Source organism: Gordionus sp. m RMFG-2023, chromosome 5 (assembly GCF_954871325.1).
Source record: "Gordionus sp. m RMFG-2023 chromosome 5, tfGorSpeb1-WG-v2, whole genome shotgun sequence".
Classification (NCBI taxonomy): domain Eukaryota; kingdom Metazoa; phylum Nematomorpha; class Gordioida; order Chordodea; family Parachordodidae; genus Gordionus; species Gordionus sp. m RMFG-2023.
This window is the reverse complement of record NC_088779.1, coordinates 10,965,135-11,033,228: the sequence shown is the minus strand read 5'-3', so window position 1 is coordinate 11,033,228 and position 68,094 is coordinate 10,965,135. Positions and strand designations below refer to the sequence as shown.

Genomic DNA, 68,094 nt, shown 5'->3' with positions numbered 1-68,094 from the left:
TTTAATATCCATCAGATTTCAAAATTTTTATGAAAAAGATCAAAATCAATATAGATTTTTTTAACAAGCTTATATTATATTTTTCCAAATTTGAAACTATTTCTATAATTAATAAGATAAGGGATTTTTAATTTTTAAAAAGGAAACGATAAATTCATATGTTAAAAAAATAAGCCCCCAAAAAATGACTGATAAAGCGAATAATTGTAATTACCACTTATACTGATATATTTAAAGTAGTTATAAAAATAGGAAAGATTATCTGGTATATAAATGTTGAAATTAAACCAATTATAAATCAGAAGTTCGTTAATAGTGTTTTTTGTAAAGAACAAAAGCGGTGTTTAACATGCCTTATTCAAAATATTCTCTATTTGAGCATAAAACATTATTTTAGCACCCTTATAAATAAAAATTGGCATTTTAGCATTGCCAAATGGATAAATGTAATTAGAAAATGCCACTGAAGTAACAGATAATGGTAAATTTTAAAAAAAAATGAAGTGGAGTTGTTAGTGTCAAATTTTTTAATATTTAATGGTCATGACGAGTTTTTGAAAACCGGAATTTCCTTTTAAAGTATTTAAAAACTGAAATCAGAATTTTATTTTAGAATTTTAGGGAACAAGGGAATCGAGTTTCACAAAAGTTTAAAACTAATTTATATGTATATTTATTGTTTCAAAAAAAAGTTGACACTTTTGTGATATTTAAAAAAAACTAAGATCATGTCCTAACATGTCTTAAATGTAAAACAGCTAGGACATCCTTTTTCCACTCATTTATCAAATAATATTTTTAAAAAAATAGATTTTATGGCATAAAATTAGGGTGATGATATCTTTAAAAAATATGCTTAAAATTTCATTAAGTCTATAAAAATCGCATTCTATATTTACACAGCTCTATTTAGAATCCTAAAAAAACGAAGAAAAAAAATACTAGTAAAAAGTCAAAATGCTTATTTAAAAGAAGAATGGAACCGATGACACATTTTACTGTAGAGCGATTTTTTTTAAAAAAACACCATGTTATTTTTTTTAATGTAAAAAAATGGTTTACAACGAAGGATAATATATTCACTAAAAAGTGAAATTAAAACCCTATAATATTCAAACTAAGATGCACAATAAACAATAAGACAACATAGAACATACCTATCAAAACACCCAGACTGAATGCCATGTTGAGAGTTGGGCACTAAATTATTATCAAAACCTTCTATAGAATAATTAGTCATATTATATAGGACATTGTTAGATCTGTACTTTTGAATTAAATGATTTTCTTCTCTTTATTTTATGACATCATTATAAAATATAATGAATAGATATTTTTTTTAAAAAATCGATCAGATATAGATCCAAATTTAGATAAAAGCAAAAAAATAAAGTCTTTTTATAGTAAAATATTTAAAATAACATTATAAAATAAAAATAATAAATACTTATAAAATTCATAAAAAACATCAAATTATAGTTACAAAATATTTGAATTCAAAATAATAAAATATATCCCCTTAGAATAAATTAATAAAAAAAACCAATTATATTTTGGCAGACAAACTATATCTTAAACTTAAACGATATTACAAAATAGTAGAATTTTCTTTCGAAAATTCGTTATGTTAAACATGCGGCTTACATTACAAATAATATTAATATTTCTTAATCAATAAAAGTTTTATTCGTTTTTTTTAAAAAAAGTATCATATAAATATAAAAAATGGAAGAGACTTAAAAAATTAGCCAGTTTTCTTGGAAAGGAATGGACAAAAATCTTAAATCGAAAATTAGGGGCGGGTTAAGTTCAATTATAGATCATAAGATCTGAGAAATAAAGAAGATGTGCTGCTTAAAGTAATCCTCAGGGTATAACCTGTATATTGTAAGGTTATACATAAATTTAAAATGATGCATAACTTTATGATCAAATTGCAGGAAATGTATAGATGTGATTTCCTAACTTACTTTATATTATTAATTTACGCGTTTTTAGAAAATTTAAAAATATTACCGGAAATGTATTCCAACTTGAATAGTAATACCTATTTTGTAAGATTTTTACACGGCAAAACACGTATTCTCTGATTACGTACATTGCCGGTAAAAAGTAATATGAAAATATTAATTTGATGTCAAATGTCAACGTTCTCCTCAAAATAAATTATTTGTAAAAGAAAAACGAAAGATAACTTGAACAATCTAATATTATATATGCATTTTATTTAATTAATGAATAAATTTAAGATTTATTAACCAAGTTATATTAAATTAAATAGAAATATTAATTTAAAAAGTTGTTTTACATTATTTGTATACGTATATGTTATGCGGATGTAAAAATAAGTAATAAATATATAAGAGAGAAAAAATAGCATTTCAAAACTTACTGCTGCGAATTGCAATGATATTTTTTAAAAAATAACGTTTTACAGTGGATCAATAAGTTCTCCTTAATTCCTAAACTCGTGATATAGTTTAAGTTATTTTTTGATATGGGGCTAAGTTTTTTAATTGGTGCAATAAGATTTTGTTAATTTTTTGACAAAATAGCATGAACGAATTTTTAAAAAGCCATAATAACTTGCTTGATTTAGAAGGTCATCGTCTGTTCAAGATATTGTCACGTTCAGCTCAGAGATTGAATACATCATAATTTTTTAAATTTTACAATTATGGCAAGGGTTGAATTTTGTACAACTTGAGAATATCAGGTTAAAAAAAAATTATTTTCTATTACAAAATTATTGGAACAGGAAAATTAAGATAGGGTGGATGTGAACAGGTCTTGTCCAAGGTAGAGAGTCTTTGGGAGGCGCTGTGCTCCATAAATTAAAGACAGATATTTGACTTTCACTATATGTTTAAAGTTTTCATAATGGGTCTAGTTTAGGATTCAGTTATTAATATCAACTTAGGACAACTTATAAATAAATTTTAAATAATTATATTTATTAAATAAAAGTTTTTGTTGTTTTAGTGTTAATAAGCTGACAATTTGATCATCTTTTAAAAGAATATATCTGTGATCATAAATTTTTCATGATGAAATGTAAATCTAAATTATTTAATTTTATGGTTTTTAATCGGGAAATAAATTCGACAAATTATGCTTTATATGATTTGAATGTTTTCATGGACTGCAAGTTATCAGCTTCTGGATATTATATATTTAATTCTATTATTTATTCTAATATTAATATCTTGATTTGTTATATTTTTACAAAACATAACTGTTATTTGACATCACATATCAGAGATTCTTACAATGGAGGCAAGGGAGGGGGGGGGGTCTTGTATCATGAAAAAGTACATTTTTTATATTTATGCATTTATAAAGAAGTAGACAGAATTTTGTCAAGAGAAAGAGTTTTGAGTGCCCCTCCTCTCCTTATTAGAAAGATTTTAGCTTATTTTTACAAGCTTTTGGTGTGATCACAATTTTTCTTGAATATTTCAGATTTTAAAATTTGATAAGGTAATTTTTAGTAGGGAAAAAAGAAATTAATGGGTAACTATAGAAAATGCTTAATTATATTGATTATTTTATGCTAATATCATATATTTATTTATTTAAATCAATTTTGGTGAAAGGGGTGGGGGGGGGAGTATAGAGGGATATTTTTTTATTAGCTAAATGGCATTTATAGAAGCTATGCCTATGTATTTAAATATTCATAAATTATTAAATTTTATGCAATCAGAAAAAATAAATGGAAAAAATATATTATATAAATATTTACATGTATAGATAAGCATATTTTTTTTAATCTAGCATATTTTACCATTTCATAAAGCACCAGCATCATTTTTTTTTTTTAAATTCTAAAGATTGATCAATTAACAAAACTATGAAGAAACACAAATAAAAAAAACAGTGGAAAGGAGGGGGAATAATTTATGATTTTTTGACAAGAATAATGCTTTATTAGTTCAAAAAGTGTACAAATCCAGACTTGATATCTATCAAAGCAATTGTTTATCTTGTGCTTTAGAAGATCTAAGAGTACCTCTAACCCTAAAGGGTGGTAATTATCCTAATGTTAGGGTTGATATCTTTAGCACAAATTTACATATAATTTATATTTATAAGAGCTGCATCAATTTTTTGCTGATATTAAAATGGCCTGATTATAATTGTATATATTTTGAAAATGGCCCAAGATTGACATATATTTTTTAATACATAACCATCTAAAATGGTAATAACACTTAAAAATATCTTATCAAAAAAAATATTTTAAGGAAGGGTTAGTAGCTGCAAATAAAATCAGCTTATGTTTTGGATTAACAAAGCCGATTCAATTTTGAACAAATTTTTAATGGTCCAATTCTAAATGCTTCCTTAAAATAAAATATTTTTTTATTGTGATGTAATATTGATATTCCAAGATGTTAATGTATAAAAAATTAGTGGCCAATTCTGAGATATACATTTATAATGTCAACTTCAATATCGGCAAAAAAATCGACAACAGTCCTAATATTTATTTAAATTAATACCATAAAAATTAATATTGAATCATAATTGGTAAGCTATTAAACACATAAATTAATCTTATTATCGTGACAATCTAATAGATAAAAGATACCATCATAATTTTGTAAGTGTATTAATAAAAAAAATTTAACTCATAAACTTGATACAACTAATATAGAATAGATCATTTTTTAAAACAAGAATTAACTTCATATTGATTACACAAATTTCTGGTATAAATTTTATCAAAATTAATTGCTTAAGTCAAACTTTTTAAACTGTCTGAAAAAAAGGTTTAATCACAAAGCTAAATAATTTTCTATAACAAATTATTTATATTCAATTGTGACCTTTAAAAAAATGTGTATATGTACCTAGTATTTAAATAGAAAATTTAAAATTAAACAAAACTGGCCAAGAGCTTATATTTGTTAACAAATGCTTATTCTTTTATTGTATTAACTAATTCATAGTCTTAAAAGAAATCCATACTAATAATGCAAAAGCAATCTTCTTTATATTAATTATTTTTTTAGTTAAATGCTCAGATAGCTAATGTTGTGGCATTATAATTTGTTGCTCTAAATTAAGCTAATGTTGCATTAAAATTTGTAGCTCCAAACTATATTAAATAATATGAATTATAAATATCACAATAATCCCATCCCGTTCATTTTTAACAAAAAATCGTTCGATCCATCATTGTTATAATTAAATAAACATGAAAAAAAGATTTACTTGTAAACATCCAATTAAATTAAAATATACGTGATACGTGATAAAGCGCATTCGCCCTCTCAACGTTGTGGGAACTACAGAGCTACGCTAGGTTTTTCTCATTTCCATCTAACTGGATTATTAAAGTTATCGATAAAGAAAATATGAGAAGCCCTTTACACGTTTGTGGGCAAGCGACACGTACTTGTACGCACAATAGTCCGAGGACTATCATTTAAACGTCTGTGGGCTGATTAAGAGGTAAAGGCCTAAAAAGACAGCCCTATATCATTGGACAGCCCACACCCATACATATAATCCTATTTGTATCTAATCATTATTGGAAAGGGGGAGGCTAGTTTAAGTTAATGTTTAGCTAGTCATTTTTAATAAAATGTAATTATTAAATAAGAGAAAAGAAACCTGTACTATAAAGGTATCCAAGTAGATAAAGGGGGATAAAGGTTTGGTAACGGATGAGGAATTTCATCTCAGGTACCTAGATTTAATCTTAAGAAGCTTTTTGATAGAATTTTTATTGTTATTCAATCTAACGAACTGTTTCCAGTTTATATTCAGATCAGCAACATCTTTCAAAACGCGGTGAAACCATAAGGTCTTGTATCTGCTGTATGATTTACCTCTACAGGTAAAGAGCCAAGTTAAAGCGTCATGAACCAGATTACTGTTAGGATATCTTAAAATGTGGGCTAGAAAGAATTCGTTTTTTCTTGAGTATGATGTGAAACGGAGTGTGTTTCGATTGTCTCCATAATCTTTCGTTCGTTATGAGTCTAAGGTAGAAGACGCCGTTAATTATCCTTAAGCACTTGTTAATAAACGTCTGGCATTTTCTGTTGTCTGCTTTAGTGATTTCCCATGTTTCACAACCATATAATAGAACAGGAATCACCGTTAAATTAAAGATGCGTAGTCTAGTGAAGGTAGGAATCTCTATTGTCTTCCAAAGCTTGAAATACTTATAGAAAGCTGTCCTAGCTTTTTGTAATCTTAACCTGAGTTCCTCTTTACACCCCCCTCTATTATCTAAGGTAATTCCAAGATATTTTATTTGAGTAACCACCTTGATCGTCTCCGATCCTATATCAATATTCTCTATAGGAGGCGTGTGTCTTTCTAAATTTATTTCTAACCCAACTTAAAGCTTACCAGTTTCAACAATTAAATGAGATTCACGGTTTCCTGAAGGTCCTTTGTAATGATTACGACATAATCAGCGTAGGAAATAATTCTATTCTCTAGATGCGTATTACTCATTGATGTGTTAAGTTCCAGCAAATTAGCCGCCCCCAATGTGTCTTTTAGAATTTTGTTCTACTATGTTAAAGAGGACTGGTGAAAGGACGCAGCCTTATTTTACTCCTTTCCTAATCCTAAATGGTGGAGAAACTTTATTATTTACTCTGCAAGTGGTAAACAGATTATTATAGTGGTGTCGTAATATCTTGATAATATTTGGGTCAATTCCAACCTCTGATAATGTTTTCCAGAGTGCATCATGGTTGACATTATCGAACGCCTGTTTAAAACCCATAAAGGTGAAGTAGAATGGTAGCTTATACCTATCACATTTTTGGATGATAATTTTGAGAGCAAGAAAGGACTCCATGATAATTTTGCCTGGGCGATAAGCCCAAATATATTTGGCAAAGAGGTTTTGTGATGTTTGCAGAATACGAATCTTGAGGAGGGCCATAAAGACCTTAGATGCCGTAGAGGTGAGTGCTATTGCCCTATAGTCACCGAATTTAGTGGGATTTGAGATTTTGGGGAAGTTGCAAAGGGTGGAAAAATTCCAATCCTTCGGTGTCAACCCTGTAGACCAGATTTGAAGATAATTTGCAAAAGCGTGGTAAATCAGTTGTTGTCGCTTTGAGATGTTCACTAGTAATATTATCTGGGCCAGGGGCTTTATGATTTCCAAGTTTTTTAAGTGCAGTGGAAATCTCAATTAGGGAGAATTGTGGGATGGATTGAGTAGTATCTTGCAATTCCGGTGGTGTATTTATTCGTCTTGTAGATTCAAAGATCCTCATGTAATAATCAGTCCAGAGTACCAAATGATCATCCTGGTCAATTATGATTCTGTTATTTTCAAACGAATGGTAGAAAGTTTTTTGAAGGTTTTTGATTTGCAACAATATTTAAGTTTGCTATAAGCGTCAAAAAGCCTATTACCTTTCAAATCTGCATCGATTTTGCAAGCTTTCCTGACAGTGAAGATCTTTCTGTCGCTTCTTAAAGATCTCTGTATGGACTTCCAAAGTTCCCTATCAAAGTGGTCATTTAAACGCAGCTCCTCAATTTTTTCCATAGCTGCCGTGGATATCCAATCTTTTCTCGCGAGAGGGTTATTTCTTCCTAAAACCACGCTAGCTTCGTGAATGTCATTTTTGAAAATCATCCAGCATTCTTCCACAGTTTTGGACCGGGATATGCTTTCAAAATTCGTTGCATTCTCGCATAATCTTCGGTCGAAGAGCTCTTTAATCTCTGGTACCTGTAGATTATTGATATTTTGCTTTCTGAGTAGATTTGCCGATTGGTTAGAGTTGTTGTTTGGTCCAATTGAGGTACTCCATATGTTCCTTATCAGGATCTTGGCTTTGACCATTTTATGTTTAGAAAGATTACTCGTCATGCCATTACATCTTCGAACCAGCCGTGGACGTTTGAAATAAAAAAATCTATTTGAAATTTGTAATTTCCCCTTTTAAATGTTAGTGTATTATTCTCTCTATGATAGAAGAAAGTATTTTCAATTTTGAGATTTTTACTACCACACAACTCAAGTAGTTTCCTACTGTCGTCTCCATTAGACTGAGCCAGGGCTGCATTTCCAATAATGTTGTTCCTTTTAAAAATCTCCTCCGAACTAATCCTGGTATTTAGATCGCCCATCAAAATTATGTTGTATCTTCTGGGTAAAGCGTTAATTATATTTTCCAGATCGTCGAGAAAAGGTAATCTATCTCTCCTGTTTGGGGGAAGTTAAAATAATAAAACATTTTTTTTTTATTTTCAGTAGGTCAAATTACGAGTTATTTTTCCACTAGGTGGGCTTATCATTTTTTTCCGCATAAATAAAACTATAATATTGTAAGTTCAATCGTATATTATGTTATTTATATTTTTTCCCCTTAATTTGATTATCTTTTTCCAGTTAATTGTGAATTTGAAATTAATTTTGGTTACCTTGTGGTTAGTGCCCTGGGTGGGCTCTCCGAAATAGTGTTGTTAAATGGCTCTGTTTGAGCCGATTTTTAAAAACGGCGCCAGAAAAATATCTAAGCCTTGAGGTTTCGGTAATATATGTATAAACATTTACTATCTATGACCAAAATCTTTAGGCTTGCATAATATTTTTTCTGGCGAAAATATTGAGTTAGCCGTTTTTAAAAATCGGCTCATATCAAGCCGCTTAACAACACTACTCCGAACCTTGCCTTACACAGGCTAGGTTCGGGCTCGGATATTGAAGTCTTTTCCTTGGGCTCGATCTGTAAAAGACAACCCGACTGTGGGCTTTTAAATTAAATATTAGAAATATCCTCAATAATCATTTTGTTTACTCGAAACGAAATATCAATTCATTTTTATTTTAAAGTGCAGCATTGCCGCTTGTTTTACCATGGACATTTAACTATGACTATGATATTTTCTTAAATGAGACCATTCTAAATAAATATAAATTTATCTAGATTCATAATTTAAAGTATCGTTTCAAAGTAAAAGTTAATTAATAAATTATAATAATGTATATAAATAAATAATAGAAAATCTTGATAAAGAAACTAAGATAAATAATAATAATAAATTAATTGAGGATTTAATAAATATAGTAATATTTTATAAAAAGAAAATCAAATGACAAGTCCAACAAAAATGATACCGGGATAACTATCAGGTTAAGTAATTATTTTAAAAATTATCGATCTTTCGAGACAAGTAAGTTATTCTTACCCGAAAGCATCTATAAAAAAGTTAGGGCCATTTCGACAGATGAGGTGTTTAAGTCTCCATACATTGTAAAAAATCATTGAATTTTATAATACTTCACAACTTAGATGGAAAAAGTTTGCCGACTGAGTGGAAAGGATTTGTTAGTTAGTAAAAATAATTAAAATTTTAATAAAGCGATCGAAAAGATTAAAGTCTCCTTTTATTCTAAAACCATTAGATATAAATTAGGCAAAAAAGACGTTTATACAATAGATGAGTTAATGTACATAAGTAATAAATTAGAAGATTCGGTGATCATTCGTGAGGTCTTTGATAGGTTTAAGACTGGGGTATGGAGTGAAACTTTAAGTAAATTCATGGAACGGGAAAGGCACGAATATACCGGAACCTTCCTTAAAAAAATATATAAATTTCTTATTTATTTATATAATTAAAATTTTTTAATGCATCTAACAGATACATATAAATTTCTTTTATTTGTTATTTTTTATAAAATAATGTAATCATTATTCATATTAAATTATATACTAAAAAGGATGAAATTCTATCAACTTGTCAAGATAAATCAAATAATTTGCTAGAATGCTGGGAATCCAATAAAATAAAAAATCATATTCTGTATGAATTGACCCAAATCGTATTAACAACTCCATGTAGCCAGATTAGTACTGCACGTTGTTTTTCGACACTTAAATTTATACTAACATCATAAATAACCAATATAAATGATAATCTGTTAGATATTATTGCTCTCAATATAATAATTGATTCATTTAATGATTAAGGTTAATTAAAATGTGTAGATTTAAAAATTATACTTAAACGTTCCGAAAACTAAAACGGAAAAGGAATGAAATAATTTTTTTTCGACTGAAACGTGAAAATGCCCTTGTTCGGGGTCCCTGGTTACAACAAATAGATCTAATATTTGTCAAAATAAATCTATCGAAATTTAATCATCTTAAAATTTTAAAACAAAGTAATCTGAAAAAAAATCTAGTATGATCATTCTACAAATAAAAATTGACTATTTGTTTTTTGCAAAAATTTAAAAAAATATATATTTTATTTCAAAATTTAAAGACCCTGTCCTATTTTTTTTTTAAATATTAGGCCCGACCCAGATATCTCCAATGTCCAGCCATTTTATTTTGAAAATATTACTACATTTTTTAAATATAGATGATATTTATATGCGATTTGAGCCATACAACCAACATTTAAGGTGAGAAAACTCTATATCCCAGCTGGATTTGCACAAATATAAGGAATTAATGTCTATCTAAAAGAAATTCGAAGGAAAAAAATATAGCAGCTTTTTTTTTATAACTATTTTCGGTTTATGGTAATAGACTTATTTTTAATATAATATGATTTATATCATAGTAAAGTGCTATTATATAAATGTTATGTGTATCGTTTTTTAGGTATAGTGTGGAGTCATTTTGTATGATAAGCATTTTATTTGTGATAAATATTTTTTTGATTTTTTTAGGCATTCATGCTTTTAATATCTAATTTCTATTTTAGATTAATTATATTATTAATCAATTTATATTTATTTTATAATAGATATATAAATAGATAAAAAATGAAATAAAAACAGTTGTCGTTATTCCAGATTTGCTTAATTTTTTTCTTGATTATTTTTCTAGGCAGGATGTTTTGGGGAAAAAAGTTGAAAGAAAACTAGAAAGGAAATTGATTTTTTTAAACCCCTCATTAAGGTAAAAAAACAATATTTGATTAAAATTTAACAATTAAATATATATATAATTAATAATATTTTGGAAATAAAAATTTATTTTAATAAAACTATCCTTGGTTAAAACTTTAAAGTGGTGGCCAAGACTGTTCTACGACTCTCGTTTTAGAATAAAGTTGTGGTGCAGGAATTAATATAAAGACCATAAGGGCAGGTTTGCATCAGAGCAAATTTCAGTGATTAATATTTAAGCCTTAAGGGCAGGTTTTCATAAGCGCAAATAGGAGGATTAATAGAAAGGCCATAAGGGCAGGTTTCCATCAGAGCAAATTCGAGGAATTTATTTATACTAACAGGTTCTGGGTACACGGAAGTGCTGCCCAATTTTTTTCTCTACAAAACCTGGTGACTATATGATAGCAATAATAATACTCGGGTCCGGGTGAGGAGATTAGAAAAGATGGGCAAAGTGGGTTCTCATAAAGAAATAATAATAATGGGATGTGTATATATGATACAAGAAGGAATAGTACATGACCCATGTCCAAGAGTAATGATAAATTTTAATGGGAGTTTGGTACAAATGTTATTTGACACGGGAGCGGCTATTTCGGTAATTGGATACGTTAAATATAGGAGTAATTGACCTGATGAGATGATTGAAAATGAAGGATTGAGAATACGACAATTCGATATATCTCAAGTATCTGTAATGAGGAGAGTTGAAATATAAGCAGTGTTGGGAGAAAGAATGGAAATATTAGATTTATAGATTATTAATCAGAGGGTTGAAACGATGATGGGGTGAGATTGGATCACTCGAATAGGTCCATGGTATAGTTTTAGGGGAGTATTTTCATGGTGTGGGGTATTTGTGCCAATAACTAGTTAGGAATATACCCTTATGGCATTGAGTGAGAATGTATTACCGGGAGTAGAGACCATGTTTAATGGGGAACTAATGGGAAATAATTATAGGAGAGAAATTGGGGGGAGTAATAGGAGGGGGGAACACATTAGGGAGTAATAAGGGGAACTCATTGGGGAGTAATCAGGGGGACTCATTGGAGAGTAATCGGGGGGAATTATTGGGGAGTAATCGGGGCAACTCATTGAGAAGTAATAGGGGAGACTCATTGGGGTGTAATCGGGGGAAATCATTGAGGAGTAATCGGGGGAATTCATTGGGGAGTAATCGGGGGGACTCATTGGGAAGTAATCGGGGAAACTCATTGGGGAATATCAGGAGAGGAATTTGGGGGAATAGTTCTAGAAGAATAATTAGGGCGAATAGTTTTAAAAGAAAAAATTGGGGAGAATAATTCTAGAGGATAAATAGGGAAAGAATGGACGATGAAGATCAAAAAGGAGATGGAACAAAAAGGTGGAAGAAAAGCAGGTATTTGAGGAGTTTAGATGGAAATGAATCTGCGTAACGGTAGGGAATTGTAGAATAAAGATAGGGAATTTGGAATGATCAGTGGATTATTATCAGGAAATTTTTGATGAAGGATTGGGGTGTCTGAAAGATTATGAAGTAGATATTAAAATGAAGGAGGACTGTGAGGCAAAAATTTGTGGATTGCGGCGAGTACCATTTGAGTGGCGATGGCGAAGAGAAGTGGAAATAGAATTGGATCAATGGGTAAAGAAGGGAATTGTATATCCTGTGGTATATAGTGAGTGGGCAACACCGCTGGTGCCTGTAAAGAAGGCCTACGGAAAGCTTCGTTTGTGCGCAGATTTCTGGGTCACACTAAACCCGTGGGTTGTAGAAGTGAAATATCCATCCCCGCGAATTGAGGAGATATAAGCCAGTCTAAAGGGAAGTATAAATTTTTTAAAGGTGGATTTTTCAAATACAATTGCGGGTGAAGCTAGAAGTGCAAAATTTATACGTTGCCGAAAGGATTGTTTGCGTTTTGTAGATTGCCCTTTGGACTTAATGTATCAGCTCCTATTTTTCAGTAAACTATGGCGGCCGTTTTTCAAGGCCTAAGTTTTCTATTACATGGATGATGTGTTAGTAACGGGGGTTGCTCTTGAGCAGCATACCCAGAGATTAGAGGAGGTATTCCGAAAAATTAAGAGTAAAGGTATGTGGGCAAGTGCCGAGAAGAGTGTGCTGGGAATATAGGAGGTGGTGTATCTAGGACACAAGATTAATGGGAGAGGGTGAGACCGCTGGATAAAAATATGGCAGAAATAACCAATATGTTGAGACCGATTCATAAAGTGGAAGTGCAGGCCTTTCTAGGGATGATAAATTATTATCACCGATTTGTGGAAGGTTTTGCGCAGATAGCGGCGCCTTTGTATAAATTACTGAAAAAGGGAGAATGATTTGAATGGGAAAGGGAACTGGAAGAAGCGTTTGAGGAACTAAAATGTCGAATTGGGAGGGAACCTATTCTAGTATGCTTTAATAACGATTTGGAAGTGGTTTTGGCCGTGGATACGTCCATTAAAAGGTAGGAGGAGGAGCGTTATTACATTGTGTAGACGGCCTGGAGAGACCTGTTTTGTTTTTCTAATAATTTTTAGGGCGGCGGAGACTAGATATTAGATTATCGAGCAAGAAGCGTTGGCCGTTATTTGGATTGACAAAATGCCGAGAGTACTTAATAGGGCGTAGATTCATGATATATTCGAACAACAAACCGCTGGTGCATCTGTATAAGAAGGATAATAAAGAGCTAATATTGTTGCCTAGATTACAGAGATGGCTATTACTGGTGGACAGTTTTGACTTACAATTAAAATATTGGCGTGGAAGAGAAAATTATTTACCGGATATTTTTTCAAGATGTGGAAAGGAATTTCGGGGATAGTGAGTAAAACGGTATGGAGGAGGAGGATGAGCAGGGATTGATTAGGGCTATGGTAGGAATATCTAAAGGAGGACCGGTAACGTGATCAACTCAAGAATGCCACATTAAAGTATGGCGAATTAACTCGTATGAAAGCATGCATGAAAGGGCGGAAGACATGGCGAGATGGAGACCATTCAAATATATAGAAAAAAATTTGGCCATAGTAGATTGATGTGTGGTACGAGGGAATAGAGGTATAGTGCCGCTCAAATTAAGGGATGCTGTGTTGACAATGATTCATGAGGGGCATCAAGGTGTGGAGAGGATGAAGCAATGGGGCCGAGAATATGTGTGGTAGCTAGGGATGAATAGATATCGAAAATATCAGTAAGAGTTATTTTATGTGCAATACGTGGGCCAAGATGCCCCATAAAGACATGAATAGTGTTTGGCCGCGGGTTCACGTTGACTTCTTTGACTTTGAAATAAGATTTATATACGCGTGGTAGATGCTTACTCAAAGTGGGTGGAATACGAGGAAAGCTAACGACGCAAGTGGTAGTGAAAACGTTGAAAAATCTATGGGCCAATTTTGGAGTAACTCAAACGATAGTATCTGACCGAGATCCAGCTTTCATCAGTGAACAGTTTAAGATGTTTTGCGTAGAAACAGGGGTAAAGCATATTTTAGCGCCGACATATCCTCCCAGTTCAAATGGTCAGGCGGAGAGGATGGTGTCGATTGTCAAAAACTAATTACGAAAATCAAAGTATGGAGGTGGGGAAATTTGGATAGCAGTGGCGTATTACAACAATAGTCGAAAGGGCGAAGAACAGTCTCCGGCAGAGAAGTATTTAGGGCGGCGAACCAGGATATTATTGGATTTATTAAAGCCGAAACCACATCAAGAGGTGGAAAGGGAAATAATGGAGACGCCTGAGTTTGTAGTGGGACAAACCGTGTGGGCAAAAATATATGGAGGTACATGAAAATGGGAATCTGGGGTGATCATGGAACATGGGACACAAATTAAATAGTGAAATTCATCAACGGAAGAGAGGGAGTACGGCATCGAGATTAATTGAAAAGGTGGAACCTGGGAGGTTAGGAACGGAATTATAAATATGAGGATATAATTGATCAAAAATTCATGGTGAAAAAATATTCATCTTTGTATGGTGCTTAATATATCAGAGGAAAATTTAAGGGGGCAGTTCCAGAGGTATGCTAACTCAATGCAGGGTGATTGATAATAATAAAGGGGAATCAGCCATATAAGTGTTATTGGAACAAAATGGTTAATGGAATGTGCAAATGATAAATGGAGCCTGGTTGAATTAAGACATGATTTGTATAAGGAATAGACAATAGCGGCACACAAAGGGAGGAGACTCAAGGAGCTAACCACCCTTTAAATTCGTGAAAACTCCATAAAGAGACGATAATTATGCCGGGTGAGAGGTGAAATGCGAAGTTTGGTTTTCAATTAGTGGGAGCGTGTTATGTGTATCGTTTTTTAAGTATATTGTGTGGAGTCATTTTGTATGATAAGCATTTTATTTATGATTAATATTTTTTTTTGATTTTTTTCCGCATTCATGCTTTTAATATATTATAAAAATTGCTATTTTTAGATTAATAATATTATTAATCAATTTGTCTTTATTTTATAGTAGATATATATATATAGTTAAAAATGAAATAAAAACAGTTGTCGTTTTTCCAAATTTGCTTTTTTTTAAAACTATTTTTCTGGGCAAGATGTTTTGGCAAAAATTAAAGTTGAAAGAAAACTGGAATTGATTTTTTTTATAACCCTTCATTAAGGTAAAAAAAACAATACTTGATTAAAATTTAACAATTAAATTTATATATAATTAAAAATTTTTTGGAAATAAAAACTTAATTTAAAAATAAAACTATCCTTGGTTAAAACTTTAAAATAGAGATATTTAATAAAATTAATATTATGGATTTAGTTTAAATATTTTTTGTTTTTTTAGAAATTGATAATTGAATAGTGTATTTTGGAATTTCAGCGTTTCAAAATATGCCTTAACTCCCTGATATTTGCTATAGACGAGGTCTCTTTCATCAACTTTAGAGAATGCATCAACTCCAACTAATAATGAATACGAATCGATAGGTCCCGCGAAATCTAAATGAATGCGTTCCCATGGCATAGAGATGTTGGCCATATCCCAGGATGTAAGCTGAGTTGGGATTCAAAATTTTATATTTTTACTATTAAATGTATATACTACCATAATTTTTAAAAAAAAGCGAATCGGCTTGCATTGATTTGATATGGAATACAACATTTTAAAAGAAAATAAATTTAAAAATTGCTGTATAATTGAATAATATACCACATTTCACTTCTCATATTTCTTATATCATTTCAAAACAATTTTATTTACACGGCAGGGCCAAAAATTATATTTTTAAAAAAAATTCGGACCTGGCTAGGTCAAATATTTTTATTAATCCAGGTCGGGTCGCACAATTGGTACCCTTCAGGTTTCTGATAAATAGATATCAAAAATGTTAATAACGAAAAAAAATCTTCATATTTCTATCACTTTATAATTTTTATATTTTTTAACTTTTAATTTGATACATTTATATTATCAAATAAATTATGCAAATAGGTATTCTAACTATGCTTTATATTTATGTACTTTATTATTTTTAACAAATAGTTATCAACTATCTTTAGAGTTACCATTATAAATTAACGGCATCTAACGGATTTATAAAAGCAATGATATTATTGTTATTGGGAAGTTAGAGCCTATGAACTTTATCAACTAGCAATAATAGACATATCTATCTCAGTTACACATGTTTGTCGTGAGAATTTTCAAGATTGGAATTCTATAACCACATTGAACAGGATTAAAGATATAGTTAAAACTAGTGTTGCGTAATCGGCTAAAAACTACGCCTAAGCCTATTAGGCTAAGCCTAAAAATCGGCTAAGCCTAATTAGGTAAGCCTAAAAATCGGCTAAAACTAAAAATCGGCTAAGCCTAATTATGTTAAGCCTAAAAATCGGCTAAGCCTATATAAATCTGCTAAAATTAAATTAGTGAAAATTCTGCATCGATGCTTAGTATTAATTATTATTTATTTATTTTAGTAAAATAATTTATTTTATTTATATTTATTGTAAATATTTTATTATTATCAACAAATAAACATGATATGATTTAATATTTTTTTATTTATATTATTATATTTTGAAATGAAAATAAATTTATTTATTTGATGTTTTTTTAATAAAAAAATAATATGCTGCTATATTGTAAAAATGTAATATTCTTTATTAGTGATTTTCACAATCTTCTTTGTAAATACATCTTTTATTGAGGAATTATATTGTAAATTTTATTAGATAAATAAACAATCTTTTAGGTGAAATCTTTTATCATTTTTTTAAAATTATCTATTTATTATTAAATGAGGTGGATTTTATGAAACTTTTTTGATGTTATTTTATATGATCTTTTTAAGGATGATATTTTAATGTGACAATTGTCATAATCGTTCTTTTATAAGTTTATTGAAGAAAGTATGTTAAAATAAGTATTAATAACATGTGTAAATATAAATTTAGTGAAGATGTACCAATGAAAAGTGACAATTGTCATATTGGTTAATTTTAAAGTTTTTTGAATTTTTTTGACGAAAATTTGTTAAAATAAGTATTAATAACATGTGTAAATATATATTTAGTGAATATTTACCATAGAAAAGTGACAATTGTCATAATCGTTATTTTTAAAGTTTTTTGAATTTTTTTGACGAAAATATGTTAAAATAAGTATTAATAACATGTGTAAATATAAATTTAGTGAAGATGTACCAATGAAAAGTGACAATTGTCATAATCGCTATTTTTAAAGTTTTTTGACGAAAATATGTTAAAATAAGTATTAATAACATGTGTAAATATAAATTTAGTGAAGATGTACCATAGAAAAGTGACAATTGTCATAATCGTTATTTTTAAAGTTTTTTGACGAATATAGCAGCATATTATTTTTTTTATTAAAAAAACATCAAATAAATAAATTTATTTTCATTTCAAAATATAATAATATAAATAAAAATTATTAAATCATATCATGTTTATTTGTTGATAATAATAATATATTTACATTAAATATAAATAAAATAAATTATTTTACTAAAATAAATAAATAATAATTAATGCTAACATCGATGCAAAATTTTGACTAATTTATTTTAGCCAATTTTTAGGCTTAGCCTAATTAGGTTTAGCCGATTTTTAGGCTTAGCCTAATTAGGTTTAGCCGATGCCGATTTTTAGGCTATACCTAATTAGGCTTAGCCGATTTTTCCACCTAAAATCTCGGCTAAGCCGTTTTTAGTCGGCTAAAATTAGCCGATTACGCAACACTAGTTAAAACCGTTTAAATGCCGAGTAGTGGGGGAGAAAACTAGATTTTTAAAATTTATTAATGATTAATTAGGTTTAACTTGTAATAATTTCATATACTTATATTATTTAAGACAAATTTTTGTATTTATTATTCATTATTCTCATTTCTTTAATAAATCTCTCAGCGTTTGACATTATGAATAATTAGTAAGTTTGATTAAATATCTCTCAATAAATCTTCATGTTTATCCGATAATTCTCATTTAGCAATTTGCATTTATATGATAATATTTTAACCAATGTTTTTAAAATAGGACGTTTTTTTCTCACTCAGGAATACCGCATTTAACTGTATAAATAATATTTAAATTAAAGGTCATAATTAAAATCAATATGCCAATAAATTGTGACAATAAGATTTTGGGTTAATTTTAAACTATTTTGTTCTAATTATTCCTATATTTAACATAAAATTTTTTATATTTATAGCTATATATGGGTATACTTCGTATGAAAAGTAATTAATATTAAACCTTTACATTAAAAATTTTAAACCAAACCCGAAAAAAGATATTAAAAAATAACAATTATCATATTTGGCATTAGATGTCATACAATAATTTATTTAATAAATAAGTTTTTATTTTATAAAAATATGCCATTTATAATCATCATTCATGATTGAGCTTTTATCAGGTCCTTTTGAATCAAATCTGGAATCTCAACGGCTAACCAAGGAGCTAACTAAATTAAATATAGTTGACATGAAACAAAAGAAGATAAATTTTTACTCCTAAACAAAGTGCATGAGCAATACCAAACTTGGGAACATTTTTTGACCATAAGGGCTTGAAATGGTCAGATGTGCATATATATCCACCTCTAAATAAGAATTAAATAAATATAACCCATACAATATGCTTATTATTTAATAAAATAACGATTTGTTTCTTTCTTTCTTATTTCAATGGAATAAAAAAAATATTTGAAATGATAGGATTATTGGGAACCCACAACCGAGAACCCGCTATAGATTTTATATCAGTGACTTAAAGTTCCGTTCAAAGAAATAAAATAATAATTATATCTGGCGCCTTTTTAAAAAAAGAGATTAAATATAATCCAAAGAGAAAATAAAAAAATAATATATAATTATGGAAGTAAAACAACTAAAAAAGAGCATTTAAACAAAATGAAATAATCAAAAATGAAAAATTAATTTTTTTTAAGGCTGCGTACAAAATCATTTTAAAAATTAAAATTTTCGTAAATTTTAAAATTTTCTAGTTTTTTGATGGTTTATTATAATATATTTTACTTCTCCAGTCGTTAAAAAATGTAAAAAACGGAGTAGCATGCTTATTTTATAAGTGTGGCCTACCTTCACATTTTTTTATAGGAGTTATTATTAAGATTTATCTCGACAATAGAAATCAGTCAAAAATAAATAAGAAATGTGAATAAAAATAAAATAAAAAATATGCATAAAAATATAATATATATAGTTTAATTTTTAAAAAAAATATTGGTCGATACAATATACTGTCTTAAAGTATAATATCGGTTCCCGATCCGGTACCAATATAAAATATCGAAGTTTCTTAAAATATTGGGCATATCTTAGTCAATAGACTTATTAATAAATCCATAAATAAATTTTTTAGTGTAATATATATGATTAGTTACCCAAAAATTACTTAATTATTACCAAAAATAATTATCTGATAGTTCTTAAAACAAAGGCTTCTTCTAAAACGTATATTTTATTTTCCACATAAAAAAACAATTATCTATAATATTTTTTTTACAAATACAATCTTTTTTTTAAAAATAAATATCAACACAAAAACATATACATAGAACACCTCATTTATTTTTCAGAAGTTAGGCATATTAAACAAATTTATATAAATATTTAAAATAAAAAACTATTTCAACTATGAATAAAAACTATTATATTATACAATTAAAAAAAACTATTAACATCAAAAATTCTTTCTATTCATTCACCTCATTAATCGCCATCTCTGCAAACTCTTCTTGAACTTCTTCGGTAACCACCATAGTCTTTGAAATAATTGTTTCTCACCTTTTGTTCATATATTTTTTCATAGAAACCTTTCGGATGTTAAAATTTTTACTTTTATCCATAGACGTCGACATATTCTTAATCATCATTAATTGTGTGGTTGCTTGAGGAGTAACTTGCTGTTGCATTCCTTGCATTTGATTATGAGCAATTGGTTTAACATAAACTTGATTATTTGGGCATATGGCTTTATGGCCATTCCAGAGGCATAACACGTCACATGAAATGGGATAAATCGTTGAAATTTGGTCAAAAGAATTGGTTGATGACATCCATTCTTTTATCTCATGTTTACCCGAATTTTTATATGCCAACTCGATCAAGGCTTTGGCTAATGCACTATTTATAGGTGGTTCATTTATTTGAAGTACACTGTTTGTTATTTAGGTAATATGTTTCCATAAAAAAAATACTTTTGCAAATATATCAATTATATATAAATATACGATTGTATATTAATGGTAATAAATAATTAATACATATCTATATATATATAAAATAGAATAAAATATATGGGGAAAATGAAATAGAATCGTTTATCATGTGTCAAACTTCCCCACATATTAGTGCACTACTCGCTGCATATAAACATTAACCAATTTCGATAGAGTGATGATTAGTGATGCAAAATCACTCCATTTGAGCCGATGTTTAAAAATGGCAAACAATATTTTAGCCAGAAAAATATTGAATAAGTCTCAAGATTTGGATAGTAGATATCAAACCTTTGCGCCATCTACGAGCAATCTTCAAACTTAAGTAATATTTTTCTGGGTAAAATACTGAGTTAGCCGTTTTTAAATATCGGCTCAGATGATGGAGCAATTTTGAATCAATAATTATGATAGAAACATACATTTGAAAATTGATGTATACCACTTCTGATAAATTGACATGATTAAAATATGCATTAAGTGAATGTTGTATTAAATTATTTAGCTGATAAATCATTAATAAAAATAACTTTTAAAAAAATATATTTGGACATATTTTCTAAATATTGAATAGGATTAAAATAATACCCATCCATAGTAGAGAAATATTATCTCCCTTATCTTATCAATTATTGGATATTTTTTTGTCCTTTCAAAAAAATATTTCCATAGTCTAACTGAATTTGTACAAGACCAATATCTTGTTCAATAGTTTTTATGATGTCGTCAATAAATACATAAATGTTAAGGCAAGGATAAGAAATGTATTCCTATAAAGCAAGATGAAGCCCTTCCTGCAAATGTATTTTACTTAACAGTATTGGAGCATATTGATTATACAGTTATAAATCTTCAGATTATAAATAATTTTAGCAAGTTATCCTTAGAATTAATTTTTTTTTAAAAATTGGTGATAATAACTTTTAAAAAAATGTCAATTTAATTTCACATTTTACTGAGGTGTGAATGAAATCTATTATAATGATTAATAAGAGGGGTCGTTGTTTTGCCTTTACATTTTATAATGCTTTGCAATGATTGCAAGCTGCCTTTTCACCGTCTTTATTGATCTGATATAATCGTTTTTTTTGTGAGGAAATTTTGTAAACTTCAACATCAAGCATAAATTAGGTTAGCTAACAATAATTTATTGTACCTAACCCTAACGCTTCCGAACCCATGATAGTAAGAAATAAGTGTTGGTGATTTAATTTATTGAGATTAAAAAAATATAGTAACTAAAAATGTAAATATTGCTTTCATTTTAACTTCAGAGATTTTTTAAATTTGTGCTAATCTTTTTATAACATATCATCTGTCAGATTGGCACATCAAATAGAAATAACAAATGTTAAATTTATTAACCCTTCAATACTCCGGTGAAAAAAATGACGTTAGTACTCGGGTGGGGTTTAATAGACCCCAATTTCAAATGTATATATCTCCAGTAATATTCATTATTTTCATTTGATATTTGGTTGATAAAATATTTAAATATTTTTATTTCTTAATCCTAGATTAAAGATGATGAGGATAATTATAATTTGTGCCAAAATTTTTAAAAAATTACTTTTTTTAAATTTCAAATATAAAATTAAAAAAATAACTTATGCATCATATAATCATGATAATTCATAATATAGTTCTTTATTCTTCAATATAAAAAAAATTACACTAATACATTCAAATATAAAATAGAACATACAAATTTACCCTGGTGGGGTCTCACAAACCCCAATTGGTCACAAAATGCTATCTTAAAAACTACTCAATCGAAATATATGAAATTTGGAATATATATTTTAAGATATATATGATGAAGCTACTGAAGAATCCAGATCATAATATTTAACCGTTTTTATGTAATATCATTTCTTGCATGCCTGGGGTTTCATATACCCCCCCCCCCAGAGTATTGAAGGGTTAAAATCAATTAAATAAATATTCAGTTTAATTCGTTTTATTTGAATCGAATAAATTTAATCATATTTGGATAAAACAAATAATCTATTATTCGTATTTGTAATTAATCATTCTAATTCTTTTTTGAATAGGCCTAATTACCTTATATGTTCTTTAAAATCATTAATTGATTGTTAAATTTCATATTTATTGGTTTAAAAATAGAAAAGAAAGAAAGGAATAAAAAATATATAAGCTGATACCATAAAAATCTTTAATTTTTAATAATATTTTCAATCAGATTGATTGGATAAATATATATTTTTTTAAAAATCTAGGATCGAAACTGAAAAAATAAGTTTAATGCAGTTCTGGTTCCAACATTCCAGCTGATTGAAAGGTTGGATCTATATGTCAAAATATTTTATCCAGATTATTTAAACCATAGCGCCATCTATATTATATTATTTTATTTAAAAAATTTAAAAATGAAAAAAGCTATCAATTTTTTTTTATTAAACAGTTTAATATAAAGGTAATAAACACTCATAGCAAATATCAACATTAAAAAAAATAGCTTCTCAACAATGTTAATATTAATTTTTACTAAAATACTTAGAATTTTTAAATATTTTAGATATTTTCTAATGTAGAATTTTAAGGGCTATATAATTATATATAATTTGTATCACAAGTATTTTTATTTTAAATGAGATTTAATAAAATCACACTTTACATGATTTTCAACTTTGAAGACATACCTTAGATCAGATTGAGCTAAAAATATATAACTAATATGCCAAGTTTCATTCATTTTAGTGATGATTGTCCAAAAATCTCATTTTATGGTTGTCTGACAAGAAATAACCCAAGTATTTTAAATTCTTTTCTTGTTGCAAATAATATTTTAAAAAATCAAATTTTTATCTTCATCTTTTACAATAATTTAATTTAAAAATGAATTGAATTTTGATTCCTTTTATTAATTCATTATTATAAAATAAAAATATATTATATAATTAAATACACTATCATAAAATAATAAAAATGTCAGGATGGATTGACTTTCTATAAATATTTACCCAATCTGATATTTTTTTGAAATGGCAAATATCAGTCCAATCCAATATTTAATATAAGCAAAGACCTATCAAAACAAATTTGGGTCTATTACAAATAGTGAGCTCTATTTTTATAAGAATAAAAATATTTTTGAAAAAATACATTTTCAAAAAATATGAAGAAAAAAAATGGAAGAATAATTACAAAAATATTTTTTGATATTGAAAAATTTGCAACCATTATTAAAATAAAAATTGCATATTTAAATCTAAAATGGAATTGTTATTGTGTAAAGAAAAGAAAAATCTCTTCTATTCTTAATTTTTATTTTAGTATAAAAAGTTCAATTTGAGTCTATTTTTAAAAATGGCTAACTCAGTATTTTATTCAGAACAATATAATGCAAGCTTGGAGATTTTGGTAATTGATGATACAAGGGTTTGGATATCTATTAGTAAAACCTTGAGACTTAGACCTTTCTGGCTAAAATATTCAAATAGTTGAAAAATAGTCTCATTAAACCATGAAACAAACTAAAATCAGCAAAAAGAAGTGGTATAGATGTATCTGATATATTTATATTTTACATATATTTATATTAAACAAAATAAACTAATGGAAATATAGGTTACCTATACATTTTGGCTGTTTTACCATCTAATTGGGGTAAAGATATTTCAGGAGCTACTACTGGGTATAAAGCAGGAATCTGTAGTAGAATGATGTATTAAAAATAAATGAATATGATCACTTCAAATTGCATATCAAATTCATATTTAATTCTGTCTTGATATAGCCAACACTTACCTTTCCATTGAATACCCTCTTTATTTGATTCTAATCTAAACCAATCAGAATCACATTCTTTATTTTTTGTCATGTACTAAAATAATATATAATTATTATACATATATAGTTAAAGATTACTGCAATTAAAGCCTGATATTCTTCTTTTAATCGTTGAGGCCATAAATCTTTATCTCTAGGACCTGCTTTCGTTTTTAGGTAAGGAATATTAGGGATAGTTTTGACTAAATCGTTCATCATATCTTATCAAGCTAGTTATAAAAAAAATAACGACATTCACTCAGATACTAATCAAATGACAGTTGACGGCCGTCATGTATTTAAATGCCTTGTTAATATATATTCGTTTTTTTTTACCTAGTGTAGTTATATTGGCCTAACCATGCCGTTTTTTAAAAATAAACTAGACCCAAATCCTTTATTAAGTTTTTATCAAAATTATAAATTATTAAACAATCTATCAAGCTTAGCTAGTCAAAAAGTTGTTTTGAAGGAGGAACTGATTGTAAATAATGCTGACCCATCAGGTTAAAACGATTATCACGTTATACTTTATGGTATATTGTCAATCTTAAATTTATTAAAAAGTGTTTATGTATTTATCATTGGTTTTTGTGCTTAGTTTAATAAAAAAAATATATAAATTCAAAATTTTTTTTACGTTATGCTGCTTATATTCACAAAGTGGATTTCAAAACAGGAATGTTATTTTTTTTTAAATTTTATTTAAATATACCTTTATAATAAGGATTATTAATCAAAGAAGCATTAATACTCATGGTATCAGTTAATATCCAATTTAAACTGATATCATTTATCTGATACCCTTTTTAACTTTTTATTTATACAAAAAATAAAAAATTATCATTTTGATGAACTATATCTTCCTTTTTCCCAATAAATCTACACTTTTTTGGAATGGAGGGTATTATATTGAGTATTGGTATAGGGATGAAATAATTTTTTTTATAGAAAAAAATCTTTTTTTCTAAATTTCTAATTACTATAATAATTTGCCCATTTTGATTTTGTGTTATAAATTTTTTTAAGAATTGTTTCCCAAAATATTGAAATTGTCATTTAAGCTTGATATTTTTTTAAGTTTAAAAAAAACTGTAGCATCACTTCGTTTTTTTTATTTATATTGGTGCATATCTATTATTATATATATTTTAGTGCTGTACAATAAGTAAATTGTTATAAATGTCCAATTTATGAATTACTCATTTTATTAAATTATAATTTTAAATGCACTAATGGATTTAAAAAAATATATATATTGAGTTAAATAACTCCTCAGGTAATATCTAATCTTTACATTTGTTAAATCTAAAAATGCCATTTCTACTTTTAGTGTGCTTAAAATTTAGAAATTCCATTTTTGAGACCAATTTAAAAAGAATATTCAATTTCTGACTCCACACACATTTTTTTTAAAATATTTTGACCCACCTTAAAATTTGTTAAATATTGTTTATTTTGTAACCCCTTGGACATAATCTAAATAAACCAAATTTAAGATTGAAAATATTTATTTATTTGCAAACAAGATATTTATAAATATATAAAATAATATGATCACATACTAGATTATAAATTATCTTCATTAAAATATTCCATTTTTACCTCTGCGATTATGAAGATCAAATCATCACCTATTAACTCAAATTGCTGTTTGGTAACCGAGAAATCTAGATCTTTGGCCTTAATTTAAGCCTGCCAATATATTTTTTTTTATAAATCTTATGAATAAAAACAAAAAAATTGATAAAAAAATAAAAAATACAGATTTGTTAAATATTTTTTTTTGTTCTTTGAGCCACCTAATTTAGATGAAAGAATTATAAGCTTCTTTTTAATTTTGTTTTTCTATGACTCTATATATTTTAGAATTTTGCATTAAAGCATTTGACACCTAGACAGTTTAAACAATTTTCAGAGTTTGAAAAAATAATCCATCATGAAAGATTTTTTATGCAGGAAAATCACAAAATATTGGTACTTATAATATATATGATTTTTACAAAAAAAACAGATTTGTAAATTTTGCCTAAAAAATAATCAAAAATCCTGTTAGCATTTTCAAAAAAATAAAAATCTTTAAAGAATTTTTATTTTGAACATTTCAAAATTTGCGTATTTTACATATAAAATGATACTTGTAAAGTTTGAAATGCTATTTTACAGATGATACATTTTAAGCTTGAAATAATACTTATATTTGTGATATTTTATGAAGGTAAAAATGCTATGAAAATAATAATTTGATTTTTGTGACCTTTTGCATTATAACCCTTCTAATTGTTCATTAGGCCATCTTAAATGCAAATTTGTAAACTTATTCGACAAAGTTACTAAACGACTAGGGCCTCGGCATAAGCCTATTCTTCGTTCCTCTCAGTTTAACAATAACAAGGGCCCAACTTGGAAAAGTACTCTCATAATTAAATGGCCTAAAGAAATGATTTTCGAATCCTTTGCAAAGCGAAAGATTCTAGCCGAGCGATTCAATGTCACCCAAGCAATGAAGGCTCTCAAGGAACTTAAAATCTTGGATGATTCCTACGATGTAACGAATATCCTGGACGAAAGCACGAAGGTGAAAGCAAACAATGTGGATCAGAGAATTTTGAGGGAATTGGAGAGGATGAACCCGCCTTCAGAAATTTGTATCGAAAATGCTGAACTAGAACGGCGCATAGACGCACTAATAGCCAAGTTCGAGAAGCTAGAGCCGTATTTATTGGAAAGGTCTAAATTATTCATGGCTTCTAGCCACGAGCTGGCTATAAAATCACCTCAGAGCTCCAATAATTTTGAAAGTATCTTGGGCGAAGAGGAAATCAGCTTGGAGGATAGCTTATCATATTCCTTGCTTTCATCTCCGCCTACTCCTGGCAATTTAAACGATAATATAAACCGCCAAATCGAAAATTTTGATGTCAAAGATATTATCTGGGGTCGAAAACTGTACCATCCTAACGAAGCTCAAAAAGATTACTTAAACAAAAAAGCCCAGAGCGAATTTATCGCCTCGAGAAAAACTCAGAATCTCAATAATAATCCACAAATGAACAACGCGCGAAAAAATTTGCCCATATACGCGAAACGGTATTGAATATCAATTTAAGCATTTTAATTTATATTAGGCAAATTTATGCCGATCCCTTTCTTTCTTACTTTCTTTCTTTCTTTCTTTCTTTCTATTTAATTATTTTTTTACCAGCTATTTTTAATCAAATGCCATGGAGAAAATTAATATTTTATATATAAAAAAATATATGTAAATATAAAATGGGACAAAACAAGATACATTTTTAAATTTCTCGTTTCTCATGACCAAGACTAGCATTTTTTAAATAGCTCAATTTCGCTGATTTTAAATTAAAATTTTAGACAAGTCTCGAAATTTTGTTTTAAGATGCCCAACTTTCTGGCCTATGAGCAAAATCTCTAGGCTTGCGTAATACTTTTTGGCCAAAATATTGGGTTAATCATTTGACAACAGTAACAAGGCGATAGTTGGTTAATTATCACGGATGATTACGCTACCTAAAAATTAAATCATCTCATTTAGGCAATGTTTAATTTTTTAAATCACATTTTTAAGTATCTTATTTTTTAAATAGTATACCCAAACTGTGAATTTCTGACAATTTTGATTTAAACTCTTAATTTATATATATTTTGTATAAATTAAAGTAACAAAATCTTATGCCTGAAATTCATAGGGTAGGTACTAGTGTTGTTAAAAAACTCGATAAAAATCGATTTTTAAAAAGGACCCAATTAAGATTTTAACCTAATATCTCCTAAGCCTCAAGATTGGGTAAATAGAGGTCCAAACCTTTCCCCTATCTATGTTCAAATTATTAAGTACAATATTATTTTGGCTAAAATCTTAACTGCGCATAGAAAAATCAGGCTTTTTAAAAACACTATTAGGTACTATACATATTCTAGAATACATTTCTATGAAGTTAGATATTTCAAACTTAAAAATCCCTCTCAATAAATGGCTTAAATTGAGGGATTCTGTATCTCGATGGATTCCATATTCCGATATAATATGCATATATCATAAACAAAGTCAATGTAATCTTAATATTGGATCGGTTTTTTGAGAATTTCGGCCCGATTCGTTTTTTGTAAAACGATTAATATCGGTCAAACCTTAAATAAATAATTATTTACATATTTATTATTAATTATTGGTCGACATTATTCAAAAATCCAGTTATAAATTTGATCTTCCAAGATGTGTTGTGTATTTTAAAATAATTTACATTTATAGCAGAAATCTGCAGGCCAGAAATTTTTATACCCTGGCCAGGCCTAAAATTTTTTTTTTAAATACCCGGACCGGGCCGAATATTTTATAAATAAAATATATTTAAAAATTGTGTATCTTTGAACAATATATCACATTCATTCATTTATCATATTAGCATTTTTCGATCCTAGATAATATTTCTAGTAAAATATTATTCAAATTAATTATTCAACTAATCATCTTAGGTGATATTCAATTAAATTAAAAGCAACAAAAATACACTCATTAATGCACTTATTAAGGGATAAATTTATTTTAATGAGTATCATTTTATATCTTTTTACAAAATTTAGCAATTACATATAATGTCAGAGTGAGAACGAAAAAGAATGGTGCTTATATAACAGACTATATGAAATAACAAAAGAAACATGAAATAAGGGAATTTCGACCAGTTGAATTGAAAGTCGGGTGATTCATATTCACTCCTTTTACGACAAATGGGGAGATATGATAAATTTGAAAATCTAATTATTTTCCCATAGGATCCTTTTTTACCCTGGTCTTACATTCTCATTATTATATGTGTTACTGTTTAGCTTTTTTCAGGGAATAGTGGAAGTAGTAAGAAATGATAGAGATTCGTACCATTTCCATGGAGTGCTAGATTTAGCAGCATCCCCTGAATGTATTTCTTCTCTCTTTCTCTTTTCCTTTAAAAAAGAATCCCTCAAATTCTTCCATTTTAATTTGCATGCATTTGATTTGAGGATGAATTAAGCCTGGTAAATTATTAATAATTTATTAATTTTAAATAAAGATTTATGTTTTGATTTATTAAAAGAAATATTAATTATTTTATATATTATAAATTATTAAAATTCATTCCATATTATAGGGTTGCAGGTGTTTTATTTGGTGATACATTAAAAACAAAAACTATTAAGTGGTATAATAAATAAGTTTGAAGTGTTTAAAAAACAGAAATACCTCATTTATGTTTTAGGAAAAAAATAGTTTAAGTGAATATTTTTTTCAAAATTTTTATAAACCTTATCTAATAATCGGAAGAAATTTGAAAAATACAGAGTTGTTAATCGCTACTTTTATAAGTAGCGCGCTACCGCTATCGCTATTTGTCAAAAAAATAGCTCGCTATTAGCTATTATTTTTCAAAAGTAGCTTTAGCTACTTTTTAAGCTACTTTTTATAAAAAAAAATTCAGAAACAAATTAGTTTTATTCTTTGCTTATAATGTTATTGTATAGTAAATATATAAAAATCAACATTTATAAATATTAAAATACAGTTAGTTTTGATATTAAAAAAATTTCTGTAATAAAAATAAATATTTATGGTAATTTGTTGCATTTTATAAGTTTTAACCTAGTGTTATGTGTCCAACTATCTGCCGTGGTACATATATATGATATCTCTGATAACTCTACTATTAGAGTGTCTTTCATCACTTTAAAGTTATCTGCTATTTTATTCATTACTGGCGACATAAAATTCTTGTACCAGAGGATAGAGTTTTAATCATCATGGTAAATGATGGACTATCAACCAAGGACATTGGCTGAACTGTATCAATTATAAAATCAACAATAACTTTATCAGCCAATTTCTGAGAAATATTGGCATTCGGATTATTAATTAATTTGGTTTGATTTGAATTAGTCTTTTTAGATGTAGAATCGCCTATACCAAAATTATTTTAATGTTTCCCCATTTCCTTAAAGCTATTGGTATGAACAGTCTTATAAAATAAACACTATTAGAATGTAATAATGACATTTACCTTTTGGTGTTTCTTGAGGTTATAACTGGATTGATTTGAGGAAATATTTTTTTTTACATTTTAAACAAATAAATTTGAAGCCAGTTTTGGTCTTTTATTTATTTTAATCAAATCTAGGGAATGGGAAATTTGTATTATTTCTATTAAGAACATTTTCTTCCCTGGTATTTTCCATTTTATTAATATCATTGTCTGAATCACTTTCAACGATTTGGATATCCATAGGCGATGACATTTTAAATTATTAACCCGTGATTTAGGTTTATAATACAAATGAAAATACAAATTACAAATTGAAAATATATTTCAATTTCAAAATTAAATAATAAATCCTAAAAATTTATAATTAATTATGATATTATATTTAAATTTTCATGTTTATACTTACCTTCATTATATTTTTTAAAATTTCAAAAAATGTAGCGCGCTAAAAAATTAAATAATTGCAAAAAAGTAGCCGCTATTAGCTATAGCTACCAAAAAAGTTAGAGCACTACAAATAGCTCGCTACTTTAACAACTCTGGAAAAATAAAACATTTAAAATAAATGTAAATGCCATTCTTTTTTTTATAGAAAGGCGCCAATCGGAAGAACGAAATATAAAAATTAACAACCCAATAAATAATTTTTTTAAAATTTAGAAAATATAAATTTCAAATATCTTTTTACTTCAAATATAGTTCATTTTATTTTGTATATATTATAATAATCTATTTACAAGTTCAAGCACAATATAATAATTTACATAATGATTTAAATTTGTGAGAAAATATTATATTATAAAATTGTATTCGCGTTTAGTTTTGAGTGTTCCGAAATTGGCATCTTTATTTTTATATAAATAGAAAAGATAAAAATATATTTAAAATATCGTAAAATTTATATCCTTTAATTGATTGGTTGTCCCCGATAACCAAGTTCAAAAAACTCATGCATATGATTATAAAAGTTTGTAAAATCGTACGGTGTATACCAATTTAATATCGAAGAAACATTATTTACGATTTGATCTCTATTATTTGGCCTTGAAATTTTTATTTTTCAAAAATTTCTTCTATTATTATTTTTTTAAAAATTAAAATAAGGTTTATACTAAAAATTTTGAAAAAATATTCACTTAAACTATTTTTTTCCTAATACATAAATGAGGTATTTCTGTTTTTTAAACACTTCAAACTTATTTATTATAGCACTTAATAGTCTTTGTTTTTAATGTATCACCAAATAAAACACCTGCAACATGCTTACTATTAAATAGTATTTAATTAAAAAGTCCATTGTTTAAAAATTCTTATTATAAAGTAGTCAACATTAAGTGATTCAATATAAAGTCTATCGTCATGAGCTTCTACAAAATTTATCAAATCAGATACAAAATTTCCTCTATAATCATTTCATTTATTGAATATTAATATAAAAATAATTACTTGTTCATTTCAATCGTATCAAACGTTATTTAATCGTTAAAAATTCATGCTAGTTATTAAGTTTTGTTTATAAACTCAATTATTAAGCTGAATTTGTTATTTATCGCTTTGAAAAAACGTCGCGATTGGAAGTGGTCTTATACGGATTTCATATTTGCTAAAAAACGATCCGTAAAATGAATGCTGAATAATGTATATTTTTATTTTTTTAAAATAGCAAGGGCGTAAAAAAAATCACACTCAGACCGAAAAATTTTTAAAATAAATCCGAGTCGTGCCTTTTTCAAGGCCGGTGTAACGGAAAGTTGATATTTGTAAATGGTACCTCTGCAGGTCTCTCTTTAATAGAAAGAATATTCAATTAAAATTTTTTTTATATATTTACAAAACAATAATTATTTCTCCAGATTAATCGTCCAATTGAAACACTTGGTTCACTTTTTTTATTACAAATTTTAATTTCGTCAAATATGCTCCAAAAAAATGAAGCTCTGAAATTCTTGAAACTCTCGAACGCGATAAAGTTTTGATCGTAACGGGTGATACGGGATCAGGGAAGTCCACTCAGATTCCGCAATACATACGTGAGCGCATGATGGAAATCGGGAAAATTTCCGATTGCAGTATTATAGTCACTCAACCCAGGCGTATGAGTTGTATAGCCCTGGCGGATAGGGTGGCCCATGAGATGGGTGAAACTTCTATGGGCGGCGTTAATTCTAGGAAAAAGGTAATTTTTTTGTTGTTTCAAGATGTTTAAACTTAATTTTTTGTTTTTACATTCGCGGCAACGGTTATTATTTTCGGTGGCGCTCATTAAATATACGCCGCCGTTTGATAAATTGGCTGCGCATTTTAATAATTGAAATTACCATATAATCTCCACTTTTTATAAACTCCTATAGTTTCATATTCTTGATAAAGTATTTAAATCTTTTCAATGTCCAATTCATATATAAATTTATCCATTGTCATCCTGAAAATAGATAATATTCAAAAATAGATACTCTTTTGCTTCACAATCACATCAATAATTATTTTATAGATTTTCTAGTATAAAATTAAAAACAAATTTATATACAAACGTTATCTATATCTATAATATTATCAATTTCATATGCAAACAAATTATAAAGGTAATAAATATAAATAAATTAAAAGTATCAAATTTAACTAAATGATAATTATTTGAATAAATACGATTCTCAAGATTTGAAGAACATAACGAAGTTCTTTTGGCATTAAGGATTAATTTAGCTATAGAAAAGATTCTTTCGCTGGGTATATTTGTTGCAGGTACACAAAGAACTTTTCTGGCTAAATTATTCTGGAGTTCCAGCCCCTCCCCTCCCATATGAAATAGTATCTCAGTGTGTTGACCAAGTAAAATTTAGCATTCCTCCTATAAAATGTTTTATTTTTTCGATAGAAAAAAAATATATAATTACCTTATTAAAGTTTTGAATTTTTTTTTCACGTCTTGTACACTGTGAAAATATAAAGATCTTGACAACAAATTATTTATTGTTTACTGAAATAAAAAAACTTGAATTTTTATTAATTAGCATTAATAAAATAATTCACTCTCCCTTATTTCATATCTTTGTTTCCCAGTCTACAAGAAATCTTGAGGGTCTCCAATCTGATCAAGACCAGATCGAACGGGATTACGGTTTTCAAAACATCGGATTTCAAGTCAGGCTTTACCAATCTCTACCAAGATATAACGGGTTTTTAACCGATAACAACGGTGCAATAGGCCCCATTCTCTTTTGCACTGCCGGGATATTGTTGAGAAAGTTGCAAAATAACCCCAATTTGATGGGTAATTTGTTAAATAAAATATTTTTCAAAAACATTTATTTAAACGACAACCATTTCCAAATGTATTATACTACATTAGAGGTTTAAGATAACCGTTAACCTAAGTCAGTTCATTACAAATCCATATCAATTTCCAGATTTGAATGGATTGTATAAAATAATAATTTTTTGTGCATTAGTTGAAAGGATATTACGCAACCAATATGAGGAATATGCTGCTTTGAACCTTAACAAAGTCAAAAAAATTGGTTTATAACTGTTGATGAGATAGTATTAATTATTATACTTATTTCTTTCCGAGATTTAGGTTTATATAATGAAAGTAAACCATTTAATTAATTTATAACGGCTAGGACTTATTTAACTAATTACGATAAAACCTTAAATTTTAGGTATTAAATTATATTATTCATGTAATTGGATCGTTTTTTTTAATATATGCCAATCTTAGGCGAAATATAATCCCTGGCCGTTACTAATTTAGGCATTGAGTTCCAATTTCTGTTTTTTTATAGCAATGAATTTTTTTTATAGGCGTAAGTCACGTTATAGTGGACGAAATTCACGAGCACGATGTTCTCACCGACTTTCTCCTAGCCGTACTCAAAAGGGTTCGCAGAAACAATCCGTCTATTTCCATTGTCCTTATGAGCGCCACTATGGACGCTATTAAATTTTCCAAGTATAGCTCCTAAATTATATCTATTACTAATATAAATTCTAATTGGTTTTTATACGTGATATCTTAATTTAGCAAGCAGTCTTAATAATTAAATTTCTTAAAGGCGGGTTTTATCAAATTATTTTTGCCTTTATATTTTTTTTAGTAGTTGAATCTCATTTTACAATTACTGTTGTTATTCAATTAAAGGGGGGGGGATTATAAAAAAATGATTAAGTTTCTATGTTTTTAGGGTGAGACTCGCCTGACTGTGGCAGGACGCACCCATCCTGATATTTTTTAATGAAGCTCTATTGATTGTATGTTATTACTAGAATCCTTAATAATTGAAAAGATTAGATTCTGGTTCGTGTTATTTCTAAACAATCGCTGTTTAGCCAGTTATATATATAGCTCCTCTAAGCAGCCTAAAAAAGGAAGCTAGTTACATAAAAGAATACACGTCTTTATTTTATTCTTACCGAAATAAATATATAAATAACAAATCATTCGAGATTTTGGAGGCGAAATTTTTTTTACAAATGGATGCCCTTCCTGACATGAAACTCTTTAGGTAACTTTTGCACTTTGTCGAGGAAACGGTGTTTTTGAACCCGGCCCACAGGGAACCTTTTAAGCCTCAATTAGCTGCCAGTAGACGTTGTCACCATAACCCCATTTGGGGCAGACTTAAAACAAACTCACAATAGAGTGTCCTCAAAATCTTATTTCGCTAAGTTTTAAAAATATAGACGAACCAGGACACGGGCGAAGGATATGATTTTTTGAAGAATCATAAAATTATTCAATAAAAAAAACTTATTCGATACTTTATATAACCTTTTCAAAAAATTAAACAGATATCTAGATTCATGTCCTATTATCAATGTACAGGGTAGGATGTTTCCAGTGATATCCTATTTTTTACCCGAGATTCAAGAACTAATTACCGATAAAAAAGGAGCCATGAACCAAAATATTATGAAGGCATGAATGCATCTTTTTTTTATTATCTTAATAAATGTTAATATAATTTGTAAATACATAAATTAATTTTGAAAAAATTAATCGAGTTTTTCCCCTTAATATTTTTATAATTATAAATTTAATTTTAAATTCAAAAATAGAAAGAGTTAATTTATTATTTATTTTAATTGATTCGATTCTTTTGCATTAAGACTGAGAAAGATTTTATACTTAAAAATTATGGGCAGTTTGCAAAGACCGGACCATAAAAACTATATTATATTTACATGATTTTTGAAATCTTTTATAAAAATGACTGAAAGGGATTTTGTAAACTAAAATTTATAAGAATAGCCTTGCCTAAAATTTATTTATATTGTGTATTTTCACCAAGATTTAACACTCATTTTTTCTTCTTTTTATTAAGTCTTAAATTTTAAGTAATATTCATTAAGACCTAGCCCGAAATGGCCAGTTAAGATTTAAAAATAATTTTTCGGTCTGGCCCCGATAGTAAAAAACTAATATAAATCCGTAAAATACCTTTCCAGACTCGTAAAAATAATAATTAAGTTTTCCTGTCTGTAATAATTTTTTGTGTTTATAGAGGAACAATTATAAATTTACGTTATTCCATAGTTTTAAAACAGATTTTTGAAATTTCCAGTGGGCCTGTAAAAAATATTTTGGGCAAGTTGGCCGACCTGAGATAAATATTTTGCGCATGCAAGGGGCAAGGCCATGCAGATTTCTAATATAAATTTTAAATCTCTTCTCATTTATTTCAAAAATTTGATGTCAAAGTTAAATCTTTTAATATAAAATTAAAATTAATTTTAATATCCATGTCATGTCCCATTAAGCCTTCAAAGCCTTTGCCATTCAATGATCTTACTACTACCACGCTAAAATTCGAATCGGAACAAATCGATTCATTACTGGTAGATATAAATCCAATCTCAAAATCGGAATTGATAGGAGAATTTTCGGAGGCGGAGACATTCAGAAATAAAATGCAAACTCCTAAATTGGATATAAAATTAACGGTAGATACTATCAATTACATCCACAAATCGCAACCCCTAGAAGGCGCTATCCTCGTTTTTTTGCCGGGTTGGCAGGAAATCAGGAAGGTCAAAGAGGAATTAGAAAAATTAGATGGAAACTTAACCAGGAACGAGCGTAATAGACATTTTTTAACTTTCAAAAAATTGATATGTTTAAATTATAAGTCTAATTTTCCTAACTGTTAATGTGAGCGAATCTTTTTAATATCATTTATTCGTATATTCAGCAGTACCGTCGCTAGATTTTTCAATTTAATGCTTAATTTTTAAAGAATTTTCAAAATTAACACAAAAACACTACACCTTCTTTTTGAATTGAACTTTATTAATTGGAAATGAACTTAAGAATTTCTCCTATGATATTTTTAAAATTTTTCACTTATTATTTTGCTTTTTTCTTATAGTTATTTTTGTAATCTCTTTTTTTCAAGCCCGCATGGTTATATTACCGGTTCATTCCAGTTTGCCCCAAGAAGAACAATCTAGAGTGTTCCTCCAAATCAACAATGAAAACAGAAACAACTCCTCTAAACTTAGAAAAGTTATACTGTCGACAAATATAACCGAAACCTCTCTGACCATAAATGATGTCGCTTATGTAGTGGATACTGGATTGGCCAAAGAACACAAGTTTTTTTCCCCTTTTCTATATTATAAAATTTATTAGATGGATTGACATTTTTTCAAATGCCTGTAAATTTATCGAGATTGTTGGATAGAATCCTAATTTTTTACTTCTTCGTTTAGTGACTCTTTATCAGGTTTACCCGTATAGGCCATTTTCTTTTCTAATCACCCTTCTCCGTTTTCCGCGGTCCTGGGCACGGGCCAAACCTAGGGTTTTCATGTCATTGTCTAGCACCTTCATCTAGCTTGTCTTTGGTCGCTTTCTGGGCCTTGCCCCCCCCCCCCACTTTCATCCAATGACATTATTCAACCAATTGTTCTTTCCCTTCCATTCAACCTGTCCAAACTACCTTAGTCTATTCTTTCTCACGACATCACCTAGTATCTATTCCAATTCTTTATCTCACCCTACATTCACAGTTAGCGCAAATTCGTTGCGAAGTATACAATATTCTTTCTATCTCGCACTAACTGTAAATGCAAAGTCAAGCATGTATCAAAATTTAGAACCGCGCCATAACCTGGAACTTTCTTTTGGAATTAGGAATTATAACCTTTTTAAAATTTTTAGGAATCGGCTCTAATAAAAGCTCTAATTAATAGTTATATGTATTGTTTTAAAAATGTTGTTATTTTTTAATGGCAAGGTACAATACCGACACGGGTATATCATACCTCGACCTAGTTTGGGCCTCAAAATCAAATATCAAACAAAGGGCTGGAAGAGCTGGTCGTACGTCAGCCGGTAAATGCTTTCACTTATATCCTCTGGAAACATTTGAGCGATTCTCGTCTTACCCGCAGCCAGAGATTTTGAGGTATTTCGATCTATTTTTTTATAAATTTACGAACTCGAACGGATGCGAATAATGACTAATGTAAGCTAAAAGTTGATCAAAGTGGACCATTTTTGTTTCGGTTTATTATTATCTCTCAAAGTAGCAAAATGTAAAACATTTTGCTATATCTATCAATATATTCTGTGAAGGGATCATATAAAAGAAATTCGTTTTTAGAGTGGCCTTAGAGATGTCCGGGTGGGGTTTTGCAAGTAATACCTCTGCAGGTCTCTGCGGAAAAAGGTATGTTAATTTATATTTTCCTAATATTATAATTTATTTTATAAAGAACATATGTCAATTGTAATATCCTTAGGTGAAGATTTTAACTTGCCCTGGCCACTTTTTTTTACACCAAACAAAGTTAAGGGCACTTCTTTATATTATTACATACACTAAATATGTCATTTTACAAAAAAAAGAATTCCCTTAGAAACGATAGTGCTCGAAACGAAATTGCTTTGTTCCAATTACCATTACAAAAATAGCGAAAAACCAGCAGAAAGTGTTGAAGATTTTCTATCTTCTCTCATCATACCTCCCACTTCTGTTGGGATTCATATGGCTATAGATGTGTTGACGAGGGAGCTAGGATTTTTGGACCAAAATGAAAAGTGAAGAAATGATATTTTCCCCAACTTTTGAAAACTATCTTTTGATTCATATCGAAACTTATCACAACTCCATTTTTTCTTACTAAAATTTATATCATGCATAATTCAAATTATAAATCTAAATTAAAAAAGACATTAAAAAAAACCATTCAAATCTATTTAAAAGTTTAACCAATCTTGGCCGTCGTTTGATAGGCATCAATTGTCACCCCAGACTTTCTCTGGCCTTAGCCAAAGCCGCATTTTTAGGTTATACCGATCAAGTTATATCGATGGCTGCCGCCATGTCCCATAATCGATCCCTGCTTATTTCATCCAATTCTTCTTCCAATAATAGAATTGATACCGGTAATTTTGGAAACAAAGACCTGATCACCCTGAAGAAGATCAAGGAAAAATACGCCTTAACTAATGGGAGCGATCATTTGGCGCATGTATATATACTATTGAATACTGTTAATTAAATCATTTATTCTTATAGTTGAAGATAAACTAATAATTTTTAAATATATTTTTATTGTAAAATTTAATATACGTTCTACGTATAAAGGAGAGTTAATTAATACTTTTTTATAAGATCAAAATATTGGACCTGAAGTTGAGAAAAAATTTCAGAAATATCTATAATTTTTTAAATGTCCATTTTGTTTCAAGTACTACCTTCAACAACATAAATGATATATAAATGCTACTCAAGTTAATATAGTTATTTAACCAGGGTTTCACATTTGCTCAAAATTCAAAAATTTTCAAATGAAGATCAAAAAAGTTATTTTGAGAAGTATTTTTTGTAAAAAAATCGTCTATGATTTTGAGCAAATATTTTGAGAATTTTATAATATAATAAAATCCTTCGTGATTAAATCTTTACTTATAAAAAAAATTTTGAGCAAATATTTTGTGATTTTTTTAAAAATAAATTTTTTTAGGTAAAATCTTTTTATTTTTGATCTTTAAAATAATGTTTTTTTATAATTCTAAGTTGTAAATGTGAGAATTGTTATAATTTACATATTTTTTAATATTTGTAATAAGTAATGATTATTTTAAAAATGTTTTGTCATTATTTTAATATTTAATGTTAACTATAAAAGTGACAATTGTCATTATAATCATCTCAGATCCTTTAAAAATAATTTTAGTTAAAATAGGCTAGATGAGCATATTTCGAGATGGTTTCAGTGATTGTAAAGCAATAAAGGTGGCAATTGTCATAATACTCATTTCACATATTTTTTAAATTAATAATAGGCAAAATAGATTATTTACATTTTTTGACATAATTTAAATAAATGTTTTGACATATACTCAACTCAGAACTTTTTAAAATTATTTTAATATGTAATTTGAAATTGCCATATTACTCATTCCCATTATTTTTTATTTAAGTTAATATGATTTTGTTGTTGGGAGACATTTAATCTTCTGTGTTCACAATAGTATAATATATGTAAATTATTTAGACGTAATCGGGATGGAGTTCAACTAGAAATATGCATCAATATAATATAAACATGATATTTTATAAACATTATTTTCCTTAACCTTTTAAAACGATTTTAGATCTTATAAACTACTCTGGCTAAGTCTAATAAGATACACCCTTCCCCCACCACCACTTCCGATTATACTATTAATTAATAAAAAATAAATCTATTCATTTTGTTAGCATTCAAACAAATCATTTTATATTAAAATTACAATGTAAACTATAATTATATAATAAAAGAGATTATATAAATAAAAATTTAAAACATCACATTATTTAACAATGTTCGATTTAACTTAATAGTTGAAATATCATCTAGTATCATGTCCTTAGAGAAGTTACAGTTAGTAAATAGAGATTTTATTTTAAGCTTGATATCGCTATTCCCCACTTCATAGTGAACAGGCCCCTTTTTGCAATCTCACTCGATGTAGAGGTCAAGTTTGGTTTTTTATTAATCCTTTACTGGAGGCAAAATTAATGATGGAGTTTCTTTGTAAGGGTCAACGATTCGCAAATGTTTCCAGGTTGCAAATATATGTTGCTTAAAAAAATGTGGATTATACGTTTATTAATTTACCCTGGTCAAAATTTTATCGTCTTCCTAAGGATATTTCCCATTTTCATGATGGAATCTTGAATCCACATATATAGCACTTCGAAAACGTCATTTTGAAAGAGAAAACTTTCTCTCATGTTCAAACATTCTATTTTTAGATACCTTATTATCCATTTCTTCCAATTCCATTTTGCATTCTAGCCAAGAGGCAAAAAATCACCAATTACTAGATTTTTCTTTGTAATTTCATAGTGAATATGTATAATGGTAATAGGACAGATGTACCTAATCGGATTATATCCCACAAATCTGAACTAATAAAAGTTCTGGGTATAACTCACCTTAACATAAAATTCTTTATTATTTATAAGTTTTTTTATCATATCATATGGTACGTACTATTCCACCTAGTAATACTATCTAATGTGGGTTTAGAAATCTTATCCATTAAATATAACTTTTATACTTTTGGGATTTAAGTAATTTTATGATATTACGAACTGTCTAATTATAATGAACATCTTGTTATTCTCTACAAATGAAAGCATATACTTGATCAGTGGTCGGCAAAATAAAATATACCGCATCTGAAATTTCACTTCGAATTATACATTTATTAAAAAAACAAGTGCATTTCTTTCAAAATTGATATAGCTACTAGATATAATAGATCAATATTAGGTATTAATGTTCAATATATAAAAGATGACCAGAAAAAAGTGCGAATACAAAGAATGATAGAACTAATAAAAATTCATACATGCGTTAACCTAAAAAAAGAAATCAAAACTATTTTAAAAAAATACCAGCTTGATTTGAAACAAATATATTATTTCACTTTAGATAACGGCGCCAATATGCTTAAAATGGGTGACCTATGGCTAGAGATAATTAAATAATGATATTGATTTTCTAATGAAAACAATTTGAGCCAAATATTTTTTGATACAAGTATAAATGGTGAGGAAAATTTATGTATTGATGATGAAAACATCTCAGTTTACTCTAATGAAATAGCAGAGGGTATTGACTACTATTATAATACGGAAAATATATTAGACGACATTAGTAAAAGTTTTGGTATACTGTGTTAGATCTTCATCTTATACGATTACAACTTGCTGTAAACAACTTTATTAAAAATCATTTAAAATTTGAATTAGACAAAGTTCGTTATATCATAAAATTACTTAAATCACAAAAGTATAAAAAGTTATTCTTAATGGATAAGATTTCTAAACCCACCCTAGATACTATTACCAGTGAGAATAGTACTTACCTTATGATTAAAAATTTTATAGATAATAAATATTTTTATGTTAAAATGGGTCAGTTATACCCTGAAACTTTAATTAGTTCGGATTTATGGGATACAATCGGACTGGGCACTTCTGTTTTTTGCCGTTATACATATTCACTACAAAATTACAATAAAAAGATATAGTAATTGGTGATTTTTTTGCGTCTTGGTTAGAATGCAAAATAGAGTTAGAAGAAATGGATAGTGAGTTGCCTAAAATTATGATAGAATGTTTGAACATAAGAGAAAGTTTTATATTTCAAAATGATACTTTTAGATACGTTATATATATAGATCCAAGATTCTATTATGAAAATGGTAAATATCTTTCGGAAGATGATAAAATATTGATCAGGGTAAATTAATAACCTTCTAATATACATCTTTTTTGGTTTAGGAACATATATTTACAATTTGGAAACATTTGCAAGTCATTGACCCTTACAAAGAAACTCCATCCTTAATTTTGCCTCCCACAAAGGATTAGCAAAAAATAAAATTTGACCTCTACATCGAGCGGGATTGCAAAAAGGGGCCTGTTTACTACTATGAAATGGAGAATAGAGATATAAAACTTAAATAAAATCTCTATTATACAACAAAAGAATGTCATCTAACAAAGATATTTTGATTCAAGAAAACATCGAATTATTTATACTGTTTCAGTAATTCTGGCTCCTTGTGCCCAGGTCTCAGTTGAGAGAGCATTTAGTGCATAATACTAACTAACTTTTCTAAAAACACTATTAGATAAGGATACACTAAATGATATTTCAATTATAAAACTAAATCGTACATTGTTAAATAATGTGATGTTTTAAATTATTATTTATATAATCTATTTTATTATATAATTATAGTTTACTTTAAAATTTAATAAATAAAAATTCATATAAAATGACTTGTTTGGATAACAATATGAATAGATTTATAAATTAATTAATAGTATAATCGGAGATGGTAGTGGTGAGGGAGAGGGGGGGGGGTTGTATCTTATTAGAATTAGGAGTAGTTTCTAAGATCTAAATCGTTTTAAAAGGTTAAGGGAAAAATATTTTTAAATGTTATTGTCCCCAATATATCATCTTTATATTATATTGATGCATCTTTCAAGTTGAACTCCTTCCCGATTACGTCTAAATATTTTACATATTAGATACTATTATACAGAAGATTAAGTATGATCATATCAACCTAAATTAAAAATAATATGAATGAGTAATATAGAAATTTCAAATTATATATGCTAAGATCATTTTAAAAGTTTCTGAGTTAAGTATTAGATAATTGTCACTTTTCTAGTTTACTTTAAAACTATGTCAAAACATTAAATAATCATTTTTACTTATTTTTAATTTGAAAAAATATTAAATCATTATTATGACAATTGTCTCCTTTACATGTAATATATTATCATTGAAATTCTTATTTAACTAAAATTATTTTTAAAGGTTAACAAAATTATTTTTAAAGGTTTTAGATGAGTATTATGACAATTGTAACCTTTATATTTACAATCACCGAAACCATCTCGAAACATGCTCATTTAGCCTATTTTAACATAAATTATTTTTAAAGGTCCTGAGATGATTATTACAATTGTCACTCTTATAGTTTACATTAAATATTAAAATTATAACAATTCTCAAATTTTCAACTTAAATTTTTTTTTTAAAAATCACACAATATTTGCTCAAAAATGTTTTAATATCATCAATAAAGATTGTACTATATTATAAAATTTCCAAAATATTTTCTCAGAATTATAGAAGATTTTTTTTATAAAACATTTTTTTATTTTGTTCAATCATTTTTGAACATGCTCAAGAAAACATTTCCAATTTTTTTGCTCAAGATTTTGGACCAATATTTTTGTTAAACTCTGATTTTAACTAATTTTGTTAAGTCACTCAATTTGAGACGATATTTTTAAAAACGGTGAACTTAATATTTTGCTCAGGAAAATAATACGCAAATCTAAAGATTTTGCTCACAGATGGTACAAAGGATTGGACATCTATTGGCCAAATCTCGAAACCTAGTCAATATTTTTTTGGCTAAAATATTGAGTTAGCCTTTTTTTAAAAATCGGCTCAAATCGAGCCGTTATTATTTTCGAATATTCTATGATTATTTATTTAAATATTAATATTTTTATGTAAAGTTTTTTCTAGTTTACTTGTCTTGTTTTATTATGGTGTAAATAAAAAAATATGCTTATGTAATTTATTTTTCTAAATGTTTAAAATTATTTTTTGGTATTGAAAAAAAATTATCAGAATATTACATTCAAACTATGATTCGTATTATCGATTAATATTCGATATATGCAATTTTATTCGAATAATTAGATATTCGATTCGTCAAATTAGAGTTTAATATAAAACTTAAGATAAAGATTGTTTATAATCCCCTTCCCTTTTTTTGTTCTAGCTAAATATTTATCTAAAATGGAGAGAAGCCTTGGAGACCGGTTCGGCCTACAGAATCCTTTTCGAAGAGGAAAACGGCATAGATTCGAAAAACGTTAAATTCATTCATTCTATCAGAAATCAGCTCATATCAGAGGCTAAGAAGGCGGGGATTATCGACGAAAAAATTTACAGAGACCTCAGGAGAGGTGAAGTTCACCATCGTCACGTGCAGGGGTATCGACAACAAACAACCTTGCGGCCCGATGATTACAAAATGTTGAAGGTTTTACAAAATAATATAATATTGAAATTCTTCTATGGAAACGTTAGAATACACATTCTTTTTGGTCAGTTGAAATGTGTCGGAGAATATCATTATCTTTTTGACATCTAATATTGTTTAAACAATTTTAACATATATTTATGTATCCATGCATGATACAAATGCCAGATAACAATGTTTGACCATCTTTTCTGGTTGATTTCGAATTGTCTGAAAAATATTTTTTTGTTAAATTGATTATCAAATTGAGCCTCCCTTTTTTAAAAAATAAAAATCAATTTCAATTTTTATAATATTTTTGCTAATTTTAAAAAATAAAAAAATTCTTACCAATAGCATTTTCCATCTTATCATAAAGAAAGAAATAAATAAATAACGAAGATAAAGAAAGAAAGAAAAACATTACAAAAACAATTTTTACAGGGTATTTTAGCTTCCAGCTTTTATCCAAACGTAGCAAAAGTGGTCTATGGGGATGTGAGGAGGGGTAAACTAGTCAAGGATTCTATCCGTCTGATGGCCAAAAAATATATTCCTTCCAACACTAATAATGAGAACGACGATCAAGTACCCAGCAATATTGGCAGTGATATATTTGACGACCAAGAAAATATTGTCGTACCATCGGGGGAATCCCTTTGTTCCGACAAGAAAAACTATGACACCGATTGGATAACTTATTTGAATATTGTGAAAAATTTTTGATAAAATATATTACTTGATTTTAAATGGTTATATCTAACTACACTTTTGGGCAATACTGGATAGGGATTAAAATATTCTCCTTATTTTATATAATAATTCCTAACTACATATAATGTTTTATAAAAAAAATCGCTTCCCTATAAAATTGATCTAGGGTGGAGTTAAGATTAAAGCCCGATTTTCGATGTTTCCCTTTAGTTTTTAGATATTAAAATATTAAAATAGATGCGATTCCTTTTTTATGCAATATTTTTTTATCCCAGATTATCTATAATATATCTTTGCGTTTTATTTATTAAATTATTTATATTTTTTTTAAAAAAAGTTAAAACTTCCCAATCGCCAAAATGTATCTTTATGCCGAGACGTTTCGACTTTTCACCCCGCTGCCTTAGTCCTTATGAATGCTGGCTCTAGTTGCGATATACAAAGGACCAAAGACCATAGCGTTCGTAGAGAAAATGTTTATCCGAATAATTTTTATTGTTAACCCCCCCCCCCCTCTTTTCTATTCATACTAATACAATGATCTTTTTAAATATAATAGTCGTTGAAAGAAAACATGTCACCATCCATAATCCTAGAATCGGATCCACTCCTAACTTTCTCTGTCCGAGATAACGTCACGGCCGAACGCATTTTAACGCTTAGGCGCGTTTTTTCTAGCCTTTTTTCAGCTTACGTATCCCATGGGCATGAAACTTTCTTTCGGGTCTTTCCAGATTCAAGTAATATTCCGGATTTGGAAGAAAATTCTTTAAATGTTTCGTCGGAAATATCGGAGATTTATCAAGGCATGAAAGACATTTTCAAAAGAATTATGAATGCGTGATAGTTTTTGCGAAATATGGGAGTTGTAGGATATCATAAAAACTTATATTTATATTTGTTAGCGGTAATATGTTATTTTTTCAACTTTAAATGAGTGCTTTTTTTTTATTTTTAGAAATTTAATTTTTCTGAAAATATATTCCAGCATGTTTAGAATACCTATATAAATTGTAGGCAATCTTGCCGTTAACCTTTGAGTCATTTATAATTTATATAAAAAATAAAAATAAATTGAAATAATTTGAAAAGTTTATGACAGAATTATCTGAAATTCATAGGGTAGGTATTCCAAACATGATGGAATACATTTCTGGTAAAATCAGATTCTTCAATTTTAAAAAATAATTCAAAGTTGAAAAAATAAAACATTGCCGCTGACATTCATTATAACTTTTATTTACATTTTACATGAATATTAAAAAATTTATAGAAAATGATTTATATAAAGGTTTATATAAATAGGTAATTGTGATATTTGTAGGTATAAAATTATACGTAGTGTATATTGATTGTTGCAATAATTTATATCGCCAGCATAATATATCCTTTTTATAATAATTTTCGCATTAATTCTCAAAATAAGAAAATATATCATTTTTATTTACTAATTTTGTTGAATCATTAGAGCAATTGATTTCATTTCCATTTTATTTTTCTATTGTGAGTTATACCATGTCAAATAGACCTACCTTTAAACGAATGAAACTTCATATGATCGTTAAATGTGTTGTAAACTCTAATAGAGCTTCGAAGTTATTGGCATTCAAAGTTTAGGAAAGGCACAATATTGATTTGACAAATCATGCAAAATTGTCACAAATAATTTAATACAGTGAATAAACCCAACCGGTATTAACCATTATTATTTACTGAACCTTAGCCATCACGTCGGTAGAGCTAGAAAAATACCTGAACTTTTTTCATCAAGGACGTCAAACCTCTCTCTTGGCCTCTTACTTTATAAAAACGTTCTCTCGACATGATATCCAAATTTAAATGTATGTTTTTATATGCATACTACTTTTCAGCACACCATTTTTCTTTGTTAACCAAACCTAATTTATATTGTAGACATTATTTCTTTCTAGTGATCTCGAATCAAAAAAAGTTATCTTATGCATCCATGCCAATAAATTTCTTTCGCATCATAACTCATCTCAATATATATTTCAATTCTTTCTTTGTCAGCTCTCTAAGCTATATTTTAAAAATATATTATCCTTTCCCCAAAACCGCATCAATAAAATTTTTCCTCGATTATAATAGCATTGTAAGATTCGCTGGGATAAAAAGAATAATATATTTTAATTTTGAAAATTCCAAAAACATTATATACTTCCCGAATTATCTTATCTAAGATATCTGTAAAAGGCATATTTATCTTCCTTAGATTTTATAATTTTTTTCATTCTTTAAAAGCATTTTAATTGTTTCAATAAGAAATTTTTTTAAATGTGTTCAATGTCATTTTTAATTTTAAATAAATTAAAATAAATCTATAAAACTAGTTTTTAAACCGGTTCTAGAGCCGAAACCTGTATTAAAATTTACAAAAGTTCGGATCCTTGATTTTTAAATGATTATCAGAATAATATTTATTTTTTTTTGTCATTGAATTTATAAATATAAAATTGGCGTATAAAAAATATAATAATATATTATTTTTAAAATATTATTGATACAATAAATAAAAGAAATAAATACCAATTTCAGGGATGATTTTTGATATAATGTTCGCTAAATAATTGTTCACGTTTTTAAAAAACAATATAAATATAAATTTATAAAACAATGTTTTGAGAGTGCAGCAATTAGGTGAAAATATTAGTCCCTTGCGGAATATTTGGAGATTCACCGGAGTTGAGCCTATATAATTATTTTTTTTAAATTACTGATTTTAAAAAATATTTCATTTGGAAAAAAATCTAAAAGGATATCATGGACCGACTTGAATTAAAGCGTAGGTTCAGCTGATTCTGGAATTTTTAGTTTCCTGGAAGAGGTATTGATTTAATATTTATCCTTTTTCATAGAGCCCTTAAACATGGGGGGAGGGGATATAATCTATTCTCTTTCTATTATTAAATCATTTTATATTTCGTGATGGGGGACCTCGGCATCATTAGCTTGTGTGGGGGCGGTATAGAGGGCTCTGATTAGGCCAGTCGAGTACTTGAACAAATATAAATTCATTATTAAAAAATAATATGCTTCTTTATTTACTCTCCTCGTGTAGTGGCAAGAATGGATTTTGCGTCTAGAGTTATTGGGGGCCATTTAACCAATTTTTTTAATTCTTCTTCCATTTTTTCATATCTCAAATAAACTTTGTTGATGCAATTGTTTTTGAAGTTTTGCAAAAAATATTCAATAACTATTTTCTGCATTTTGATTTATAACATTTATTTTTTAAGAAAAAAAAATTATTATTCATATTCAATATAACAGTTTTTTTATTAAAAATGAAAATTAATCGAATTATTTTTTTAGCTTTAAATAATCAAAGTATAATGTTAGAAACCGCTAAAAAATAAGAGGTTTAGCTCAGCTTGGGTTTAGGACAAAATTAAGAACCCTCTTTGATCGGTTCAAAATAAGTTTTAGAAAGTGTTTGGTTCGGGTTTAAAAATGTTAAAAAAAAAATTAAATTTTTAATAAACACCTGATGCTAGATGTGCAAAGATCAATTTATATATTTCCAAAACGGTTAAATTTGTGGGGAGGGGTGAGATGTTCTTGCCCCTCTCCCCTTCCATTCCTATTTTGAAGATATGATGATATAATATCTTATAATTGTATGATTATAAATTTATCATCATATCTTATAAATAATGAGTTTTATTAATAGATGATTTTGCTTAAAAATTCTGACCTGTATTTTAATCTTTAAAATAGGATTTTTGCTAGATTAATTATATGTTATTTTTCAAAAAAAGGCCTGCTTCATCTTATTTTTTCTATTTAGATTTTAAACTAGGACATTCCATTTTGTTTAAAGTGTAGATTAAATCCAAATAAATTCTGTTTGAAGGAATCTGTATAAACGGCTAAACATTTAGTAATAAGTCGAGTAAATACAAGGTCTTATGCTAGAATCTCTGCTAGAAGCCAGAAATCAATTTTATAATATAGTCTACCTTTATCCCTCCCCCCTCTTTAAAATATATTTTTATTCATAAAGGAAATTCGTGATAGAAGCTTTAAAAACACTAGATACTTGTATTATTTTATAAAAATATAAAATAACCAAATGCCTAATATAAGTGAACCTAACTTCAATAAAATTTATGGCGGAAAACCTTGGATTACAGAGTGCCCCTAAAGGAAATCCTGGATACCCCTATGAATTATACATATGATACAAAAAAATGGTGAAGGGGGGTGGGTCTATTAAAGAAGCTTGACCCCAAAACTCCTGCAGTTTAGCCCCGATTAAATAGATACAAATTATATAAAGTTTTTGCCTATTTTTTTTTTATTGTGGTTCAAGTCAAGAAAAATATATTTTAATTACATGGCCTGTCAGATTTAAATTTTTAATAAAAATGATTAAATTTTATTAAACCCCATATTTAATATATCTTAACCATAACCCATATCTCAAATCTTTAATTAACCCAATCCATATCTCTCTAACCTTTAATTTAATCCTACGCACTTAGCATAACTTTAAATATATTTCACCCAATTAAAAAATTTCCTTGAGTTGCAGATTCCTTGTTATTACTTTGGATTAGTCGAATAATTTTTTTTTGTTTGTTTAAAATATCATAGAATTCCCAATTACGGTGAAACTTTATTTCGAAATAAATAAGAATTAAAATATATAATCATTACTTTTGTAATAATCATTAAAAATCCATTAAATAGTGCGGCACCAAAAACTCGTAATCGATACACTTTTGAAGGAAACGCACGGTACTAACACGATTTGAAAAAATGTATATTTTATATATTTAAAATTACATATAACCATATATGTATAACGGTTTCATTTGCTAGGGTGAGAAAAATAAGAAATGCAGTTAACACCAAAATATATATAATCAAGGCGCCTGTTTTTGATATAAAATATTTATAGTTTAATAAAATATATATATAGGATTAAATTTACAATTTTTATATATGGGTTGACGATGAGGTTTGCCTTCGAAATACGTTATAATCAAAAAGAGGAATTGATAAGTTATCATAGTGAATACGGCAGTTTGTTCGTAAGAGGTAAAATCTTTCCTATATGTTGATTCGTGACTGAACCACCTAGATCAAATAGCGTGCAAAACAATAGTTAAATAGAAATTGCCTACTCTGGGAAGAACCCTGCAAATGAAAATTTTTTTTCGGAGATAAACTCAACATTAATATTTTTTAAACCCGCCCTGAAATTTATAATTAATTTTCCCGGAAATTTTAACTTGAAAAATATATATATTAAACACATGTTTAGAAAGTTATATGTAATAACAAATTACTAATTGTTTAGTCCTATTCACTAGAGAGATTCTAATTATCATTTAATATTTAAGAACGGATATTTATTTTACTATATACAGTAAACTTCTAATTTAAGATCTTGATAGTTCAGGCAACTCCCTTGTTTGACCAAAATTTTGAGTCCCAATTAAAAACTACTCTGTATTATAAAATGCCTTGACAGATCTTTAGGTTCCCAAATTAAACAAATAATAAAATTTTCGGGCCCGGACTGGCTCAATGGGAATTCAATCAATGCCCGGTCCCGTCTAACTAATTTTCGCCTAGCTGAGCCCAGGTTTAATTTATTACTATGCCTTCACTTTTTTAAATATAACCTCTAAACAAAAATAAACAACTATTTATAATAGTGAGGAGTGGTTAAGTTAGAAGCACTATACTTTATAGATTATTATGAAATATCAGAATTCGTCAAATATGTATACAAAATATATTTTGTCCGGCCAGTCCAAAATATTTTTCAGAAGTTTTTCGGGAAGGTTAACGGACGGGGTATATTTTGTATATGCGGCTATGAAGGTTTTTATTTATTGGATCACATAAAATTTCTTAACCACATATGAATTTTATCCTTTTAAAAGTAACTTTTTTCAAATGCTGCTTCCTTTTTTTAAATATAAAATAATATAGGGATTTAATTATCTACTAAATATATTATATAAAAGATTAATAAACTATTTTATAAAAAAATTACACATTGAACAAAAAGTGTAAACAACCATAAAATTATATTTTAGAGATAATGAGTGTTGGGTCTAGTTTACGGAGCAATTTTAATTATACATAATATGACCAGAAATTATTATTTAATTTTTTTTAAATATTATATATGCAAAAATTGCAAATATTTTAGGCTCCACGCAGAGGCATTATCATGTAAAGTTTTTAATATGATATAAAAATTATTAGTAAGAATAACAAAATGAGATTATTTATTAAGAATTATATCAAGTAATTTTGATTTTATTGCAGTTTGCCATTTATGTCTCGCATGATCCTCGGTCTGTCCTAATTTCCCAATTTTATTATCCTAAATCAGTTAATAAGAGACAAATAATAAGTGTATAATAATATAATTATGCACTTAAAAAAATCTATAATATTTAGGATTTTTTTTAAATTTCAAAACATAAAATAAATAATTTAAAACAATACCATTCTTGTAAAGTTGTTATCTCTACTACTGCAACTTGAATTGACGAATTTAGTAAGACATATATTAATAATGAGAGAAAGGGTATAAAACCAAATAAGCTTACTTCTGGATATAAAGGAGATAATTCTATTTGAGTAGGACTTATTGACGCTAAAAAAAAATATACTTAAAAATTCAATATAAATTTAATATACAAAGATCTATTAATATGATTAGCTGAAGCAAATCCATAAATAAATATTGTGTATCACTAAAGTCTGATCTAATCTGTATATATATATATATATAATATAAAAAAAATGCTATTTATATTATAAATTACCCAGCTTAATAGTACAACAGATACGAGTTGTACAAAGCTGTAAACTGCCACATATTGAAATACGCCGAATGAAGTTGACAAAGCCGCACGGCCTTCTCTTTATGTAAAATATTATTTTTAAAGTTAATAATTATTTTGCATTAAATTCTATATACCTTAATATAACTTTAACTGCTTTAATATTCTGTTTATTAGAAATAAAATTAGCTGATATAGAGGTTTCTTCCGCTGATAATGATATACCCGCATGTGCTTCTTTGAGTGCCTATAAAAAAATGATAGAATTAAATTACAACTAACAACTCACTCTACAATCATTTGATCCGTCCCCGCACATAGCCACATAGTATTGCATTTCTTTCATGCCCTCTATTAATTGAGCCTTTTGCTCAGGAAGCATCCTGGAAAATATACCACCTTTCACCATCAACTAATTAACATAATTAATAATGCTCAAATTTGTTATAAAAAAATATATATAATACTTTAGGTATAACATCAGGAAAATATTTCCTCACCATTTCAAATGATTCACCCGAAATTGCTAATGTATAGGCGTATTCTTCAGGATATTCGCTATCAAAATAATCAACCGTACCTCCTCTCTAAATTAAATTTGAATAAATATTATATAGATTAATTAACGCGAAAACCGAATATTCTATCCTTTCGACTATTTCGCTTTCCTGACTAATATCTCGAGTATATTTTATTTCTTGAGATTTTCCCGGTCCACCCTCTGCCTCAATAATGATAATTTTTTCATTTCTTTTAATTAAACCGCACTGTTTAGCTATTGATATAGTCGTATGCATTCCATCCCCTATAACAAATATATATATATTTTTTTAAATATTTAATTAAGTGTAAATTTAAATTTAACCTGTAGCGATTGCCATTCTCATTTTGATTTTAGATAAATCTTGTATAATTGGAATTGTTTCTCTTTTTAAAGGGTTTTCCATAATTAAAAACCCAAGAAACCAGAGATTGCACTCAATTAATTCCCTTTTTTATAAAATAATTAATATTTGTGAAAAATTATTGGGACAAATAAAATGCATTAATTATCATGATTGCAAGCAAAAATGTACGTCTAACTTACAAGACAGAACCAATAATTTTTATACAGGGGGAGGGGGGGTGCTGAATTGAACATATATTTTAATGAGCGTCATTTTAGTCAAATTTCTCGGAGGCTAGATAAAGGGTGATTAAAAATATTTTCGTGCAACTGTTTTTTTTTCTAATAAAGATATAAACAATTTTCGATTTCCTGGAATCTCTGTTTATGGGATTTTACAACTCCATTTTTAAAACTATTTTTGGGAAACGAAACTTTTGTTATATCGGGATATTTAGTTCTGGGCATTTCGTCAGAGACATTTTGTCCGTTCATTATTGGATATTTATTTGTATTTATAAATTAAAAAATCTAAATATACCTGGTTAACTTTTTTACACTTTGCAAGTCAGCCAATCTATAGTCATCTAAATATTTAAATGCAAAAGCTAGTATCCTAAATCCCTGAGTCGCATGTAATTCGTACTCTTTATGATAGTTTTCTGGAACTGTAAAATTAATAAATCATGATATTAAATAGCCAACATAAACATTTATATTAAATTGGTATAATAGTATTATTACGTTCGATAAAATCAGAGTTTGATAAAAATCTTCAAGAAATAATTTTTTTATTTAAATTTTTTTATTTAAATTCTTTTATTTCATTTTAAAAGATATTTTAAGCATAAAAATTACAAAAGATTTAATTATAAAAAATTTTTAAAAAGATTTTGGCATTTTTAGGTAAAATATGCTCAAAAATCTCTAAGATTTTTTTCAAACTCTTTTAATAACATCAATTAACAAAATTAGCCAGAAATTATGTATTGACAAAAAAAAATCAGGATATAAATTTAATCAAATTAAAAGAGCTTTTCCAGTTTGTATATATTTTAAAAGAGAGCTTTGGTCCAAGTTCTTAAAAAATTTAATAGATTCCAGTTATGGTTTCTTGAAATTCTAAGAGAGAGGTGTTCTCCTGGTTACGAAATTTTTCGTAGTTTCAAGAGTTAAGCTTTAGTTAATATTTCAAATTCTGCGTAATGGATGCAAGAGGACTTACCAAAACGGGTTCTATAATTCCAGGACATTAACCTATACCCATAATGATATAAAGTTTCTCAAATTTAACTAGGAAAATTTTTTACTCGAATATGGAACGCACATATCGTGTAATTTTTCAGGAGATCCTTTACAATAAACTTCAAAATAATCTGTGCCATAAACATTGCAAATGATACTCATTCTTTGTAATTCAGACTCAAATGGAAAACGTTGAACAATTCCAATACTCGGTTTACTCTATTTTTTTTTAAAAAATCAAGTTAGTTTAGTTTTAAAAATATAATTATTTTAAACGCAATCTTCTTTAGCCGGTTTCAATATGATTCTAATATCTGATTTTAAAAGTTTGCAATCTTTTATTCTCTAAATAATTAAAAAAAATTTTAAAAAATAAATAATTTTGTTTATAATGGTCTGCAAGTGGAAAAATTTTCCGGGCCGACCCTGCCCGGTTAGTTTGCCCGACCCGGTCTATTTTCATTATTTTACTACCTGCCTGCCCTTTTTAAATGGAAGACCTATCCCGAAATATATGTAATTGAACACCAAAATAAGCACCCATTTATAAAATTGGAAGTATTTAATTAAAACAGTGCATTTTATGAATTATTATTTCTATCAAATATCAACATCAACAATCTGGTCCAATAATTTTTTTCCGGCCCAAATATCTTTTTTCGCAGACCTCTAATTTATATACAGTAAAACTTGTCTAATTATCAAGGCATTTTCTAATATTTTAATGTACATAGTAGTTAATAGGGATTTGAATGAGACTTCAATTTGGTCAAATTATGGAGGTAACCTAATTATTAAGAGCCCAAATTAGGCAGGTTTTACTGTATTTTTTTTTTACCCATTTCGTGCTTTCAAACATTTTCATATCCAAAGGATCGCCGATTAAATTATTATCTATTACACTCAAAGTGTGACAAGTAACTAAAGCCTTTAAAAATGAACCGAATTCCAATTTATCCGGGAATGTTACCCTATCATTAAATCTACAAATTGAGGATTACGGTGTGGTAAAAACGAATTTTATTTTTTATTATACTTCATAGTCGAATTGTTTATATCGACAATCCCTAATATCTCTATTTCATTTTCTGTTAAAGTACCGGTCTGTTGAAAAAAATAAGTAATTCGTATTTAATTATTAATGGAACGCGATAAAATATTTTTTTTATATAACTTTGTCAAAAATTATTGCATTGATGGCTCCTGATACAGCAATCGCGTTGGTATTTAAAACCAAAATACTCTCCTTTTTCAGTCTATTGTACGCTATCACGATGCCTATGGCTAAACAGGCTGGAAGGGCGGGTGACACTGCTGTCGTCACTAAATCCAAGCTTTCCCATATTATTATAAATACGGACATCTTATCAATAGACTTTATTAACTTAATATACCATTTAATTTATTTTTCATAAATAACATAAACACTTACGTTTACTGTAGTTTTAAAAATGGCACCAATACCCGCTAGTGTAGCCAAGCAAATAATATATATTTTAATGTCTCTAGTAAATTTAAAAACAGTCGGCTTGGGGTATATGATATATCTGATCCTGTCACCGTTGAGGGTGTTAAAACCTAGATTTTTTTTAAATTTCCCATAAATTACAGTCATACGGCGAAACCTGTTCTCATGACCACGCATTCAATGTAGTGCCTGTCAGATTCTAATTCTGTTTGGAGTATTTTGCAGCCACCTAATAAAAGATGCTTAGTATCTTTTCTTGGGTTAAACATCTCATTCGCATTTAACAATTTAACGGGTATTTTATAATTTGGCATACTTTCACCTGATTTAGAAAAATAAATATAAAAACCAAATAAAATATTTACCCGTTAGCATCGCTTCACTTACAACGCATTGACCGGATAAAAGCAACGCATCACAAGGCATAAATTCGTAACCTCCTTTCGGAATATTCAGCAAATCCCCAGGAACTAAACGGTCTGAAGATATAAAAATATTTCTTGGTAAAGGATCCCCTTCATTTTGAAGTGTTTTTTTTAAATATAATAAAATTGATCAGAAATTTATAAGACTATGATATTTTGATGGGTAAATTACTTAATTTATGGCTCCAATTTAAGCGCTAAAGCCTTCGTGGGTTGACTAATTACTAAACAATCAACCACTAAATACTGACAAACCAAAATAGGGATGTTTTAGTTCAAAAGTTGTTTTTTGCTTAGTAAGAATTAAAACTCTAATGCTCAGAAAAAAAATAAAATAAACACTAAAATCAAAAAAAGTGTTGAGCACTCATTATTATTTCTTAATTTTCAGATAACAAACCCAATTATCCAGAAAAAAAATAAATAAAACTAAAACCGACATATATTAAAAATAAAATTACTAGTTACAGGACTTATTTTTATTACTGAAATTTTTTGTTTATAAATATGTACTCGATAAAATTATTAAAAATAATATGTGTGTCGAGTTTGAGAGATTACTAAATAAATATTTAATAGTTTTTAAATTATAGTTTCATATCACTGTGTTGTGCTTATCTTTTTCCATACTCTATTACCAAATTACAATATAATATAAAAACATTTCTCTCTTTCTCTATGAAAAATAAAAAATGAAATATTTATTATATTTCAGATCTTTAAATATTGATGATTTTGATTATTAAATAAAATGTTATGATTAAACATTACCTTTAACTTTTCTTCGAACATTGACGATGATTGGCGGCTTTATATTATCTTTAATTTGTTTTTGTACCTTTATAAAATGATTAATAACATTATTCTACTTGATCAAAATATTATAATAGCAGTCTTATTTCAAACTCAAAGTGATTTTTTTTTCAAAAACATAGTATCCTCCTCTCATCCAATTAGCATTGAAAAATAATTTCATATTTTTGAAAAATGATATTATTTGTTTGAAAAGGAGTAATATACGACTAAAAAACCATATAAAATTAGAATCTCGCTTATATTCCCCATAATCAGTAACTTCTACAATCTCCTAATCCAATGACAATATTACAATTTTACCCCTTAATCCCGTCAAAAATTCCCTCCTCTTCTAAATTCGACCTTCTTCCTATACTAAATCAAAATTAACAAAAAAAAGAAACAATCAAAATTAGAAAAAATAAAGGAAACCCAATCAAAACTTATTCCCTTCAATTTTATTTAAATGACAATAACATATTCAACCCCCCCCTACTATTTCTCCAATCTAAAAAATGCAGCTTAACTTTCGTAAAAAGAAGAAAAACTACGATAAATTAATTAAAAAAACATTTACTTGGTTTTCCTTCCAAGCATTATAAAATAAACTAATCAATGTCATTACATCAATCAGAGCCAGAAAAAAATAATATTCATGCCAAATATACATGACATTACAAAATAATTGGTAGATAGGAAAAGGTGTGATCAACTATATTAAGTTTATATATTAAAAAATATTCAAACAAATTTCATTATTATTATACCTGACGCAAGAATAACATTAAGAGGGACTGATGGTAAGTTATAATGATGTTTGGACCGAATAATATCTTTCTATAATTTTACAAAATAAATTTAGGTTTTAGACTATTTGTTCAGAAACCTGATGGCTGATATGCGCAATCAAAAATTTTCTGGGAGGGGGGGGGGGCACTATTAAGTAAGATTTTCCCCAATATATCTTATTGGAGATATTTAAGATGACCTATTGCAGGCCTTTGGCTATGTTTTTAAATAATAGTTTTGATTTTTCAATTTTTTGTTATAAAAATGATTTTCTTATAAAAATTTTGAATTATAATTAGACCTGTGCGCCGCCGGCAATTTTATTCACGCCGGAACAGCCACCAGAGATTATTGGCGAGAGCCGGCTCGCCCTTTTATTTGCCGGCGGCGCTGTGTGTATAATTTTTAGAATGCTGTTTAATTATATTTATATATTAAATTATTATTATTTAAATTTGAATATTAACATTAATAAAATTAACATATAAAAAATTATATATAATATTATTCACAATTAATCAGCATTATTGTGCTTTTCTTATTTTCATACTACAAAACAAAATTTCCAAAGTACCTTCTGACATAACTTGATTTATGATTAGTAGAGAGAGTTGTTATTTCATAATTGTATATAGGGTGGTTTAAAACGTGAAAGTCCATATAAATAATTAATATGTATTGTTTGTGGAAATGAAATATGATGTATGAATGAATGGAAATGATATACACTATTCTATTATATACCATGCTTAATTGGGTAAAAAAGATGTGGAAGATTCGGAAACATAATCCATTTTCATAGTATAATTTATTTTAATTTTAGACATATATATATTTATATATAATTTATATTTTAGTTATGAAAAAAAATGCTTTAATAAAAATATAAGTACAAATAACCTTTCTCGGCTCTTAAATATTAGGAAAAATTAATAATAATAAATCCATTCAAAGTCTAAAAATGTTTTTTAAAGCCAACATCAAGATGTGAGCTCTATTTTGAGATCTTTTCAATGCATAAACTTTATATATAATTTATTAAATTAATTATGTAAAACTTTATTTTGAAAATTCAAAACTAAATCAATTTTCTTATTTGTTTCATTCCAGCTCTAATTATTTTGATGTTTTTTAAATATCTTTTTAATGTATAAAATAAATATGAAGTCTAATGTGGCGAGATTATGTTATGATGTTCTGCTTAGATTTAATGCCATTTGATTCTATAAACAATAAAGGGGTGACAGATTTTCTAAAGGTTTAAAATTTAAATAAAATGATTATTAAAAAATAAATTGCCTAAAAATAGTAATATAAGATAATTGATTACTCATCATCATTAGTTGGGGTGTGCGAGATGATGTTTATTTATCTATAAAGGCACATGTTTTAAATTTTATTGATTCTGGACCAAAATTCTGTTCTATCACTTGATTTATGGACCGATCATTTCAAGCGTCGAAATTATATCACATTGTCTTCATCATTTAGATGAAAATTTTGAATTAAAATATTTTACCCTGGTAACATCAAAAGCATACTGGGGAAACCATATTATCAGAGATTGATAATATTTAAGAGGAGTTCCATTTAAAAGTCGAAATAATATGAATGGTAACTGATGCTGGGGCCAATGTCAAAAAAAAGAGTCAGATTGGGGGATTATGAACATCATTTATGCTTAAGGCATGGACTTCATAATTTGGTTACAATTTACGACATAAAAAAAGTTGCCAGAATTGATATTCTCATTAAAAAAATTAGAGAGATTATTTCAGCCCTCAGATATCGAGTAGCTGATTTGGAATGTGAAATTGAGGATGAGCATCGTAAATGTCTGCAGTCAATTTATGAGTCAGGTCATATCTTGGATATTGATGATTATGATCCATACCTTGATGACTATTTTGATATGTCTGATAAATCGGTTAATAGAAATGGCATTGCACCAATCTAAATACAAAAACTTTAAAAATAAATTGCCCTACCCGATGGCACAACATATTAATTTGGCTAGAAAATGTTCGCAGTGTAAACAAAATTCAATGTTCTAAATAAAATAAGAAAACAATATTTATAACTCTTTAATAATGAATGGAATATGATTGATGAGCTTTACGCAGTATTAAATCCATTGCGAGAGTCGGTGAAATTTCCTCCCAAAAAGGATCGACAATAAACTTAGGGTTATTATTTCGCAGTAAAATAGAAGCTCATATACAAATCAATAGATCTGATTGCTAAGATATTATATGCTTAAAAGAAAATATGAAAAAAGAGCATGACCATAGGTTTCCCATTATTGAACTTCAAGCTATTTTATATTTTTATTAATATAATTATATTTTAAATATTAGATATTAGCTACTCTACTTGATCCCAGATTTCAAATTTTTAAAATTGTTTCAGAATATTTAAATTCGAATACGACATCATTCCAATTTTTAATTAGACATTTAGGGCATGATAGAAATGCACAGATTGAGATTCAAGTTGAAGATAATGGGCAAACATCCAGTTCTTATATAGTTTTCCCTTCCAAGCAATGATTATAACAATATTAATAATCTAAACAAGAATGTCATATTTTGCTCAGCCAAAATATCCCAGAAGAGGATGCAACAATTATTTGGAAGAAAAAGCGATAGGAACTTCCTAGGCTTGCTAGTTAAGCTAAGAAGGTTCTTTGTATACCTGAAACCAGTACACCTAGCGAAAGATTTTTTCCATTTCTGGGTAATATTCAATGCAAAAAGAACTTCTTTATGTCCCACGAATCTTGAAAAAATACTATTTATTCATGTTTGCTAAATCTGAATTCTGATTTATTATATTTCATACTTTATATTTTGTTTGCATTCCAAATTTATATTTTAATTTGTTATAATAAAAATCAATAGAATATTAATAATATGCGTTGTTTATGTGACTCTGATATGAGTAAAAATGCAATTCTTTAGTCTATTTCTGAGAATGAGAAAATACTTAAATTTAATTGGAGTGAGACAGGAAATAATTTAAGAAATGAATTAAACAGTGTTAACAATGTGTTAGAAAAGAGCGACCAAATAAATTATAAAAAAAATATAATGCTTTGATTTATTAATTAAATTCATTAAAAAATAAATTGATTTATAAATTAAATTCATTAAAAAATAAATTGATTTATAAATTAAATTCATTAAAAAATAAATTGATTTATAAATTAAATTCATTAAAAAAATTTAGTAGGCAGTAGCGAAATCTACGCGCTGCAGAACGCCGACGAAAACATTAAAATATAACGCCGCCCTCGAATGAGACATCGGCGCACAGGTCTAATTATAAGTCATAATTTTAAAAGATTATCTTTCAAATTATGGTTTATAATAATATATTGTTATTTTATTTATTTTATTATTTATTTTTTTTGGGGGGGGGGGGGGGGGAGGCGGAGGGGAGAAGAGGTGTAGGAAAAACAATTTTATTAGCTAAAAATGATATTTAAATAGAAAACTTTCCGAAAGGAGAGAAGAATGTGTATTCCTTGCCCTCCTCCCACCCATCTGCACTCATGAGCAGGTCAAATCTAAGCCTGATTAGGAAAATAATTACTAAACCGGGCTAGGTCAAATCATTAACTTAATCATAATAAATATTTAGTTCAGTAATCATATGATGGATTCATAATACATTCATTCGTTTCTCATATTTCCAATTCCCTTAAAAATCATTTGATCAAATTTTGAAAATTCGGGAATGGCCGGGAAAATAAGAAAAAAATATTTTTAAAAATCGGTGCTAGCTGTGATCTTAAAAATGACCGTAAAAATTTTCTTTTTTAAAACCAAGGGTAAAGTTAATTTTTTTTAACTTGAGCTGAAACCCGGCTAGAGTTACTATGCCTCTCTATATCATTTCATAATCTCAGCTGCCTTAAATTATTATTAAAAATTTAAGAAGGATAATAAAAAATTGTCAAAGGACATACAGTAATATTACCAAGCCGTTATGCGTGATAATTTTATGGAAAAGTTGAAAATAAAACTAATAGATTAATATAACCTGCTATTTTCATCCGATGTATCAATCTCCTCCATTCTAGTTAATTCTTCTAAATTAATTGTGTTTTCGATCGAACTTAATTTTTTTTCCAACAATAATTTACTTTTAAGGAAATGTATTAATTTTAAAAAGCTAGAATTTTAAGAAAAAATTTCTTAAGATTTCAAGGGTCCGAATAATAGCGAATATTGATTCTGTTTATCTTTAGGTTCAGATAAATATAGCGGCTCGGGTTCGGCTTTTAAAAAGTATTAATTTCTGGTTTGAACCATTAAAAACCGGTTCAATACTTTTCGCATACAAACTTATTAGAAATGAAAAGCTAAGCATATTTTTTTTTAAAAAAATTTTCTATCCCTCCCAAAAAAAATAGTTATTATGAGCCAATAAAATTTAAATATTTTTCAGATTCTCTCTTGCAAAACTATATATATGCGATGAAGGAATAAATTCGAACGTTAAGAACACTTCTATAAAAAATAACTCGAGTAGTTGGTACCGTCTCAAATAGCAATATACAATCTGAAAAACAACTATTGTTACTTATCACACAAAACTCATTATTAAACACCATTAAAAGAAATAATAAGGATTAATTACCGATTTAACGATTCTGTTCAGGTTGGGTTTATATCTACTTGAGATTTTATACCTTAAAAAATTTAATTAAATATAAAGAAAACTTACGGGAGAGCTCGGAATCGTTTCTTTTCCGCGATCCACGTATATTTGATCATTTTGTTAAAAAAATATCTGACTTTATCAACTTCCTTAAATCCCTTATAGAATAAATAATTATTTTTAAAAAAAAATTTTTTTTTGATGCATTTAAGTAGGAATAGTAATTAAAATTATTCACGTTTCTAATAGGAATTAGTAATTTTTCTTTGGTGCAGGAAATTCTTGGGATATTCCAATAAAATTCATCCGGATAGATAGGCGTTAGCTTACTTATTTTTAACATCAAAAAAAGTTATATGAAATATAGTTATGATCAAACAATATATTTTACTAGTTAGCATTATACTTATAACTAGATAAAATTTTTAAATTTCGCAGTGACTAATAATTAATTTTTTTAAAAAAATATTATTTCTAAGGCTTTGTCGTCTTCCATGAGAAAACCCATGTGTGCTTTCCTTAGGACAGGTTCTTAGATCAACGTGCTAACTGAATAAATGGAAATATAATTTTTGTAATATTTTCAACCTACTTATTTATTCACTTATTCTGTGTTTGATCTTAAAAAAATATGTGGAGGATCGGGGTTAGAATCCCTGTCAAAAAAATGTCATAATTATTCACTGGCTCTTCTAATTTTAAAATATTAGTAATAACTTACATAGTAATTGATACAATTTGTTTTCCACAAGATGAAATAGAATTTTTTTCAACTTTCATTCTTTTCTCGCATAGTTAAATCTCAAAAGAAAGATTTTATTATCATTAAAAAAAATAATATCAAGGGAAACTATATTTCATCAGCGTTCAACCTCCGAAATTTTTTATATCTCATATTTTATTACCAATTGTGATGATGTTTGATCTGGTTTTTGATATTCTCGATAAAATTTTGTCCATACTTGTCCTATTTTATTTAAAAAAATAATATATAAATATAATTATTTTCTTTTGAATAGCTTTGTTTAACATATTTTTAAATAAATTATAATTTCTTGTCATCATCATTTTTTTTAAAAATAAAACATTAGGTTCATTTAAAAATGAATACTAATCGAATAATAAACAATTCGTATTTGATTCCTAATTGAATAACATCTAAAGTTAGAGGTTAGCACGGCCAGCTTACACCATAAAATTATTTTTTAAAGTTGTCAGACCTGGTCCATTATAGTTTATTTTTGTGAAGGAGAATGACATAAATTTACTTAACTAACGGCTTTAAAAAAATTTTAAAATTTTGTAACGGCCAATAAAAAAAATATTTTATGCAATTTATTCGACCTCGGGTCCAAAAAACATCTCTTGGACTTTTATGGATCTCATATTTTTTCTGTTTGTTGTTGTAAAATGGCTCGAAAAATATTAAATAAACCTGGAGGATTTGCTTATAGATGGCAGAAATTGAACATCTATTAACAAAATCTCAATGCTTGCCTTCGCCGTTTTTTAAAAATCGAGCCTTTTAACAACAATATTCCTGTTATTTTTTCTCATTAATTATAATACCTGAATCAAAACTTTATCGCATGTGTCTAATTGCGCGATAACATTCATAGCTTTCAATTTCCATAATGGCTTCCAGTGGAATAATAGAGAAAGTGTACCTCCACTCAATATAATTAATATCCATATTAATAAATTCCTGACTTTGTGTTTTTTAAAACCATGAATATCCTTTTAATTATTTTAAAGACTAATTATAAATTTATTAGTATTAATTACAATATAATCATCTTCTTCTTTAAGAATTCTTTGATTAAATCTGCAAATCAGGTCTTCCTTTTTTTTACTTGGAATAATAATTTTAAAAAAATTGTAAAAATGATATATATTTATATATATATATACCTTGGATCCCGGTTTTTCATAATTAATAACAAATTTTTTTACACGTTTATTATAACAATTGAAATACAATTCTAGAAGAGTTAGTCGTTAAACTTTTAAAATTAATTTTAGTATTTCAACATGAAAGTTTAAGTATGTCTCTATCATAAGTTTATAAAGGTTATATTTTTAAAAGAATTTAAATAAAAATGAATTAACAGATAAACACATGAAACAAAAGTCAGAAATAAAACAGTGAAATGCTATATTTTATTTAGGTAAAGTGAAGGAGATCTTTATAATAAATTTGTATTTTGCATTTTTACTAAAAAAAAAAAATTTAAACAAAAGCAAAACTCAACAAATTATAGATTTATATGTATACTACTCCTCATTCATGAAATAAAAAAAAAGCAAAATAAAAATGAACATAAGTATTGTTTTATTGAACAAAATATTAGCAATTTTGATATCTATTTATTACTTTTAAGCATAAACTAATCAATACAAATAAAGAAATGTAAAGAAATGATCAAAAATGCATTTTTGAGTCTGCCATTTTAGGCACATTGTATATTTCAATTTTTCTTCACCCTTGAGAACTATTTTTATAAAACTTATTCAAACTATTTCCTTATTGCTCAAAAATATCTTTTTATGTGGGGTAGACGCTAAAATTTTAAAATTTCCATTTTTGCAGCTTTAATCAGACAGAACATTTTACCCGTTTTACCAATAACAGCTTTACCTCAAGGCGATATATATTATAATCATTATTGCGTGACCTCTAGATAAGATATAAACTTCAGATAAATTTATAATATTTTAAGGAAATTGTATATAATTTTTAAAACATGGGATAAATATATTTTAATTTGATAAGAAGATAATATAAGTGCTGTAAAGTATTTTTTTGAAGAAAAGGACAATTTGTTACCTTCATCTAGAGGTGACGAGAAACGCAATAAAGCTCTTTAAAGTAAGTGGATCCATGCAGTTAAAAGAGATTTTTTTTTAAACCAAACAATTACTCATGTCTCTGCATTGCACATTTTTCAATTGTATATTTTAATCCAACATATACAAATTATCATAATCCAGGCTATTTTAATTTATCAATTAAATGAATGTGTCATCTAGAGGTGACGAGAAACGCAATAAAGCTCTTTAAAGTAAGTGGATCCATGCAGTTAAAAGAGATTTTTTTTATACCAAACAATTACTCATGTCTCTGCATTGCACATTTTTCAATTGTATATTTTAATCCAACATATACAAATTATCATAATCCAGGCTATTTTAATTTATCAATTAAATGAATGTGTTTTTACCGGATTTTTAACTTTTTCTATTAACAAAATAATTACAAGCTAAATCTAAATGACATGTATATGTGGAAATAAGTTTCTTTTAATTCAATACCTTTATTAAGTAATAATTAATTGTAACTATATATAATATATATATAAATTAATAATTTATTTTTATTCTAAAATTCTAAGACAGTGATAATATGATAGCTGCGGGATAATAATTTTAAATAATTAATATGAATGAATTTTAAAATACATATTTTTTTACTATTTTTTAATTTACAGATATAATGTTTATATCACCGACTTCTTTTTTTTTTCTATTATTTTTATTCCTGCTGATCACTTTATTATTATATAGAATAGGATGTGACTTAGAAAATGCTTATTTTTTTTTCGTAGATATAAAAACATTTCATTTCATCATCTTGCGAGAAAAGAAAGCTAAAATTTTCAAATAAATATTAGAATTAATTAGTTAAAAATATAATAATGTCAATAATTTTTTTTTCACTATATAAAACATATTTTCCTGGTTTTTATAAACTTATATGCTTGCATTAATTGTCTGGGGTTATATTTAATTTTTCTTCCATTTTGTAATTTATCAATTAATCCTTTCTTCTAAAAATATCAAAAAGCTTTTACATAAATTTTGATTTATATATAAAATATATATTCTGTTGTAAATTAAACCTCATCTTTATTAAAAATAAACAAATTAATTTTTTTAAAATGCTCCATCTAGCGGAAATATTCTTGTAATTTTCTTATTGTATATTATGAACCAGGGGCGTCGCTAGCCTTTAAAATCTCAGAGGGCTCAACTAAAAAAAATTTATATGGGGGGGGGGGAAGCCCCCCATACCCCTCATTTGCGGGCCTTTGGCCCGCATTAGTCCGGCCTTCGGCAGGGTTTTATTTAATATATTATACTTTTTTAAAGTTTGCTAACTCTGATAAATTATTCTGATTATCATTGTCATTTATTATATTATACATACAAAATAAACTAGCATGTAAATAATTAAAACAAAATAAGACATTTTTAAAAATATTATTTTTTAATACAAAATCTATTTATTACAGTATAAAATATTTTCGATTGCTGATATAAAAAAAATTTTGCGTTAAAGAATTACAAGTGATAAAGGTTAATTAATTCATACATATGCCTCAATTGATAATGGTTTTTAAAAACTAGATATTATAAAATTAACAACTTACATTGACAAGTAATTGAGAAAAAAATTGTGAGATATTAAATTTCTAAAAGATTATCTTCCACTTTTAATGATATATAAACAAATACACAGTTGACCATTATTGCTTATAAAATATGCAATCATATGCTCTCAGCAGCTATAATAATAATCTTAAATTACATAGCCACACAAATAATAGATGCTGGTTAATTTGCAGTCATAGCAATGCCACTCACTATATTAACTTATATCAGAGTTTATTATGCTAGATAAATTGATAAAACAAAAACACTAAAAATCTTTAGAAAAAATTATGCAAATGTATTGAAGCCTTAAGTTATTTACAAGGCAGGGATGCCATATTAGAAATGAAACATTTTGTAACTATAAAATAAGAACCAGAGTGATATGATAAAAGAAATTAATTAAGATTTTATACATTATTGTCGCACCACCTCTAGTTTGTATTGGTATATTATATCTTAAAATATTAGTAGTTTTTAATAATATCAAAAATATACTAGTATTAAAAATTTAACTCAAAACTGTTTTTCAAATAAGAAAAAAATAGCTTTCCTAAGAACACGTAAAAATAAGAAGAAAAGTTATCTAATTTATTATATCCATTCTGGGATAAATAATAAGATGTTAAATTTATAAAAATATTTTTATATAAATAGATGGCGTTAAATATATAAAAGCAACTTATTACTTATATTTATTATCAAAAGCATTTATTAGTAAAATTTATTAAAATATTAACTGTAATATATTATATAACTGTCAAATACGTCTGTAAAAGTGGTATTTAACATAATATTTTATAACCAATTATATCTAATAGAGATTATAAACTATATGTTTAGTTACTTTTTATAAATAAATCTCTTATACTTATTTGGATTTGGACCTTGAAAATAATTTTAAGAAGAGGCATGGTAATTAAATTTAAATATAATAATATAGTTGATTAGTGATTTTGAACTCGGCTAATTGCAATATTAAATTTGTTATTTTTCAATTAATATTTATTTAATTAGGGTTATATAATAATTTAAATAATAAAAGTCAATAAAGCTTCAACTTTTAATGCCAAATTAATATTTAGTGAGTGATATTAATATTCTATTTTTAACACAGAATTTGATTGCAAGCTGCATTCAGTGGTCAATTAGAAAACTTTATTTTTAGTTCAAGGGGATATTAAGGAGCCATTAAAAAAAATTTTTTGCTTCAGGAGGCTATTCAAATTCTTCAGGAGGCTCGAGCTCCTGCGCCCCCCCCCCTAGCGACGCCACTGTTATTAACCATATCTAGTTGATGAATATAATAATTCAT

At 27.4% G+C, this 68,094-nt stretch overlaps 3 protein-coding genes across 4 annotated transcripts; 1 reads left to right on the top strand and 2 right to left on the bottom strand.

Annotated features, from left to right (window-relative positions):
- Positions 1-18,639: 18,639 nt before the first annotated feature.
- On the bottom strand, positions 18,640-24,680 carry LOC135929677 (ubiquitin-fold modifier-conjugating enzyme 1-like). The gene is made up of 5 exons (XM_065466364.1): positions 24,525-24,680; positions 24,349-24,480; positions 24,230-24,306; positions 18,902-18,992; positions 18,640-18,854 (listed from the first exon to the last, which is right to left on the bottom strand). The coding sequence occupies exons 1-5, from the start codon at positions 24,642-24,644 to the stop codon at positions 18,786-18,788; spliced, it is 489 nt and encodes a 162-aa protein (XP_065322436.1). The 5' UTR covers positions 24,645-24,680; the 3' UTR covers positions 18,640-18,785.
- Positions 24,681-24,749: 69 nt separating this feature from the next.
- Positions 24,750-46,195, top strand: LOC135930584 (ATP-dependent DNA/RNA helicase DHX36-like). 2 transcript variants are annotated; one of them, XM_065467427.1, is made up of 16 exons: positions 24,750-24,829; positions 24,870-24,931; positions 26,717-27,515; positions 32,396-32,636; positions 33,521-33,731; positions 34,265-34,412; positions 35,252-35,378; positions 36,221-36,539; positions 36,856-37,054; positions 37,699-37,869; positions 38,313-38,504; positions 38,671-38,938; positions 44,286-44,549; positions 44,973-45,239; positions 45,580-45,717; positions 45,802-46,195. In XM_065467427.1, the coding sequence occupies exons 3-16, from the start codon at positions 26,866-26,868 to the stop codon at positions 46,084-46,086; spliced, it is 3,480 nt and encodes a 1,159-aa protein (XP_065323499.1). In that variant the 5' UTR covers positions 24,750-24,829; positions 24,870-24,931; positions 26,717-26,865; the 3' UTR covers positions 46,087-46,195. The 2 variants fall into 2 exon arrangements, with proteins under 2 accessions (XP_065323499.1, XP_065323497.1); XM_065467425.1 differs by lacking the exon at positions 24,750-24,829 and adding an exon at positions 25,090-25,108 and having other exon boundaries at positions 24,902-24,931.
- Positions 46,196-49,868: 3,673 nt separating this feature from the next.
- LOC135930154 (polyamine-transporting ATPase 13A3-like) lies at positions 49,869-63,965 on the bottom strand. Its single transcript, XM_065466937.1, has 24 exons — positions 63,918-63,965; positions 63,254-63,315; positions 61,728-61,802; positions 57,985-58,096; positions 56,871-56,937; positions 56,040-56,189; positions 55,832-55,996; positions 55,639-55,784; positions 55,381-55,590; positions 55,243-55,310; positions 55,045-55,189; positions 54,483-54,551; positions 54,272-54,425; positions 53,503-53,629; positions 52,941-53,065; positions 52,711-52,880; positions 52,543-52,662; positions 52,365-52,487; positions 52,213-52,322; positions 52,058-52,154; positions 51,930-52,002; positions 51,735-51,885; positions 50,200-50,345; positions 49,869-49,879 (listed from the first exon to the last, which is right to left on the bottom strand). The coding sequence occupies exons 1-24, from the start codon at positions 63,963-63,965 to the stop codon at positions 49,869-49,871; spliced, it is 2,724 nt and encodes a 907-aa protein (XP_065323009.1).
- Between the last annotated feature and the right edge of the window lie 4,129 nt (positions 63,966-68,094).

Excerpts from the sequence above, each read along its gene's own strand:
- LOC135930154 (XM_065466937.1), bottom strand. The coding sequence starts at position 63,965 with ATGAATGTTATCGCGCAATTAGACACATGCGATAAAGTTTTGATTCAG. Across the intron at positions 52,323-52,364 it reads ACGGATCAAATGATTGTAGA|GCACTCAAAGAAGCACATGC; the intron begins GTGAGTTGTTAG and ends ATTTTTTTATAG. Across the intron at positions 50,346-51,734 it reads ATAACAACTTTACAAGAATG|GTGGTTCAGTCACGAATCAA; the intron begins GTATTGTTTTAA and ends TATTTGATCTAG.
- LOC135930584 (XM_065467425.1), top strand. Across the intron at positions 32,637-33,520 it reads GCGTTAATTCTAGGAAAAAG|TCTACAAGAAATCTTGAGGG; the intron begins GTAATTTTTTTG and ends TTTGTTTCCCAG. Across the intron at positions 33,732-34,264 it reads AAATAACCCCAATTTGATGG|GCGTAAGTCACGTTATAGTG; the intron begins GTAATTTGTTAA and ends TTTTTTTTATAG.
- LOC135929677 (XM_065466364.1), bottom strand. The coding sequence starts at position 24,644 with ATGATGAACGATTTAGTCAAAACTATCCCTAATATTCCTTACCTAAAA. Across the intron at positions 24,481-24,524 it reads AATATCAGGCTTTAATTGCA|TACATGACAAAAAATAAAGA; the intron begins GTAATCTTTAAC and ends ATATTATTTTAG. Across the intron at positions 18,993-24,229 it reads AAAACAGCCAAAATGTATAG|AGGTGGATATATATGCACAT; the intron begins GTAACCTATATT and ends ATTCTTATTTAG.